The sequence below is a fragment of the Lissotriton vulgaris genome, chromosome 12, assembly GCF_964263255.1.
Source record: "Lissotriton vulgaris chromosome 12, aLisVul1.2, whole genome shotgun sequence".
Classification (NCBI taxonomy): domain Eukaryota; kingdom Metazoa; phylum Chordata; class Amphibia; order Caudata; family Salamandridae; genus Lissotriton; species Lissotriton vulgaris.
In genome coordinates, this window is record NC_141700.1 from 691,615,059 (window position 1) to 691,687,147 (window position 72,089).

General features: G+C 45.4%; 1 protein-coding gene across 1 annotated transcript; it reads right to left on the reverse strand.

The window, feature by feature from the left end:
- Nucleotides 1–6,608: 6,608 nt before the first annotated feature.
- On the reverse strand, nt 6,609–45,210 carry LOC147678007 (arylamine N-acetyltransferase, pineal gland isozyme NAT-10-like). The gene is made up of 4 exons (XM_086945884.1): nt 45,110–45,210; nt 12,526–13,632; nt 10,651–12,186; nt 6,609–7,559 (listed from the first exon to the last, which is right to left on the reverse strand). The coding sequence occupies exon 2, from the start codon at nt 13,622–13,624 to the stop codon at nt 12,752–12,754; it is 873 nt and encodes a 290-aa protein (XP_086802010.1). The 5' UTR covers nt 13,625–13,632; nt 45,110–45,210; the 3' UTR covers nt 6,609–7,559; nt 10,651–12,186; nt 12,526–12,751.
- Nucleotides 45,211–72,089: the final 26,879 nt, after the last annotated feature.

Consider the following 72,089-nt stretch of genomic DNA (forward strand, 5'->3'; position numbering starts at 1 on the left):
CAAGAGAGTTATGTCTCATTTGATGGAACATAGCGGGTCTTGGTAAGAATGTCATGGACCCAGAGTGGAATGATTATATTGTTCAGAGCGACATTTGTCTCTTACAGGAGACTTGGGCCGTAGAATCCCCTCACAGAGTAGGTTATAAGTAGGGGTGGGCGTAGTTCGCGAAGTTGCGCTACGCGAAGCTACGCGAAGTGCACGTAGCACTACGCGAGCTGCGTAGTAGCATGTTCACACTGTGCAAGATGCGTTTTCAATGATTGCACAGTGCGGACAAGCATCCGGCACTGTGCAATCATTGAAAACGGCATCTTGCACAGTGCGAGCTGCAGTTTTCTGCTGCTCGAGTAGATTATTACTCGAGCTGCAGCTTTCTCAACGGGAACTGGTAGTTTCTCATTGAGAGCGGTCGCGAGCATGCGCAACCACCCACAATGAGAAACCTTACCTCCCCGCGTTGAGAATCTCGCCGGGATGTCATTTTGCTTGCTCACGGTCGCGAACATGACATTCAGGACCGCGAACAAGCAAAAAATGAGCACTCCACTACGCTACGCTGCACTACATGTGTTCGCACTGTGCTACGTGCAGCTCGCGTAGTGCGAAGTTGCGCAAACTTCGCAAACACCGCAAGCGTAGCGTAGTGCTTCGCCCAGGGTTAGTTATAAGACATTTAATGTAGATGCCATTCCATCCACAAGAGGGAGGCCCTCAGGGGGCCTTGTAATATGGGTGAAAGTAACTCTTGATATTGAAATTACCCAACAGTTCATAACTTCCTATGACATACTTGGAGTAAAAATAATAACTAAGGATGGAAAGGTTCTATACTTATTTAATGTCTATAGTAGAACTGGACCAGCAATAAAAGAGTCACTGATAATAGAAGAATTGAACTCAATTTTAAATTCATTAGATGTTCATTTTAAATTCATTAGATGTTCAATCAGGAATAATAATAGGCGGGGGATCTAAATTGGAACTACGAACCTATGGCAGGGCTATGCAATATATTCGAAGAAGAAGATAGTGCCAATAATATTCCTGCACTGGACAATATTAATTTAGTACCGTGCACTGTGGCAGCGGTCCAAATTCTGAGACTGGTGACAGGGCATGGCTTGAGAGAATGCAATGGCCGTTTTACTTTTTTCTTCAGATATCTTAAAGGCCCATACATTTCTTAAGGGTAACTCTAAAAGCAAAATAGATTATATAATGCTATCATTGGATATCTGGCCCTATGCAATTGATTTTAATATAGTTCCAAGAATAGAGAGTGACCACCGACCGCTCCAAATGTTTTTTCTGAGGAGCTTTTTCCTCTTGCTATGCGGTGTAATGAAAGCCTAGATGTTAGTCCTGATGATATCATAGTCAGTAACAACCGTTGTTCACTAAAATGGGCACATATAATAGAGGACAGTGAGGTATTGGCTAAAATCTATGAAACATTTGCCGTAACCTTTGAGACTTTTAGTTCACAAGCAGATTTACCATCAGGGGATGATTCGTTTCTGGGGCTGCATTACAATTTCTTGTCACTATTGGTCCCGTTAGTAACTTGGATATCGAAAAGAAAAAGTGGGGAGGAAAAATACTCCAATAGTAAATCTAATTCCTGCTATAATAAGGACTGTGGTAATGCCAAGAGAGAACTAATATTGGCATTAAAAAATGGTGCAATGTCGGAAATAAAGAATACTAGGCAAAGATATAAGAAAACCATAGAGAAAGCTAAGAGAACTTGGGCTGATGATAATTGGTCCGATTTGCTTTTAGCTGCCAAAAAAGGACCAATTGTGTTTTTGGAGGTTAGTGGCCAAATGTAACAAAACAGGGAAGGAAATTAAGGATATTAATCTTGACAAAGATACCTGGGTTGACCACTTTAAAAGATTGTACGCAGCACCTGAAACTGACACGGTTGAACCCAATGTTGGGCTACCATCCAGTCTCAGTGAAGATATGATTGTATTCGATTTAGAAGAAAACATATTGGCAATTAACTTAGTTAAATCAGGGAAAGCCCCTGGACCTGACAAAATTCTGGGAGATATATTTAAGCATGAAGTTAGTGTCTGGGGCCCCTACATTAACTATTTATGTAATGCTATAGCAGCGGGTGCAGAAATTCCGGAAACATGGAGAGGGGCGGAAATCTTTACAATTTTTAAGAAGAGCAATCGCAATGAGCCGGTAAACTATCGCCCCATTAGTTTAATCAATATTTTACAAAAAATGTTTGCTAGGCACATTTTAAATTGTGTAAATATATGGATTGTGGAAAACACTATTCTTTCTAAATTTCAGGCCAGTTTTAGATTAAAAATTAGTACAATATATGAGGTGTTCAGATTTTTTTGTTTATGCTGGAAGTATGTAACCCTAAAAAAAGGGTCATCTTTGTGTAGCCTTAGTAGATTTAAAGGCTGCATTTGACCTCATTCCTCGTGCATTACTATGGGAGTCATTAAGATCACAAGGGTTACCATCTAACCTACTTAACTTGATTATGAGGCTACATGAGAACAATTATGCCAAGGTTAGGTGGGGTCCAATGGGCGAGCTAACAGAGCCAATACCCATAAATAGGGGGGTTCGCCAAGGATGTGTTTTGGCACCTACTCTATTTTCTTTATATGTCAACGACATCCCGAATTTTTTAAATGGCTGCAAAAATGATGCACCAAAATTAAGGACTGAGTTGGTGCCAGCTTTATTATTCACGGACGACACAATATTAATATCGCAGACACCAAGGGGGTTACAACAGTTAATACGTTCTTTCCAGATCTATTGTATTGCTAAGGGTCTTCAAATTAATATTATTAAGACCAAATACATGGCTATAAATCTCCATAAAACTTTTCGAGCAAACTTAAGCCTAGATGAACAAAAATTGGAACATGTATCAAGTTTTAGTTACCTGGGAGTTTCTTTGGACAGTAAACTGTTATGGAAGACCGAATTGGAAAAAAGCAGGATGATTTTGACACAAAATACGTTGCTTATCATGAAAAGGCATAGGAATAGCTTTACAAAGGCTGTTTCACCCGCATTGGAGGTGTTCAGATACAAGGCACAATCCGCTGCCTTGTATGGGGCTGAAATCTGGGGACCAAACAGTAAAAAAAACTTTGAATTCGGGAGACAATACATTTCTTAGAGCATTGTTAAAACTCCCAGTGAGCACACCCTTGATACCAATTGCTTTGGACCTAAATATAAGACAAACTGATCATTTTGCAATCTTAAGGCCTCTTACATTTTGGGTAAGACTCTGGACAACTCCAGAGTTGTTAGACTATAAGGCAGGTTTAGTAGAAATCATGGGGTTGGACCAGAATAAAAACATTGCTTGGCTAACACACGTTCGCACATGGTTAAAGAAGATTGGTCTATCCCAATTTTGGGATGACCCATCTTCTATGAGCCAAGCCTCGAAAAGGGTACTAAAATCTACCTTTTGGACCCACATTCAAAGCAGTGTGCTCCATGATTCAGTATGTGGGGTCCTAACATCAAGGTTTCTTTTGTTTAAGGATACTGCACTTTTGTAACCCTTTCTGGACGAGATACGTCCCCAACTCGCCAAAACGCTATACATGAAATTCAGATATGGTGTAATGAATATCAATGCAATTGTAGCAAGCTGGGCCAATAATTCTCAAGGAGGTGCCAATGATTTGTGCACTTTATGTTCATCTAAAGCAAAGGAAAATGAGTTGCACCTTTTGTTTTTTTGTTCATTATATGCCAAGGCGAGGAAAAAATGGATCAAACCGATCTGTTTTAACCTAGGGATAAGATCATGTAAAGAGTCTGAAAGGATTTCAAAAACTGAAACCACACAAGTCATAGTTTTTGGTGTTAGCAGATTTCTGCTAGCAGCCAGTTTTCTAAGAGCAACATTAGGTCTAACCTCTTCGATGCTCATGACGGCTCCCGGCCTTCATGAGTCACCGTGGGCGTGTGCTGATGACGGCCGGGAGACGTCATGACTACTCCTGCGATCGGAATGTTTAGCACTGCAGCGGAATTCACGCCACAGTGATGAGGCTAAAGCTCTAGTCTGAACCCGAAGTTAAATATATAATGCTGTTGATAGTATTGAAATGAACTTATATATTTGTACTATATCATGCATTTGTATACATTTAGATATTAATTGATCTTTGCTTTTAATTAGTAATGGAGTAGCCTATTTTGGAAAAGGAATATAATTGTAAATGTTGTGTGTTATCCTAATTTTAATTTTGTTACCTTTTTAAGATATTTATATTGTTATTTATGTTTTTAATTTGGGGTGTAGGGTCATATGGACCGCACCCTATTGTTCTTTCTGCACAAATAGCCTGTATGGATTTCTTATGGATCATTTGAACAGTTTTTTATGTATCTTTTATGGTTGGAAAAACCGAAATAAAGATTTTGAATGAATGAATATTAGTAAATATCAGGGAGTGTTTAGGTAGAAAGGGGCTCAATAGTCAAATATTAGAAATTGCTTTGTGGAACTAAAAGATAAGCGTTCACATTGTAACATTGCCATTCAGAATACATGTGCTATCATTCATGTGCATATGGTCAGATTTATTTCTAATATATAAAATGAACAAGAGTCATTAGCCCTTAGGTTTAGGTCGATTGTGTTCGAAATATCGAATGTTTCCTAAATACAAGGTGTGTGGCCAAGCTGGTTAGGCTGGTCTGAATCCGAAGATAATGGCTTGCCTCTAGGCCCAGGAAAGGTTGTTTACTACTACCCATTTATTAGGAATTTGCTATCTGGGAGTCGACAAAACACTCTGCAGGACAAAGGGCAGATTAAGCCCTACCTATTTTGACTTAGAAATGCTATAGAGTGCAGTCAGGCTATAGCCAAGGAGCTTAAGGCTGCCACTGTGGATCGTGTGTAATTTTACTGTAAATCAATAAGGAAGAGAAGCAAAAGGAGGTGGTTTAACAGTGAGAAAATAATTACGATTAGGTGGTAGTATGTTTCCAACCACTGTCTAGTACATAGGATAAATCTGGCACCCCTTGCCCACATCCTCAGAGCATTCTTGGACCTAGGTATATTCAATCTGAAGAAGACCATGCAGAAAGAAGAAACCTGACTTCTGACTGGTGACACATACTGGAAGAGGATGACACGCACAAGCACCCAAGGACTCCTGAAACCTGCTGTGATCCAGGCACTGTAACTGCTCTCCAAGCATCAAGTTATTGCCCTTCAGTGACACGAAAAGCAGAAGGATTCTTGACTCCAAGAGGACTCGCTTGACAGGAGAGGCCTGTACTCAGCCCAAGACCTTGCTAGAGAGATACCTGGTTCCCCAAAACCTGACCTGAGGAGCTAGGGGTTGCAGCATTGAGCAGAAAAACCTTTCCCCAGCTGTTAATCAAGTCTGAAGGTAAAACCTTTCAACCAGGACAACCCACTTGGTGTATCTGACCTTCACTCCATCACAGTCAACCTGAAATTGCAGATAGCCTGAAATTGCACATAGGTCCTGGTCCACTGCAAACTGGTGTTTTGATGTTTTATAGGCACTTTGTGCCTTAAAAATTAAAAAATGTATATTTAATAATTTTTTCTATATTTTTCTAAATTAGTTTGTTTATTGTATTGCCTTGTTTTTTACTTTCAAAGTGTTGGTATTTATTAAACTTAGCACACAATTCTCCGAGCATTGCCTGCAGCTTTCACTTTAGATGCCAGGGGGTGAGCACAGAATCTCTCAGAACAGATTTTTAAGTCGGTAGGGCTGCCCCGTACCAAATTAATAACTCCTTTTCTGACAAAGTTCAATAATTAGGAACATTGTGCTCAAAATCAGTTTCCGTAGTAACGATAACAACACCTCAGCAGCCCTAGGAAGATTGAGGATTGCTTGACACCCAATGAAAGTATTACATTATTTCATGAGTTTCTCTTCCAAACGTATAGGTTTTAACCAATTATATATAGATTTTGTTCTAACATACACAATTTTGTCACATTTTTATAGTCTTTTATCATTGAAGAGTTTCGCTGTTCCACTGAACTTACAGGAGGATCTTGGGGTCACTTATGCCCATTTAGTGGTTTGGTTTGCACCCCATCATCAAAAATTCCTTCTCCTTGGTCTCGGGGACAAAACCCAGATTGAGTCCCTTCCCAAGGACGAGTGCTATTTATCCAATGGAGATGCCTTTTTATTGGCCTTGTAAAGTAAAAGGTTGAAAGTTTATACTTGTTTGTCTGTTCATGCACTACAAGGGAGGTGCACTTGGGGTGATATCTAGAAGCAGGATCAGTAGCAACAGTGTGGTTGGAGGAATTCAGCTGTAACCACCTCATTTACCAAATGTAAGTGCCCAGGAGTAGAAAACAAGCTCTTGGGCCATAGATTGACAAGTTCTTGAACCAATACAGAAAAACCTAATGATTTTGCAAGAAAGAGGTATTCTCATTATGTTTTCATGAGCTAGACATTCTCAAAAAAGTTGCTAGAGCTATTACCAGAGTTCTTGTCTTAGTTCTTTTTGGTTTACAGGGCAGTGCTCTTCATAAATCATTAGGACTTTTAAATTGTCACAGTATCAGTCTTCCGATTATGTATGCCCCATGTACATCCCATAGTTCCCTTATTTTATGATCTATAACATTGCATAGTTTTGAATTTTTATGTATATTGAACAAGGCTATTCATAAAAGAGAACAAAATAATCAGTGATATTTTGTGTGATGTTAATAACTGAAACTACTTGAATAATGCAAAACTTTTATGTACAGGTTTTACTTTACTCAATTTATATACTGTAATATTTTGTGTAATAGAAAATTGTCCCTAATGGTTTTGAAGTTTTTTAACATTTAGATTTCAAAATGGAGTAGTATATGTCTACTGTATTGAAATTTACCAATGCTCTCTAAAACAAATCAATACTGAATCGAATTGAATGTAACTAAAATGACAAGAGCATCTGATAAACTGTTAAACTACTCCCTGGGTAGAACCATGAGGTCTTCCAAATCCTTTTTTGTAGGGCCACAGAATTCAAAAATATCGGATCGGGATTTCAATCTTTTTGTCTTGTAATACTTCTCACCACCATGTCTCTGCAGAATGATATTCAGTCTCTCAAAATAATATTCAGTCTCTCAAAGCATCTTAGGAAGTGGCGTTTCCCAGCATTTCAAAAATCTTCAGCAATTCCAGGCTCTTATCATTTTCCCTCTCAATAACTAAGCACTTTTTTGGAAAACCAGAACCAGTGCCTTCCTGAAGCATACGAACATCAGCCGTCTTTATGGCAAAGGGCTGAATGGTGGTTCTAATAAAACAGCATCTGTGTGCATTACTGAAAAGCAGCCTTCTATGAAATTAGATAGATATTCTTGTGATGCTCCATTCTATATGTTGTTTATTAAAAGCAGGGTTTGCCCCTATAAACCACCTAGAACTGGGATGCTGATCACAAAGCTTCTGATATATGGCAGTGCAATTGAATTCAGATAATTTCACAGACAAATCTTTCAAGAGTAGTTATTTCCTGAGGATACTCTGGCCCATCAAGGCATCTAGAAAGACAACCAGGAGCTGGATTCAAGCTGTCCCACAAAGGATGTCGAGTGCTGCGGTGTCGGTTTCTGGATTGGTCCCAACAAGCCTTGGCAACAGCAACCCATGCAGAAAGCAAAGATTGGCTTAGGTGCAGACCAGCATGGTCTGAGGGACTCACCCTTTCGAGGAGAGTCAGGGCACGTCTGGAGCAACCAGGAAAGCCCAAGAAACAGAAGAGTTACCTTTGTGGGGACCCACCAGTCGAGTACAAGTAGCCTAATTTACAACTTCGGGAAAGCTCGGGAAGTTGATGCACTTGAAAATGTGCTCGGTCTTCTAGTCGATGTAGAAAGTCGAAGTTCCAGGATATATGTCGCAGAGTTTCGTCTAGGTGTAATCTGAAGTCTTAAAGACTGGGTTTCTATACTTACACTAAGATAGGGGGTTGGACTTACTCTAAGGACCCACCTATGGGTTGATCTAGGGAGGGGGGTGGTTACACCCCTTTCCCTTTGTCCAGTTTCACGCCAGAGCAGGGGCTAAGTGCCCTTGCAATCGGTTTGAACTGGGATATGCACAGGGACACCAAGTGTGCCCCCAGCACTGTCGAAAAGCATTCTCTGAATGCACCCACCCAGCCCCAATACACTAAAGTCTGTCTGGGAGGAGGTTACACCTCCCTGTGACAGGAAACCTATTGTCCAGACCTCCCCTGCCTGAGTTTCGTCCAGGAGCAGAAGGTCAGACTCGTGTCTGTGGCTGCAGCATCCATTTTGTGATGATGGGGCTCTTTTAAACTATTACTGGTTAGGTAAGTGTGTTCATGTCTTCTCCCTCTGGAAGGGTGGAATTCTACCCCCGCTGCCAGAACTGGGGGGTAGGATTCCGAAGTGTTTGACACCAAACACGACATGTTTCTATGCAGCCATTCCAAAGATAGCATTAACAGCGAGGTTATAATGCACTTAAGAGTATATGGTCTGGCTGCACCACAGAACAGCTACAGAGAATAGATTCCAAAAGCTGCAGAGGGGTCTTACTCATGCATGGGCACCCTCTCACACAAAACCAAGCACTCTGCCTTCAGTATTATTAAGGCCTTCCATAGGAGTGACTTATAGGTGTATATGTGTCAGTGATTAAAGGTAGATATAAGTAACCTATATCTTAGTAAGGGGTACAAGCACCACCTTACCCAGGCAGCAGTAGCAGACCTGTGGGGCCATTTTGTAATGCTTCCCAGGGATGGCATAGTACATGCTTCAGCCCCTGGTAGGCCTCTGGGGTACCTATGCCCTTAGTACCTAAGGTACCATATACTAGGGACTCACAAGGGTAACCCAGTAACCAATCTGGAGTGTACCTAATGTACATGCAATCAATTTAGAGAGAAAGTAGCTAGGCTGGGGTCCTGGTTAGAAAGGGCCCAGCCAGACTAAAGTCGAAAATTAGTGAAACACCAACAAAAGGTAGGGGTAACCATAGTAAGCAGATCCTACTCTCCTACAGGTTTTTACCAATTATATGCAGATTTTGTTCTAACATACACAGTTTTGACACATTTTTATAGTCTTTTATCAGTGAAAAGTTCCGCTGTTCCACTGAAATTACAAGAGGATCTTGGGGTCACTTATGCCCATTTAGTGGTTTGGTGTGCATCCCATCATCAAAAATTCCTACACTGTGGTCTCGGGGACAAAGCCCAGATTGAGTCCCTTCCCAAGGACGAGTGAAATTTATCCAATGGAGATGCCTTTTTATCTGCCCTGTAAAGTAAAAGGCTGAAATGTTATTCTTGTTTGTCTGTTCATGCATACAATGGAGGTGCAGTTGGGATGATATTTAGAAGCAGGATCAGTAGCAATAGTGTGGTTGGAGGGATTCAGCTGTAACCACCTCATTTACCAAATGTAAGTGCCCAGGAGTAGAAAACAAGCTCTTGGGCCATAGATTGACAAGTTCTTGAACTAATACAGAAAAACCTAATGATATGATGTTGCAAGAAATAGGTATTCTTATTATGTTTTCATGAGCTAGACATTCTCAACAACGTTGCTAGAGCTATTACCAGAGTACTTGTCTTATTTTGTTTTTTACAGGACAGTGCTCTTCATAAATCATTAGGACTTTTGAATTGTCACAGTATCAATCTTCCGATTCTGTATGTCCCATGTACATCCCATAGTTCAATTATTTTATGATGTATAAAATTGAAAAGTTTGGAATTTTTATATATATTGAACAGGGCTATTCATAAAAGAGAACAAAATAATTCAGTGGTATTTTGTGTGATGTTAATAACTGAAACTACTTGAATAATGCAAAACATTTCATGTTCAGGTTTTACTTTACTCGATTTATATACTGTAATGTTTTGTGTAATAGAAAATCTTCCCTAAAGGTTTTGAAGATTTTTAAAATTTAGATTTCAAAATGGAGTTGTATATGTCTATTGTATTGAAATTTATCAATGCTTTCTAAAACAAATCAATATTGAATTGAATTGAATATAACTAAAATGACAAACGCATCTGATAAACTGTTAAACCAGTCCTTGGACAGAACCATGAGGTCTTCCGAATCCTTTTTTGTAAGCCACAGAATTCAAAAAGATCAGATCGGGATTTCAATCTTTTTGTCTTTTAATACTTCTCACCCGTCTGTCTCTTCAAAATAATAATCAGTCTCTCAAAGCATCTTAGGAGGTGGCATTTCCCAGCATTTCAAAAATCTTCAGCAATTCCAGGCTCCTATCATTTTCCCTCTCAATAACTAAGCACTTTTTTGGACAACCAGAACAAGTGCCTTCCTGAAGCATACGAACATAAGCCTTCTTTATGGCAAAGGGCTGAATGGTGGTTCTAATGAAACCGCATTTGTCTCCATAACTGAAAATCAGCCTTCTAAGAAATTAGATAGATATTCTTGTGATGCTCCATTCAATATGTTGTTTATTAAAAGCAGGGTCTGCCCCTATAAACCACCTAGAACTGGGATGCTGATGACAAAACATCTGATATATGGCATTGAAATTGAATTCAGATCGTTTCACAGACAAATCTTTCAAGAGTAGTTATTTTTCTGAGGATACTCCGGCCCATCAAGGCTTTTAGAAAGAACCAGCTAAATGAGCATGCTCCTTGTACTACCCTTTCCGCTTTAGAGATTTAATTGAATGTTGAGCGGCAAGAGGGTTTCTTAAGAAATAGACAATTACATTGACTATTATTGAGTATGGGTCTGCCTTGTAGCTAGTGTGAGTAGTTGTTCACTACGTCAGTGCGTACACAAACTTGTAGGCAAAGAATAGATATATGATGAACAACTCTAAAGTGGCCTCAGAGGAGACATTTACAAAACACCGTCATGAGGAAGGACAATGCTCCACATCAGGCAACCCAGTCATGGACAACAATACTTAATGAAATGTCTGTGACTGTGTGACTCATTAAATAACAACTGTGAATAACTGCCTCATGTGAGCAAGATGGATTGCACCACAATGTGAGAGTACAAAAAACACTATAGAGGTTCAAATTCATCAAATATTTTTCAAAATGACCCTGATGTAGAGGAGCACCATTAGATTCTTTGTATTAAAATCTTCCTGTGAATATCCAGACTTTCAGGCATAGATATGACCTATAGTGATCTCTGCTGAAGACCCCTTGAGTACAGATCATGTCCCAGTCAGAATGATAGGATCTTGCCTGATATTGCTACAAAATGACTCATTTGAAGAAAGTTCAATGTCTCAATGTTGAATTGAGGGCATGTTGGAAGCTGTAAACTTTGAGATTGCTTCTCTTGAAATGTTGATTTGGGGAGGGGAAAACAAAGGTAGTCCAAAGGTTTACCTGGAAATATATGAGAGCATACTAAAGCTCCCAGCCACCAAGGGTCAGACCTGTAAATTGACCTGTACATTTAATACATTGATTGCCCAGACAAACAGAAAAACATGACTAATGATGACATATGAGTAAAACTGAGAAAGGTTCATCCAGACTTAGGTGTGGTAAATCAGCTCCAAAAGTATAATCAAAGTGGAGCCCAGTTATCATCGTGGGAAATATATGTTAGAGTCCTAACTGAAAAGGCTTAAAAGGCACTGTCTGGCATCAATTTTGAAAAACCCTCTTGTGCTACTCTTTTGCCAATGTTCTCCGGGAAACATCTGTTATAACACAGTCATTACATCGCAATGCCTTTCCAATGCAACTTTTCCAACGCAAGTGCCTTAACATCGCATACAATTACAACGCATGTCATCACAACACATTATAAGGTAAGCAATGGAGAATTTTAAGTTTTAGGGTGGGTATGGTTTTAGGGGTAGTTGACCATAGTAATTTTTACCCCAACACTATCCAACACTTCCCCTACTGTTGCTCTCACTGGAGGGGGAATAATAATTTTTACCCCACGCTATCCAACACTTTCCCTACTGTTGCACTCACAGGAGTGGGAATAGTGATTTTTACCCCTACTCTATCCAGCACTTTCGCTACTGTTGCACTCACTGGAGGGGGAATAGTAATTTTTACCCCTATGGTATCCAACACTTTCCCTTCTGTTGCACTCACTGGAGTGAGAATAGTCATTTTTACCCCTACGCTATCCAACACTTGGTTAGAGCGGCAGACCCTGATGCAGAGGTCTGGCCCGGGACCAGGGTTCAATTCACGCCTCGGCGAGTCTTGGGCTCAATTTCCTCGAACCTGATAATTCTCGCCTCGGTGTCTATTCTAATCATGGGTCTCACTCTGCAACTCTGGGCAATAGCTTGCCTAATCTCCACAATGGCCCCAACAGCGCTGGGATGCCTGGCTTCACCTTGGGGGTGCCCAGGAGTGGACATTTCACAGGGAAAAGCCAGGAAGGGTTCCACAGCGGTATGCGTTACAGCGCCAGGACACCCCAGTTGGGGTATTAGTGCTCTTTACAATTAGAAAATACAAATTACAAATTACCCTACTGTTGCACTAAACATTTTATGCATTGTAATGGTATGTGTTGTGATGTAATGCGTTGCAATGGAATGCATTGTAATGGTAGGCATTGTAAAATCATGCGATGGAACGGTAGTTGCGATGTAAAAGCCACATTGTGAAAGCATGCGTTGTAATGGTTTGCATTGTAACTTCATATATTCATGTTCTCCCACCTTTTCACAAGTGGTTTCCTATCACCTATAGTAAGTAAACACCACTTGTGTACACTGGCACAAATTTCTTTTCTAAGATCAAATTAAATTTCTCTCTTAGAACCGTTTCCACTTCTTCATCTTTAATGGTTCTGAACTCCACCAGGTCCATATTATCTTTATGGTTGTATGTTACTTCTGTATATTTCCAGCCATACAGACATCGAACGCCATCACTGATTTGTAGGGTACAGATGGACTTCTTTCTAAATAGCGAATCTGGAGATGTTTGGAGAAGATTGTTTATGTCCAGGAAATCTTCTATTGTTCTCTCCTGAAGAGTGAAGCAATATACTTTCTTGTATTCATCCTTATGCAACAGATCAGCATTAGAAAAACTTTGATCAACGACATATTGCTTTCTTCTTATTTGATCAAAGTGCCAAACCCCATCAATGTCTGTTAAGTGAAATGTGGCAGGAACCTGAGGCTGAGCTTTTCCTGATATAAGCTCCAAGGGTTCCCATATTTGAAAATAGGCACCAAAACTTCCATCGACGATATACGCTTGGCCATCAACAACCACTTTGAGCACGAGATGAGCCATATAAGTACTGTATATTTTCTGCAATGGAAGGTAAACACTTCCTCCATGCATTGTGACCTCATATCCCATTGTCTTAAGTACCCAAAACAAAAGGTGATTCTGTTCGCAGCACCACCCTCCACGTCGCTTTCTTACAATTTTGTTGTATATCACTTCAAGGGCCAAGTCAATGGCTTCGCCACACTGGACACTCAAGCTTTCAAATGGAACTGTCTTAATATGTTGCTTGAAGATCTCTTTCAATGTTTGATAATCACATTTTTCAGCGGCTCCTTTGTACTGGATTCTTGAGAAATATTCTTCCAAATTCATTCTTGATGCTATAATAAACATAGAATGATCAGTAGTGTGTAATGAAATAAATACCTATGAAGTCACAACCAAATATGTTTTAGTGCATGCTGATTATCATACATTTGTTTTTTTAATGTTTTTTTAAACTGAAAACAAGCAAACCTGCAATGATGATACCTTCTCTAGACAAATGGTAATGCTTGGTTGAGAGCTATCAAGTCAACATATGTTCTTTCGTTAGGTCAACACTACTGAAGAAATTAAGACTTGTAGAGGAAACTATAATTGCATTTTGCACTTATGCAAAAATAGGGTATTTTACAGTATTATACGATTTTGATAAAATAACAAGGTTGAGAGGTAATTTATTAAGTGCTATAATCAACTCTGGTTGACAGCAATTATCTACAGAAAATGGCAAGGGTATTCGAGATGGCCCATCTGTGTACCACAATACAAAGCTGTCCCACTTTAACGTAGGTCTGGTACAAATCAGAAATAGTAACTGCAAATGTATCCAAAAGCAAACATATTAATTACTTCAAACACAACATAATGGGACCTGCCAGGGAACTTAGAAATGATTAGTGTTATTTAAGTAACACTCCAATAATATGGGTCAGGAAAGCCTTGTTTCTTACAGTAAGTGAATAAAAAACGTTAGAAACCGAATGTTACAAAGTGCTCTAGAGTATCAACTAAAGTTCTACGAAAATCAGTATAAATTAACCCTTTGATTTTGAGTCTGCCCTCATAAATATCTCTTAAATGATATGAATGCAGTATTTTTGATATTCTCAGAACTTTTGAGTCCTGAATCCTGAATCAGCCATCTCTTCTATGTCATCTCTATAAATGATGTGCAGTTGCCTCAATACATGGGTTTACAAATAAAATGTGGCAGGCTGCAAAGCCATTCTCTGAGGAACTCCCTTTATGAGCCAATACATGCAAAAACAGATAAGCCATAGGCAGAATCTACATTCATCTGTCTATTTCGTCCAGTTGACCTGTAACACCCGATTGTCTTGATTGATGGGAAATATTCAGTCTGCTCTACACAGGATACCTGCCCTATAAAAGTTCCTAAAACAATCTCAACATTGATTGCTCCTTTAGTCCTTTTTAAGCTCATTGTTAACAGTATGTGCCCATTCTAATTTAAAGCAAGCCACTTCTTTCTCACTGCTAACAAAACTGTAATTAAGCACAGCAACTACAGACCATATCTAACCTACAACGCGGTACGAGAACTGGATGTCCACTCATATGGGAACCTTAGCTATGGTCTCTGAATCCTTACTCTAGTTAAATCTTGTCATTTTGCAGCTACAAATTATTAGGGAAGGGGTCCCTCTACTGCCTACCAATGTAGAAACAGTTTGCAATTGTGTCAACTGGGGCTGGCTATTATGATGAGCTATATTTAGGCCTCTCAAGTTAGCTACTAAATTCTAGTGCATACAAAATGTAGCGGCTGTTCTGGCCATGAAAGCACACTGTCTCTCACGTACGACTCAACCACTCCTGCAACTGCATGGACTTGAAATGTACTACCACATTCTGTTTAATGACCTTTGAGTACTGTTAGAAATGGAATTTCTGGTTGCTTGAGGTATGCACCCAGGCCAAGCAGGGACCATCACTCTAGTCAGGGAAAGCTAGATACACTCTAAAAGATACACTGTGCTCACCTTTTGGTAGCTTGGCACAGAGCAGTTAGGCTTATGTAAAGAGGTAATGTGTAAAGTATTTGTGCAACACACACACAGTAACACAACTACCCCACAAAAAGACTCCACACAGGTTTAGAAAAATAGGTTATTATATTATAAACAAAACAATGTATTGAGATTGAGATACTGAATTCTAAATGAATAAATGCAGTAAAGTGCTTATAAGCAAGTAGCGCTAAAAAGGTTACTTTAGGTTGCGCTGGACAAGGGCAAAGTCAATGTTCAGGCTGATGCGATGGAGCGCGGCTGACTACAGGACCTACGCAGGCCTTGGTAAACAAAGTACCTTTCCTGGCCATAAACAGTGAGATGCGTCGAGCTTCTCCATCCAGTGAAGGTGATGTGTCAGTTCCAAAGACAGGTGCTGGAGTCGAGAGGCATAGAGCAATGCGCCTGATTCTGCCATGCAGTCAATGGGATGCATCGATCTCACCAAGCTACAGTGGTGATGATAAGTTGTTTGATGCGTCGATTTCTGGAGTCAAAGCACTGGTTCCCTTTGCCATGAAACCATTTTACTCCTGCAACCAGGTTTATGCACCGGTTCTGCTTCATGCAAACAGGAGATGTGTCAAAATCTGTATTGCATGTATCTGGTGCTACTTCCTGTGAGTCAGGCATAGGTGCAGGTGTAGAGACTTTGATATCCCTGAGTCTCAAGCAATAGGAGGTAAGCCAACAACACTTGGAGATTACTTGAAGTGAAGGAAGAGTCCAGCACTCCTTCAGCAGAGTCAGAGAGAAACAGGTTAACAAACTGCCTTTGATGTGGGGGTTGAATTCAAAGCAGCCCTCTGAAGTGCACAATGATCCCTTTCAACCCAGTGCTGTCAGTCAGGCAGTCTGTGGGGAGTAATCACTCCTTTGTGTGAGGACAGGGCACTGCCTATTCATGTTAAGCATTGCCCCGCCTATTCATGTTAAGCATTGCCCCCTCCCTTCCATCCTACCCTGACAAGGCCATCAGAATGAAGATGTATGTAGATGGATACTCAGACAACACTATCCTTCCTGTGTTGTGGCTGTCTGGGCGTATGCACAAAGTGTAGCTGTCACCCACCCCAGACATGTATAGGGACAGGCAGTCAGGTACACAAAACAGTAAGTACAGAGAAATGTCCATTTTCTGAAAGTTGCATTTCTAGAACAGTAATGTTACATCAAACGTCACCAGTAAGGGGGATTTATAATTACCATTCAAAACATATGCAAATGAAAAAGCTACTCCTCTCTGATCAGGATTTACAGCTTAAAAGAACATTAAGGAATTCCAAATGCTAGACTACAAGAGGAGTAAGCATCACAGTAGTGAAAAAGGAATAGGCTGTTTGTTACTACCAGGACATGTAAAACATAAAGGTCCATGCCCTACCTTTTACTTACATAGCACCCTGCCCTTAATGTTACTTAGGGCCTCCCTTAGGGGTGGCGTATATGTAATAAAAGGGGAGTTTGAGACTTGGCAGCTAGGTTTAAATGTCAAATCGAGGTGGCAGTAAACAGCACACACACAGACAGATTTGAAAGGTTACTTATGTGGGTGGCACAATTAGTTCTGCAGGCCCACTAGTAGCACTTGAAGTACAGGCCCTGAGTATATGGCATACCACTTTAAAAGCAACTTACCAGTACCTCAAATATGCCAATCAGGTATTCACCCCTGTCATAGTGTTTTGGGGAGAAACACGTGGAATTTAGCACTGGTTAGCAGTGCTAAAGTGCTCAGAGTCCCATGGTCAACAAGAAGAATCAGCTAAACATGGAGGTAAAAGGCAATAACTCTGGGGACAGACCACCCTAAGGATGACAGGTCTAATAAGTACCAAACAAGACCATTAATGGCAGTGTTCCACCTCAAACTGCCTCTAGGCTAACATGATTTTTACCTCCTCATCAAATCCTGCCAGTAAAGAGAACTTAGCTAATGCTAGCTACTTTAACAAAACTCTCACAGGAGGTAGCATCTTTACAAATGAGGGGGTGTCTCCAAGAAATTTGATGCCTGTTTCTATAGAGCCCAATTCAACTAGTTGACTTACCGCAGGCAATCCATTCATTTTCTCAGAATCCATTGGGAACATATTTCTGAAAAGAAAACAAAGATTCATAATGCAATCTTTGTTTTCTTTGTTCATGTATACCCTGATTCCTAGGGCCCGAGGTATTATGTTTAACGACATAAGTAAGGAACAACATATTGCCAATGGAGAAGATTTCACCACAACATACATACAAAATCACGCCAGACTCCAAGGACCCTTCTAATTAAGTGGCTATTTATGAGGTGTTTACTAATACCCTCAAAGAAAGCCCCTTGACACTGTTAATCCAGGCTAATATAGGTTCAAAAAGAGAGGGATGAAAGAGTTCAGTGTTAATTTGAACTCCAAGATTTCTGAACACATCTGAAATGAACTGCGAGACCAAGTAGACAGGGTTAGAGGATAATATTCCACAAACGTGTAGAATTTACTGCCAGGTTGATCTTAGATTGTGTAGAGTTCAAATTAAGCCTGTTGCCATTCACCCACAAGCATGTCACCCACAATGCTTGGAGAGGTTGAGGGAAGCATATCCTCTTCACCCAAGATGTTCAGTAAAATCTGGGTATCATCTGTATACACTTAGTAGAAAACCCCAGTCCATGAAACAGGAACCAGAGGGATGAGGTATTGCTTTAATAAAATACGAGATAATTAGGAACCACCCCCCACGATTGTATAGAATTGGGGGCCAAGGTGATAGATCTCGACTGACCCACTTAAGGATGTGCTGACAGGAAAGAAATAATACCTTAGTGTTATAAATTGTGTTTTTGGTTGACTTGGGTGTGAGCCTTGATGAAGCAATAACCACAATCCTAGTCAGGGTAAGGCATAAACAAACCCCAAATTAACCTGCGCTCAACCTACTGGTAGCTTGGCACAGAGCAGTCAGGCTTAACTTAGAGACAATGTGTAAAGTATTTGTGCAATCACACAATTGTACTTCAAACTATAAAAACTATAAAAACACCACACAACAAGATCCACACCAGGTTAGTAAAATAGAGCTTAGATTAATAATAAAAGAACAAACATCCAATCAGTAGAACCAAAGTTATGACATTTTTAAAGAATAAATTGTAAAATAGCACCTTGGAACAGAAAGCGCCAACTATCTGGTCGCCCTAGACTGGGTCAAATTAAAAAATGTGGCCAACCATGTGGGTCATATACAGTCCGAGATTAGTCCCACTAAAGTTTTACCTTCTAAAATTGTGTGACAAGAGTCCTGGTCTCATCTTGTCACATTTGCTGTGCATTCAAAGACAGAGGTCACAAGTCAGGATCTGTCTTGCAATGAAGCCTGGTGTTTACTTTTATTTCTCTGCCTTCAAAATGTGAGGCTTTATGTGACAAACTTACTGGATACTGGGGGTGGGAACGTTTTTTTTTCCTTGCGCACAACTACATGCAAGTAAATTGTGCACGTTTTTTCAGAATATATCAGAAATAGGAAAGCGCGAATGGAGCATATTTTTTGGTAATTCTGACGTATTGGAAAAAATACTTTTATATGATCATAAACAATCAATACACTAGGTGGTGTCATTTCACACATTATCGTTTGTGTGCTGCATAGTTTTATTAGTAAAACTCTATGTCTGTGCAAATGTAATGGACATTTCAATCAAAATGTTATAGCTGTGCGCTACCACACCATGCATACTCCACTTCACTCTACCATACACCACTACACATCACTGTACTCTACGCTGCCCCACTCCTCTTTACACCACTCCATGCCACTGTACTCTGTGCCACTGCACTCTACTGCACTTTGCCCCACTCCACCCCACATCACTCTACACCTCTTTACACAACTCTGCACCACTCTAAACTATCCCAATGGTCTCTAGGCCACTCTACTCTACACCACTCCACTGTTTGTCACTGGACTCTACACCACTCCACTCTTCACCACTCCAGTCCAGGCCACTCCAGCCTACTCTGCACAACTCTACTCTACACCACTCTGCAACACTGCACTCTATGCCAATACACTGTACACCAATGTACTCTACTCTGTATCACTCCACTCTACACTCCTGCACTCTATGCCAATCCACTGTACACCAATATATTCTAATCTGCTTCACTGCACTCAAGCCACTGCACTTTACACAACTTTACTCAACTCCATTACACTCTACGCCACTCTATTCTATGTCAATGCACTCTACCCTGCACCAGGGGTGGCTCCTCTGCAATGGTGCAAAGGGGCAGGGCCAGGGCATGGAAATGGGAGGAGCGCAATGGCCAACCAAAACACATATACCCACTTAGGTTTCTCTAAACCAGCTGTATTGAACAACCGGGTTAGAGAAACCCCACAGATTCCCTGACCTGAGTGCAGAGTTTTTTCAGCCCACTCAGGCCGATCCCCGCACTGCTCCGCAGTGCGTGACTTGTATAGGGACTATGTGATATAGTCCCAGTGTCTCCTGGGACACAGAAGACCCAGCACCGAGGCACTAAGCTGGAGGTGGCCGGCAGCAGGTATGTTTAAGTTTTTAAATTTTTTTTTTACCCATGCCCCCTCCCGTACTCCCCCGCGATCCCCCTCCTCCCCCATCCAACCACTTTTTCTATGTGGCAGCCACCTCTGCACTGCATAAATCCCCTCTATGCCACTTCACTTTATGCCACTTCACTCTACTCTGAAACAATGCACTCTTTGCCACTGCATTCAATGGCACTACACTCTATGCAACTGCACTCCACTTTGTGCTGCTCCACTCTATGTACTGCACTTTATGCTACTCACCTCTAAACCACTGCACTCTACACCACTGTAATCTACACCAATCTACTCTACATCACTGCACTTACATCACTACACTCTATTCTGCACAACTGTACTCTTTGCCACTGTATCTATGCCACTCTACTCTATGCCACTCTACGTTATGCCACTGCACTCCATGCCACGCTACACCACTGCACTCTACAACACTCTCCTCTGTAACAATGAAACTCTCTGCCACTGAACTCTACTCTGCACTCCTGCACTCTAAGCCAATGCACTCTCCTCTGCATCCCTGCACTCTACGCCACTGCACTCTGCAGCACTCCGTGCTATGTCACTACACACTTCACAACTCTACACTACACTTTGCCACTGCACTCTATGCCATGCCAATATATGCCAAACTACACCACTGCACTCTACAACACACTCCTCTGCAACAATGCAATCTCCGCCACTAAACTCTAAGCCGCTCTACTCTACACTACTGCACTCTAAGCCAATGCCCTTTATGCCACTCTACACTGCATCCCTGCACTCTATACCACTGCACTCTGCAGCACTCAATGCTATGCCACTGCATACTACACAACTATTCTCTACACCACTGCACTCTATGCCAGGCTACTCAATACCACTCTACACCACTGCACTCTACACTGCTGTACTCTATGTCACTGCACTTGATACCACTCTATTCTGCACCTCTCCGCTCTCACAGTACTATGCATCACTCTAATCTAAGCCACTGCATTCTACAATGCTGTATTGTACGCTACTGAATTCTGTGGCTCTGCACTCTATGGCACTGCACTCTATGCCACTATACTCTGCAACACTCTATGCCAGTGCACACTACATCAGTCCACTCTACTCCATACCCCTGTATGCCACTGTACTCTACCCTACACCACTGCCCTCTACACTAGTGCATCTACACCACTGCACTCTACGTAACTGTACTCTACTCTACTGAGGAAAATGGAATTTTATATATATTGATCTCAAGAACGCCTTCTTTAGTGTCCCGATCCATCCAGAAAGCCAGTACCTTTTCAGATTCCGTTTAAATGGCCGAAGCTTCAAATTTGCAAGGGCTCCTCAAGGGTTCACAGAAAGTCCTAGTATTTACAGTCAAGCATTGAAAAGACAACTAGACAGTCTTCACATGCCTACTGACACTGCATTGCTGCAATACGTTGATGATCTCTTGATAACAGCACGAACAGAACGAGACTGTGAACGTGCATCACGGACAGTCTTATACTTCCTGGCAGAGAAGGGACACAAGGTGTCCCCTTCAAAGCTACAATTCTGTGCCCAGCAAGTGGTCTACCTGGGACACTTGCTGTCCAAGTGGGGTAGACAGTTGACACCTGACCGCATTCAGTTAATTGCACATCTTCCACAGCCCAAGACACAAAAGGAAGTACGGGCCTTTATTGGCCTCACTTCTTACTGCAGACAATGGATTCCTCAGTACGCATATCTAGCCAAACCACTCATACAGTTGACAACACAGGAGGCAGCGTCTTCGACTGTCCTCCCTTGGACTCAGGAACATACACTTTTGATGAACTGAAGAAAGCTCTATGTCAAGCACCAGTTTTAGCGACACCATGTTACAGCAAACCCTTTACACTTTTTGTTACTGAACGCGATGGCACAGCATTATCTGTCCTTACACAGAATCAAGCAGGAAAACACAAGCCTTGTGCTTACTTTTCTAGTACATTGGATCCAGTGGCCCAGGCTCTGCCTGCGTGCCTGAAATCAGTTGCAGCAACAGCATTAGCAATCAGACAAAGCGATTCCATAGTGTTAGGGCATCCCCTGACAGTACAGGTTCCACACTTGAAGTTCTCTTGAACCGGACACAGACACAGCACCTGACCATAGCAAGACTGACAGGATATGAACTGACATTGTTCCAGCCACACATAGAGATCAGACGTTGCAACATCCTAAACCCTGCGACGCTTTTACCCTCAAGTACATCAGATCCTGCACCACATGACTGTGTGGAAGTGATTAATACAGTGACGAAGCCAAGACAAGACTTGACAGACATTGCATTACCAGACCCAGACCTGACACTTTATGTGGATGGTTCATGCATGAGAACAAGCACAGGAGAGTTAGTGGCCGCATATGCAGTGACCACTGATACTGAAGTCATAGAGACACATCGTATTGACACCCTGTCAGCCCAAGCAGCAGAGCTCATCGCTCTGACCCAAGCCTGTATACGAGCCAAGAACATGAAAGTAAACATATATACAGATTCACAGTACGCATTCGGAGTTGTTCACGATTTTAGTGTCCTCTGGCAAGAAAGAGGTTTTCTGACCTCTCATGGGGCCAAAATACAGCATGGTCCCCTCATTCAAGCCCTGTTAGATGCAATACACTTGCCTACAGCAATAGCCATCATGAAATGCAAAGCACATACTAAAGTCACAGACACCATTTCCCAGGGTAACGACCTGGCAGATCGCACAGCTAAACTAACAGCCCAGACTCAAACAGACATTCCAACTGACACGACAAAGACTGAAGTACCATCACTGACACATTGCATGACAGTCAGGGATCCCTCACAAGATGTACTCGACATCCAGACACATGCCACTCCAGACGAAATTAAGAAATGGACGGAACAAGGAGGGGTCCAGACAGACCAGGGTTGGATGACAAAAGGCAAAGTCACATGGTTTCTCCCCGACTCCATGGTTCAAGTGATAATCAATACAGCACATAGTCCAGCACACTTAGGAGAAAAAGCCATGTTAGACAGTATACAGAACATTTGGTTCAACAAGCATTTACGTGCAGCAGCGAAACAGAAAGTGCGTACCTGCATGATCTGTTGTCAGTTCAATCCAGGCAAAGGCATTCCTGTGGAACAAGGTGGATTTCATCCTCCTGACCACCCTTTTGAAGTCCTCCAGATGGATTATATTACGATGGACAGATGTCGAGGATTCAAGTATGTCCTTGTAGTTGTATGTGCCCTATCTAGATGGACAGAAGCGTATCCAGTCCCAGATTACACTGCTGTGACCACTGCCAAGCAGTTGGTCCGAGAATTCTTTCCGCGATACGGCTTGCCCCGTGTCGTGTACTCAGATAATGGGCAGCCATTCTCTTCTGAATTGATGAAACAAGTATCTCTCCTGTTAGGGTACCAGTGGAAATTCCATTGTGTACAACACCCAGAGGCAGCAGGTCTCGTAGAGAGACACAATCAGACTCTGAAAACTAAGTTAGCGAAGGTCTGTGCAGAAAAAGGTGTAGATTGGATGGTAGCCTTGCCGGTTGCCCTCTTTTACATGCGTATGGTAGCCCATTCCCGAACAGGACTGTCCCCGTATGAGGTTATTTTCGGTAGACCACCGAATATGTGGGGCACGCCTATGCCACGAAAGATCACTGATGTCGACAGTAATATGCTGACAGATTACCTGGCTTCCTTGATGTCTGCACTACTTTCTTGTCGTTCACAGGTTGCAGCCGCCTTCCCCGACAACACCCAGGTGAAGACTCATTCGATTGTTCCGGGAGATCTGGTGCTAGTACGGAACTTCGACCGCTCAAGCCCTCTGGAGCCCCGCTGGCGTGCGCCCAAATTAGTCTTGCTCACGACGAGAACCGCCCTAAAAATCGAGGGAAGGAAGGGCTGGCTCCATGCCCACCACGTGAAGAGATTCCATGGACCTGGTCCAGTAAAAGACTCTGAGAACTGTCCCAAGAACATTGACATTAAACCCCCTTTGCTAGAAAAGACTCTGCAACAGGAGTACAGATCCAAATTACGGTCTAGTAAGTCAGACAGCGTTTAATTGTTTAAGTCCCCCTCGGGTGAAGCGGTTAGACAGGTTCCTGACATGTATAAGACTGTAGACCCAAATAGTCAGAGAGATAGGCAGAAAAAGATGAAAGAGAAATACTGCAAAAACTTACGCAGTAGATGCATAGTAACTCTGATCATTATGTTTTTCCTGAGTATATCGATTATATGTATAAGCTTGATGCTACATGTTTTCTTTCCTCCTCTTGGTTCCCATATACATTCACCTTTCAATGACACTGTAGAGCACACATTCAGCGACCTGCCACCCCATGAACTATCCTATCGCTTAGCACTGCGCAACAACACTTTTATTCGAATGTTACACCATTCTCACCAGGCCAGCAATGTCACAAATTGCTGGGTGTGTGGCCGACTCCCACCTTATCAGAAAATGATGGGAGTTCTGCCTCTTTTTCCTTATCCGTTTTCGCACAATGGTTAGTGCGGAGCTTGGTTTGCTTTAATGTCATCACTAGACAGTAAGTCCACATTTTCCCCGGGCGATTGGATATGGGGAGACCTGAATACAGTTATGAATAAGGCATGTTTTCCAGACGAAGACGGTCTTCCCCAAAGGAAAGGTACAGATCTAGAAAATGAAGTGTACGAATTAGGAAATGTTTCCCTTAACTTTATGATTCTGAATGTCCAGTCCGAGGCAAATACAGGTTCACCGTTTATAACAGTCTTACCAGTAAAATTGAATTATGTGTTAGAAAGCAGGGTTCAGTGCACCTAGGACACAGTGATTGTAATACTGTGATCGAATTCAATGATAAAGGAAAGTCTACTTTCAAAGCTTCCCGCCATTCCTATTTCATCTGTGGTCAGACAGCCTATGTACGTCTGCCTTTAGACTGGGGTGGAACGTGTTTTATTGCGTTCCTACTGCCACCTGTTTTTCTAGCCCCGTCCCATTACCATCGAGATTCCCGACTAGTACATGTTAGACACAGGAGGGATCTTCCCCCAATTGTCGATCAGACTGAGACAACGTGGGAGCAATATACAGATTTCAATAAAGGATTCTTTTTCTTTGTAGGTCCCGTCCAAAACAGTAAATTAATACGCAAATTAACCAGAACCCTTGAAGCAGTAGTGAATGAGACTACTTTTGCCTTAGGAAACTTAACCGAGGAGCAGTCTGCGATTAGACTTGTTGTTCTTCAGAACCGCCTTGTTCTTGACGTCATCCTGGCCGATAGGGGCGGAGCTTGTAGAGTGATCGGCTCCAGTTGTTGTGTGTTTATTCCAAATAACGCACCATCAGTGTATGCAGCAATAACAAGACTCCATAAGATAGCTCACGAGATACACCAGAATCCAGGCACCTGGACTTGGTCCGGTTGGCTCTGGAGTGTGATATCAGCCTGGGGATGGAAAGTATTGTCATTCCTAGGAATAATACTGCTCATAGTATTCAGTTGCTGTCTCTGTCTACAATGTGGCCCAGCGATTTGCGGCTTGTGTGCCACTGCCTGTATTCCCCGTCCACGTTCACGTTCTCGTGCACGAATGAAAAGGGATGAGCAAACGATGCTATATGAACAAATAGATGGTCTCATGAATATAGATGTATCCTGAAGGGAACGTAGGGGACAAGGAGGGAATGAGGAAAATGGAATTTTATATGGCCAAGTATGTCCCCTATCGTGTACCCCAACGTTCAATGTATATGCATGACATCTATGCATTTTCCCTCTATGGCCGAAATGAAGACGCATTTGCATTTGCGTCCAACGTTAACATGTCAACTACCAGGTAAGCATGGGCGAATTTTGCGAATCTCGCGTTCGCGAATTTTGCGGATTTGCGAACTCGCAATCCGCAAAATCCACGAATTCTCGCGAATTTGCGGATTTTTTTTTTTTTTGTGTTTGCGCGGGTTTCTGCGAGTTCGCGAGGGTTTTGTACAATGTCGCAAATTGCGAACTTACCTGTCGGGTCGCAAGTTTCGCGAACTTGTTGTTTCTACGTGTCCAGCCTGTTTGGGACACTCTTCTTCATCACTGCCACTCTCTGTCACCACTGCCACTCTCTGACTACTCATGCCACCCTCTGGCCCACCCATGCCACCCTCTGTTTCATCACAGCACCCTCTGGTTGTCCAGTCAGTGTACATTATTGTGGCAACAAGCACACCTTCCCTGCCTCAAGTGACCTGAATTAATTTGGGGCTGATTAATGTGTCACAGAATATTTTTTTAGCTGGCACCTGCTTCCTTAGTGCTTCCTGATTAGTGATCTTTTGAACTTGCTAAGTGCTTTCATTGTTGCAAAATTAGTTACAACACCTGCCCTGCCCCAACTGACAATAATGAATTAGGGGCTGATTAATGGATTTGAACCTCCAGCCTGGCTCCTGCTTGTCTCCCTTAGCTGTAATTCAGGACCTTTGTGGCATATGTGTAACTATTCTGAGGTTCAGAGCAGGGTCACATAATAGTTGCAACTGGCAACTGAACTCTGGAGGGGCCCCTCAGGAAGCACTACAGGAAATGGCTACTAATGATGAGCCTGAACTTTTGAACCTGGTAAGTAGTTTCAGTTTTGCTAAAATCGTATTTCTGCAATTTTGCACTTATTCGCGGGGCGCGAAGTTGTACTGGGAAGCCGCGAACTCACGCGGACAGTGCGAGCAAAATCCGCTGCTCGCGGATTTGCGGATTTTGCGGGAGATTCGCGAATCTCGCGGATTGCGAATTTACCGAAAATCCACAAAATCCGCGAGTGAAACGGATTTTCCGCCCATGCTTACTACCAGGCCCTCCATGAAAGAAACGATAATTCTGCCTTAAAGCCTACGTTGCCAATGCATTTACATGGTACACGTTTAAATATCGAGAAGCACACGTTTTTGTGGCCCAGCCGAGCCAGGCCCTGAATTCAAGCTCCGAGCCTCCGAGCCTCTTCTGACTCTGAAAGCTGCAGTTTAGTTATGCATCCCTGACCTCTTCCTTACTCCCTGCTCAGCCGAGAGGTGCCCGGCCTGGCCTGCCTGCCAAGACGGTATTTTGCCTACAGTTATCTGCTCAGCTTCGCGAAAACACATTCCAGTCTAGTGAAATAGGTAAACATATTCCGCCTGCAGAGCATAGGGCCTAGCCTTCCTGTCTCCCTTTTAGTGATTTACTGAACCCGTTACCATAGAAGCCCATGGCCCCCACGCAATGCACGAAGAAATGTATGCACACACTAGCATTTAGTGATGAACAGCCTTTGCTCGAGAAACCTTTACTTCAGACAATACATCCTCCAAACACAAGATATCAGATACGCCAAAGGTACAGGTCGTTATGACATCCCAGACTCCTCTTCTAGTGCTAAAGTCAGCTCCCCCCAGCTCGTCCCCAGTTACACGTCAGTTGCACGTCATAACCAGTTGCGCGAACATGTAGGGTAAAGGTTCCTGCTGACCCTGCAGACCTCCTCTATGCATCCACCCACCTATGACACACCTATGACTCATTAAGTGTACGCCTACTTACACTCCTTCTTTCACGCCCATGTGCTCCTATCTCTCTCGCTTGCTCCGCCTGGAGCGCTCCGCCTTCTCTATTCATTTCAATTGTATGGTTTTACTATATATAATGTGTTATGTGAATAAAACGTTAGATATCCCTTCCTGAACCTTAGTGGTGATGGAACCCGATTCTCCCCTGGCTCGAGCCATTGCAATAAAACCCTTTTGACTCGGACACCACGGACTCTGCCTCTCATTTTATGAGCTATCCTTATTCTTTGTTAATGTATAGAAATTATGCCCGGGTAATTTATTTACCACACTACACCACTGTACTCAACACCACTGCACTCTGTGCCACTCAACTCTACACACTCTTTGTCAGAGGACTCTGTGCCACTCTACACTACTGTGCGTTATGACATTCTACTCTGCACTCTATGTCACTACACTCTGCAGCACTACATTCTATGCCAGTGCACTTTATGACACTACACTCTATGGCACTATACTCTACACCACTCTACTCTGCACTACTCTACTCTGCACTACTCTACACAACTGCACAATATGCCACTGTACTCTACCCTGCACCACTCCACTCTGGACCACTGCACTCTACACCATTGCACTCTACTATGCAACACTCTAAGTGCATTCTAGGACGCTGCATTGTACAACACTGAATTCTATGCTGCTGCACTTTAATCCACTGCACTTCACGCCACTGCACTCTACCCAACTCTACTATGCAACAATATGCCAATACACTCTACACCAGCCCACTTTACTCTATGCCACTTCACTGTACTCCTCTCTAAGAGACTCCATTCTATGCCACTCCAAGACATTATACTCAATGGCTCTCCACTCTGTCACCAGGCTTCACTCTTTGCCTTTTCACTCTACGACACTCCACACCACTAAAGTTTGCCATGCTGATCAGTATCCACGTTTGTGTACAATATAGCTAAACTCATTGGCAAAGCCAATAGCTCTTGCATAGGCAAGACCTATTGGCTTTGTCAATGCCTGTTAGTTAGGTGTTTGTCTCCAAAAGGGATGCCTGCAGATGACGATGAAGAAGGTAGATTGGTGACAGATGGTCATGGTAGATTGTTTGTGAAGTTAGATGCAATCCAATAAAGCAAAACAGAATTTATAGCAGTCCCATTCTTTATATATGTCGTAGAGTTGAGTACATTCTTTAACTTCTGATCAACTCAACATTCAAAATCAGAGATGTAGCAAGTGTAACTCAAATCGTGGTATATTAGCGAACAGGCCTGAAAGTAATTATGCCAAATGTGCATACAAAAATAAATTGAGGAAGAGGAGAGGGAATTTGGAAGCTAAAAGATAGTTTTCCATCCAAAAGGCATTAGGAAAAGCGACCTGGGGTATTTTGGTTGATATAGCTTAAACAACTGGCATAAAGGGTTGCTCTGGCTAGCCCTAGAGCAAAGGTACCTTGATCCTGGTCACAAAAGCAAAATCTGTTGTTGATCGCCATGCATGCCAGCAATGCATCAGGTCCATAAGCGAAGCGTTAATTCTGAAGTGCTGCAGTTCTGAATGTAATTCACCGGGTGTCTCCATGTTGTAGAGACGATGCATCGATCTTCTCCACACAATTGGGCCGATGCAGTTGTTATGAGCACGCTGCACCTGTCCTGTTCCCTCAGCAGTGGTGATGCAATTCTTCTGCTCTCGCAACAGAGAATGCATTCGTTCCACTGGAGCAAACCCCTAGGTTTACTTCCAATGGTCCAGGACTGAGACTGAGGTGGTACCATTTGGCAGGACAGAGTCACAAGTAGATGAGCACAAGGGTTGTTATGTGGACAGGAGGATTCTAAGTTTTTGTGTGCCTGACACTTAGGCAGCAGGAGGCAAGCCAGCATTCCTTTTTGGTCACTCTGGGTTTAAGTGGTCCAGGTCCCGTCCTCCCCAGGCGGGGAAACAGCAGGCAGCAGGGCAGCTCAGCAAGGCAAGAGCAAAGCAAGGCAGAGTTCAGAAAAGCAGCAGTCCAGCAGATTGGCTGCTCTTTGAGCAGCACAGCAGTCCTTCTTCCTGGCAGAATAGTCATAGGTCCAGAAGTGTACTGAGTTGATTGTGTCAGGGGTCCAGTACTTTAACCCAAGTGTGCCCTTGAAGTGGGAGAGGCTTCAAAGAAAAGCTTTGAAGTGAACACAGTTTGTGCCCTGACTCCAGACTCTCTAAAGGGGGGGTATGCAACTCTTTTGAGGGCACAGGCATAGTCCTTTTAGGTGCAAGTGTCAACTCCTCCCTCACATCCAGCCCAGAAAGACCCATCAGCCAGGTGATGGGCCAACAGGAAGTGAATGGCCAATCAGGCACACCTAAGCTCCCTTTTTGTGTGGCTGTCTAGAGGGAATCCACAAAGCCCAGTTATCACCCATCCCAGACATGTGTTGGAGGCAGGCAGATGGCACAGAATGGTTTAAGTAAGGAAAATACCCACTTTCTAAATGTGGCATTTTTAGAATTGCAACTTAAAACCCAACTTCACAATACAGTGGGATCAGGGCTGGTTTTAGAGTGGTGCAATCGGTGCCACCATGCCAGGCGCGGACTTTCAAGGGGAGCTGTATTGTCTAATATATTATGGATTTAACAGCACTTGCTGCTGCATTCCTAGACTCCAGAAATGTTCAGGCAACAATAAAAATGTCAGGAAAATTCTAGTGAATAATTGACCTGCAGGAGAGAGATCGAGTTTGAGTCTAGTGGAAGGTTTGAGTCCTCATAAAGTTGTGCAGAGGATTAATATGCCTGTTGCAAAGCACGTGTACCATGCAGATCACAAAGGGCATATAATATGAATAGTTCAGTGTGTTACTGATTTTATCAGAGAGATCATTTTGTTACTTGCAGCTTATAAGTCAAAATCCAAGCATAGAACAGTGATTCATGGTCTCTGTGTAATGTGAGTGTGATGTAAAGTGCTCTGCACCCTACACGTGTATGAGTAGCACAATAAAACAAAAGAAATGCATGTGAGAGAGAGAGTGGTTATGGAGACTTGAGGGTGATAAAGGGTGGTAGTGAGAAATTTCATGCAGAAGGAAGTCATTCGGGGTGCCACCAAACATAGTCGCACTGGGCAGCACCAGCGCTAGAGCTGCCCATGGTTGTGATTTCAAATTGTGAGTCCAGAGACACCAGACTCAAACTATTTATCTTGTCCCAGTTGGAAATTACATTTATAAAATGTAATACGGTAATCCCAAGGTTATCCTATGGGAGAGATAGGTCTTGCAGTAGTGAAAAATGAATTGGAGAGTTTTTCACTACCAGGACATGTTAAACTTAAAAATACATGTCCTTCCTTCCAAGTACATTGCACCTTGTCCTCTGGGTTGTGCAAGGCCTACCTTAGGGGTGACAGATGTATGAAAAGGGAAGGTTTAGGCCTAATAAGAGGATTTACATGCCGGGTCGGCACGGCAGTGTGAAGTTGCACATACAGGCTCTGCAGTGGCAGGCCTTTACATGGTTATGAGGCTACTTATGTGGTTGGCACAATCAGTGCAGCAAGCCCACAAGTACCATTTAATTTACAGGCCCTGGGCACATGTAGAGCACTTTTCTAGTATCTTAGAAGTAAATAAAATATGTCAATTGGGGATGAACCAATACTACCATGTTTAGGGGAGAGAGCACAGGCACCTTAGAACTGGTTAGTCCTAAAGTCAGCAAAAAAGATCAGACAAAATAGAGGAGTTAGGCACAAAGTTGGGGGTACGACTACCCTAAGGCTGTCAGGTCTAAGATACCTAATATATATCTTTTTAAAGAGAGAACTGTCTAGACTTACCAAAACCACCCTGGGTCCAATTCATTTTCAGGTCCCCCAAGTATCTCATACCCCTGTTGGCAAACTCTGGCCTGATCTCTCCTTTCTCATATTCAATAATTAGCTTAAAAATCTACTTTGTCTTCCTTGGATACCAATTTACTTGATGAGTTCCTCAGCTCAGCTAACCAAGTATTATATTGCATGTATGTATTGTGCTTTATTTAACTGCCATTATAGCTAAATGAGTTGACCACTCCTTGGTGAAACATGATGTTGCCTGACGGTTGTATGTTTAGATCCCTTTTTGACTCGTCTTCCATCCATCCGAGGATGGTACATTTATTATTACTGACGTGGAAATAATAACATTTTATTTACGCACTTCGATACTCATAAATTTGTTATATAAGGTTATACATTTCTAAGGTCTTTTTAACGTGAAGTAAGATGCCCATCACAATAGGCAGTGGATGTAGGGTTGAATGTAGGGCCTGGCCTGGCATTGTGCTGCCCCCACCTAAGCCTGCAGCTCCTGCCCACTCCCTCTTGCCATCCATTGTCCATGACCATGCTCTATCATCACAGCCATGTGGTGTGTGGCCATTGTTCTGCTGCTGCACTTCCTGCCTGCCCTAAACAGTTAGCTTGCTGCCCCATCCACCTTCTACCTGCTATCTGTTGTCCGAGTCCACGCATCAGCCCCTCCCTCCTTCCCTTCATGGTCCGTTGTGCTGCGACTGCCTGCCATTTAGCTTGATGTCCCTGCCTACTCCTCCTACCATTTCTTCCCTAATTCCATGCAGCATTATTGCCATCCTGCTTAGCCTCTGTGCCTATCTTGCTGTCCCTACTCTCCTTCACCCCGGCCTTCGATGTGTGTGTGTCCATGCCCCTGCTCCCTCCTTTCTGCCAACCATATTCCTTGGAGCTGCCACCCTCCTATCAACTCTGAGTGTTCTGTTGAGCTGCCACTGCCCTTCCCAACTGCCTAGCATGGTGAGATGGCTGCCACGTGTCCCTGCCACCTCCACCCTGTCTGTCCAAGTCCCATATCCTACCCCCTCCCACCTGTTCTCTTTGGCCCATTTTGCTGCCAATCCCCTCTGCCCTCCATGCTCTGTTGTGCTGCAACTGCCCCTCCTGTCTGCCCTGCATGGACTGTTGTGAAGTGCCTTTCCCCTTGTATCTCTGCCAATAAATCAATTAATATGGAGTTTGTAAAGCACAGCTACTTACCAGTGAGGGTCTCGAGGTGCTGTGTCCAGCCCCTACCCCTCCTTTCTGTCCTCTATGGCCTTTTATGCATGCCCCTGCCCCTCTGTCTTGCCCACCATGGCTGTTGTGCTTCAACGAACCCTCCTGCTTGCCACGCATGGTCTTCTGTGCTGCCACAGCCCCTCCTACCTACCCTGTGTGGTCAGTTTGCTGCACCAGACCCCCTCCCACCTTCTCTCTATTGTCTCTGTGTATGTCATCATAGTCTCTCAGTTGCCCTGATTGGTGTGTTGTGCTTCCAGTGCTGATCCCACCTGCCCTCCATGGTCAGCCTGCTGCTCTTGCCCTGCCCCCTTTCCCCTTGCCCTCCGTTTTCCATGTGCAGACCTCTGTCGCCTTCCTTGTGCTTTGTTTGGTCTGTTGTTGTTCCACTGTCCACTCCCTTGTGCCCTTAATGGTCCATTATGCTGCAACTGTCCCTCCTGTCTGTCTGCTATGGTCAGCTTGCTGCCCTTGCCTCTTTCCCCTCTGCTCTCTGTTGTCCATGTGCATAGCCCTGTTTCCTCCCATTTGCTTTCGTTGTCCGTTTGATGCACAGCCGCTGCGCTTGCCCTGTGCAATGTATTGTGCTGCTGCAACCCCGGACACTTGCCTTGTAAGGTCAGTTTGGTGCCCCTGCCCATCTCCCTCCTGCCCTCTCTTATCGAGTCCATGTCCCTACCCCATTCCTCCTTCCCTCCGTGATCCAATGCATCAAACGTGCCAACATTTTGAACTTGGTAAGAGGGAGATTTTTAAAAAAACCTGAGGAATTGACTTTCCACATTGATCTACATTAAAAAAGAGTAGATTTTAGGCAGGAGACAAATAAAACAAATGCCTTTTGTGCTTAAAAACATGCCTAAATCGGGTCTGTTGGCATGTATGGCTGTACTATTACCAAAGTGTGAGTTGTACCCTTACAAATGGAGGGGACAGGGTTCACGATAGTATGATCAAAGGAATATCCCCCACATACCAGTTTCTAAACCGTATTCATATATTCACACATCTATCAGGACTCACATACTCTCTAATGATCTCATAACACTGAACCCAAATATATGCAAAAATGTCTAATATTTATTAAGTTCATTCAACGTATATATACAAGACAATTAAAATAGTTAAAAATCATTCAATTGGTTTTCACTATACACGTTATCTCCTGTGTCCCTTTTGTATCAATGTATTCATGTATCATAGAAAAAACGATTTTTTTTTTAAGTCAGTTTTATTTAAATTAAACATTTTCCTTTTCATACACAGTGTGCAAATAAGCAGAATGGAAAAAACTATTTTATATACAAATATCACATTCATTTAAAAATGCTACGCAGCATGTAGTTGTCGACACAGCATTTCGGTGGAAGGAAATCGATATACCACCTTCTTCAGGAATCTAATAAATGACAACAATCATCTTTCATCTGATTGTCCGAGGTTAGCACTTAATGAATTTCAGGCTTCTTAATTAGTACTGGTTCTCCTGAATAATACTCATACATCTATCTTCAATCTACAGGTAAAGTATTCCCTCTGTATAGGGTATAACCTTTTGTTTAAAATCATTCTCCACATGTGTACATTTATTGTGTCATTTTGGGCACTGTTTCTTCCGTCTGACTGACGGGTATTTGCTGTTCATACAAAAGAACAGCAGATACCCGTGGTGGATGTTTGTTGAAAAATAATTTTACGTGATGGCCACTTATCACGAAGGAGGCACCCGTCCTGCAAAGTGTTCAACAGGAATCAAGTGGCTTTTGTGGCTATATATATATATACATATATATATATATATATATATATATATATATATATATATATATATATATATATATATATATATCCGCTCCCAGGTTCCACAACTTTTGAAAGAACCACTCGGACACCTCGAGTGCTTTAGCTTGAGTTTATTCAGCATAGGGAATAACGACGCGTTTCGGGGATGAACCCTTGATCAAGGGTTCATCCCCGAAACGCGTCGTTATTCCCTATGCTGAATAAACTCAAGCTAAAGCACTCGAGGTGTCCGAGTGGTTCTTTCAAAAGTTGTGGAACCTGGGAGCGGATATTCACAAAGCGCCGGCTTTGGGACTCGGACCGCCCTGACAGCCTTGGAATCTCTCCCGGCACTCGTTGAGCGAAATATATATATATATATATATACACACACACACACACACACACACACACAACACTCTTAGTCGTTTTTTGCCGATCCTCCTCCTAGCGACGCCGGTGCCAGCAGCGGTGACGACAACTGCGTTACTTATTTTCAAAATGCGTTAAGCTTCCGGGACCCCGAAAAGATAACAGCGACACACCAAAGGATAGAACAATTATACTTTATTGTACCCACAACAACGCGTTTCGGTGATGCCTTTTTCAAGTATGGTGACCTGTGCCCAACTCTCCGTAAAAATAGAGGTCGAGGTGCATAGAAACAGTAAACATACTTGCTGTTCCACATAATAAGTTACATTGCACTTAATGAAGTTCAATAAAGTTTTGAATAAACATTGTAATGTTAAAATTTGATCATAGGCAAAATCATCTATATCCATAAATATGAGGAATTAAGCAGTGGATTTGTGGATGTAGATTATTTTGGAATGGAATAACAACCACCTTATAACAACTGCCCACTAGAGGGCGACACCCCATTTTTCCTAAAAAATCTCCTACTAGACATCGAGAAAGGTAATGAATTCTGGAGTAATAGGGTAACCCAAATGAAATTTAGTGGTGTACCCTTGATTGGTTTGAGAATGAGGACATGTGATTAGTCTACACCGAGACAATCACCGGTTGTAATATTAAAATCCATGGTGGTTTAATAGTGTTTTGAAAACCTTAGGGGCCAAACAAGATAGCATCGCAATACTGTGGGGCACTAAATACACTTTGTGAAAAAGAATGGTTATCTGTAAAATTGTGTTTCGGTTTTTGAAACGTAAACCTGTGTACTAGAATATCCAACAAACTACAAATCCTGTGATACTTAACGAGGATTACAGGAAGTGACAAGTAAATCACGTGTGTTTCTAAATCACTCCTTAAAGGAAGTTAGATGTTAATGTAAATATCAACCGTGAGCAAGCCGTCAGTAGGCGGCGAAACGCGTCGGTATTTATTATGCTGGAAACTGTGGATGAATAAATAATTGGAAAGAAGAGAACCTGCGAGTGCGTATTCATTCCTGAAAAGGAGCTGTGGTTGATTGAATTCGGCGGGGCTCTGCCGAGGAATACTGCACCGGTTTGAGAAGCGCCAGGGGTCGACAAGGATGAGCCAAGTTGATGGAATCAATGTGGCTGACCCGGTGAACGCCAAATTGAAGTAATGCGAGGTGCAGACGTGAACGGTGTGGCAACACAAACGGACCGGTGGATCGACATCGGAAGGTGAAGGTAAGCACTGTCGCAGTGCGTGTCTCCCATTGAACACTAGCATCCGTTAGAGGGCTCACAAAACTGACATTTGGTTGATTCCGAGCAACAGGGGTGGCTCGGTTGCGCTGTATCGAGGCCACATTTGCAAACAATCCAAGACGATTGAGTGTGGCGGCAATTTCAAACAGTAGCAACATTGTTATCCACCCTCTCGGGCAGGAACTCACAACGGTCCCGAAAATAAAACTAGGGGACTTCAATAAACACGTAACAACTTATTCACGCAAGCAGAACGAGTTTCCAACGCTTAGAAAATAAATACATAGTGATATGAACAAAGAGAAGCGAAACGCAGTGAACATTTGACCTCCCTCTTTGACGAAGACACAACGGTGCAAAATAAAGACAAGACTAAACAAAGTATCCCGAAATCAGACACAAGGAGTAAATTAAAATCATGGGAAAAGTTGAGTAAAAAAGAAATAAATAAATGGTGGGAGCTGATTACTTAAAAAAAAATATTTGGAAGTAAGAAGAGTACCAAGGGGCCTGAGAATTTCACTTATGCCCAGTCAACAAGATGCCTCAAATGATCTATTGAAGGAATGGGGCCAGCACATATTGGATTCCTCATTAGGATTGATGACTATTTTAGTCTAACATTTGGAAATAGCCTTGGCAAAAATCAAGGATGAGTTAACAGAATTGGAAAAAGACCTTGCATCTATTGACATGAATCAAGAAATGACAAAATTAAAAGCAGATTTGGAGAAATATGTGGAGAAACATGAGGATATAGTAAGAAATCGCAAACAAGTGAAATATCAAAGAGACAAAGAAGATTATGCACAAGTGCGCATATTTACCTACGCAAAAAAGTTTGACATTTTTCAAGACCAGAAAGCAAATAAAACAAATTCCCAAAGCTCTACAAGTGTAACATCATTAACATCAACAGGAACGAGTGAAAATGGGTCGGAAGAAATTGAGGACCAGACAACAAGGGATTTTTTAGGGGACATGAGTCTAGTCCTCAAACAAAGATTTTGGGAACAAAATCAAAGCCAAGGAGTAAGAGCAAGAGGGAGAGGACGCAAATGGGTACCCAGAACAGGAGCCCCGGGGGCATCAAAAAAACAAGAAGAGGCAAAAGGAGGAAGTGGCTCCTCAGAGGAAATAGGAACCAAAACCAGGAGCATGCGTCGGAAGACCTTGAAATAAATTGGCAAGAAAATGTGATAAATGATGAATTGGTAATTATGAACTTATCATCCCATCCCCTAAGCACTTATGAAAATTCCCTTCTAAAGTATGGAATCAATTTCTGTTCCACTGGATCAATGGACATGGCACAGACATGCATTGATATATATAAATATATAAGGAAAATAAAACTGGCTAAAATCTTTCATGAAAATCAGGAAATGGCAAACTACACAAAAATGAAAAAGAAAAAAAGGATGGAAACAAATACTGAAGAACAAGGCCTAACTACAACTAACCTACCGGCATTAATGACCCTTGTAAATCTTGACATAATGGAAGAATGCGATGCAATCACAGAAGAGGAGGTCTGTCCTCAAAAAGGAGCAGGACTGAGTGGAAAAAAAAACTCTCAAAATGTTATCCTCAATTACCACAAGGTAATAAAATCGATATATTCCAGGAGGCAGTAATTCAGGATATCTATAAAATCAAAGGTACAAAATATTGCGACAATCTAAAGAAGGAAGAAAGACAAGCTTTAAAAAATCTCATGGAAGATCAGACGATAACAATCAAAATGGCCGACAAGGGCGGAAATATTGTTATTCTTGACAAAAAAGACTACATAACTGAAGCCCATTCACAATTGAGAAATAAAAAATATTACAGAAAATTGGATCAAAATCCAACAAAAATTTTCAAAACAAACCTAGACAAAAAGATCATGGAATGGCAGAGTGAAAATCTGATCGATATTGAGGAATGCAAATTCCTAATGACTGAACATTCGGTAACCGCCACGATTTATTTCTTACCAAAAGTGCATAAGAATCCACTTAAACCACCAGGGAGGCCAATTGTATCAGCAAAGGGATCACTTATGGAACCAGTGGCCAATTACATAGATTTTTTTCTTATGCCTTTTGTGTTAAATTTAAGTTCATATTTACGCGATACAACTGACCTATTGAAAAATCTCCATGAACTTCCATGGCAATCCAATTACATGTTAATTACGATGGACGTAATTGCGTTATACACGAACATTGACCACAACATAGGAACAACAGCATGTGCTTTTTTTCTAAAAGAAAGAGACATCCAACTCACAAAACATAACCAGATGTTGCTGGATATGATTGAGATGTGTCTTACCTAAAACATCTTTCTCTTCGGAGAAGAAATTTTTCAGCAAATCAAAGGCTGCGCAATGGGCTTCTCCTTCAGCCCAGCATTAGCATGTCTCACCATGAGGTGGTGGGAACAACAAGTAGCCTGGCATCCAGACAATGACCATCACGTCAACAAAATAGCAAAATGGATGAGATACATTGATGATCTCCTAATAGTGTGGGATGGATCACCCCAGGAATTTGAAACATATTTTGAGATTCTGAACTCGACAGACACAAATTTGAGATTTACATACAATATAAGTCGGGACAAAGCAATTTTCTGGGACACAGAGATCTATATACATGACAACAAGGTGGAAACTACATTATATAGGAAAGAGACATCCACTAATGCAACACTGCATGCCGAAAGTTTTCACAAAGCCACAGTAAAGGACAACATACCGTATGGTGAATTTTTAAGATTACGCCGCATCTGCTCTCAAGAAAAAGATTGGAAAATGAACAGTTGCGACATGGCAAGAACATTCAAACAACGGGGCTACAAGCAAGGAGTGATCAAAAAATGCTGGGCACCAGCCAATGAAAAGAAAAGAGAAGAAACCCTACAAATAAAACCTAAATACAATGACATCTCACAGCCAGAAAAACAACAGGTGAGACTCATCATAAATCACACAAGAGAATCCAAACAAATCATAAGTATTCTAAGAAAGAATTGGAAACTCCTACATCTGGATGAAACTGCTGGCAAAATAATGGGGAAACACCCAGAAGTAACTTTCAGACGTGCAACAAGTCTGAAAGACAAGCCGGTGCACAGTCACCATCAGGATCCGGACAAAAAGGCATTCAGTGGTTGAAAAGCAAAGGCTTTGTGAAATGTCAACAGTGTAAAGTATGCCAGATTGCAGTAAATAAGACAGAAGTAACCTTACCCAACAAAAAATCTTGGATAATCAAACAATTGATAAACTGCAAAACTGAGTTTGTAGTGTACGTGATAGAATGTCCATGTGCTTTAAAATATATTGGCAGCACAAAGAAGGAATTGAAAAAAAGAATCCTTGAACATGTAAGAGCGACGGTAAACAAGGACAGAGGCAACGCCGTTGTGAAACATATGGAAGCTGCGCATAATGGAGTCTGGAAACTTCTGAAATTCTACGCTCTAGAGACAATTGTCCCTCATGAGAGAGGAGGGGATAGAGAGCGAAAATTAAGATGTAGGGAATCACGACAAATTTTGAACTTTCGAACTTTGTACCCGGACGGTCTGAACCAGAGCGAGGAACTTTATGTACATTTGTAAAAAGAAACAATGCACCAATTTGTGAATAGTCGTATGGGGAGCGCTATAAATACTTATATATTTTTTTCACCTTCCATATTTCTGCACAATGAAGAGATAATGAATAGAAAAAAAATCGGGGTTTGATAATAGGATATGAAAAAAGAACACACACTAACACCAACCCCTTAAACAGAAATGAGTTTTAGGGAGGAGCCAAGCTCAACAACGAGATGGCCGCACGTTAGCTCGGCTCCGCCGCCCTACCTGCCTACAATCTAATATCCTGTCGATTATCCTGCCCAAAACGGACAACTTATATGCAGAGCTTTGCAGTAACTTACCATCCATCCCAGTGGGTCCGGTGTTCGGTGGATCCACAGCGGTGCCCTCCCGGAAAGTGCGGCCTCCCCGGGGTTGAGACCGGGGCCTCGCCCTTAGCGAGTTGCCGGCGAGACGGTGTCGGCGGCGGCCTCGGGTGGAGGTCTGGGGCCGGCCGGAAGATGCCGATGTGCGAAGAGCCCGGAGGCAAATGAACGCGCCTGGGACACTCGTCCGGTGCTCCAGAGGTGGTGTGCGGCAAGTTGTGAGTTGGGGACGCCGTGTCTGGTGGCTCCCCCCTTTGTTGCTGTCCGGCCGTACCGGGCTCCTTCACTTGGTGGCGAAGAGGGATTTTGGTGGAGCGGTGTCACCGGCGGGTCCCCCTCCCTTGTGACCACTATTTCAGCGCTGTGGGTGCTGCTTGTGCGCTTGAGGGGGGTCCCGCCGGGGTTCTGCTGTTGAGCTCACCCCTGGAGACGAATCCGGAGAGACGGCGTACTTGTCGCAAAATGGCGGCTGCTGCCATGTTCCGTGCAGGGTCCCGGGATGCCGATTTCCTGCCCTTGCACTCCGCTTGGGCCTGTACTGGTGAGCTCGAGCCCACGGTGGGCGACGTCCTGCAAGCTTTGAGGTCCTGGAGGTCGTCCTTGGTCCGGGATTCTTGTGTGCAGAAGGATGTAATGGCCGCCATTCCTCCCGGGCCAGCTTTTGAGGACACGGATGGGTCCGGTGCGGTCGCTGACTGTTCCCCGCTTTCTGGTTGGGGTGGCGATGGTCCGACTCATGAACGGGTGGAACCGCTGGAGTTCATTGACACTGGTATATACGGCTGCTGTGAACAGTTTCTGCATTGCCCTCGGGAGAGGGGGTCTTATTGGCTGCTTCTGTTGATAATCCAGCAACTTTTCCATGGCCTTTCTTTCTCGCCATGTCCTATGTCCACTGGATCTACGCATATAGCGACGTTGGCTAAGAAGGGACTAGGATGAACCCGGTTCTTTTAGGAGGACTACTGATTGGTGAATGGAGTTATGGACTGCCCTACATTGTGATACTTTGCTGATTCCTTCGTATTTGCGTGTTGCTGAACACTTGCCTGTTTCGTTTTGGGCACTACTCATGGCGTAAGTGGGCGGGGGCCGTACCATTTGCTAATGGTTCCTCTCCCCAGGCCCTTCTTTTTCTTTCTCCCTTTCCTTTTCCGTTTCTCTATATTCTCTTTTTCTATATTTCGGGTTCATCATTAGGGCGACAGGCACGCTGCTGGGGGTGGGGTAGGCAGTAGCCTTCTGCAGGGGTGCAGGGTGGGATGGGTGGAGAAGGGTCTATTAGGTTGTTCTTTGTTTCTATGGCTCTTTTGTATCCTTTCCTTGGGTCTCCACGACTGTGTGTAACCCTGTGGGGTGAGTTACTGTGAGGGGAGGAATAGGTATTTTACGTCACATGATACTCATGGCACTGTTTCTCCTGAATTTATCACTCCGCCCCCAAGCACGTTCGCTATTTGTATTATTGCTCGCCATTATCACTGAGGGGCAGGTACAATAACGTGGAGTCCCCCCACTTCTTTTCTTCTTTGGTTTTCTCGTTTTCTTATTTCTGGGGTTGGGATGTATAGTGATTGCAGCCTATCTGCTTCCCTGATGGGTTTTTATTGCTGCGGAATTGCTGTTCATTTAGTCTCTGGGTACATGCGGCTGGGCGTGGAAACTACCATTGAGGAAATATAAGCTAACCTATGTCTTGTATGCTATGGACCTTTCTGATTACTGCTCTTTTTGTACTGCAACGAAATAGTTGGATTATTCCCCGCCATGTACTCCAGGTTGCTACCCATACGACCGTTCCTTTATTCTTTACTATATAAAATTAACCTTCTCTAATCCTGTGTCGAGTGGTTCTAGTTAGCTGATAACATTGACGTGCAGCTTTAGGTAATATCATCTAACCACTCTGTGCCTTTAATTGATGATGGTGCTTTCCAGTTTTGCTCCGTGGCCGGCCTCCGGGTTGTAGGCCCGTATTTGTACGCATCCATTTTCTCAAATAAAGGTTTTCAAAAATTAAAAAAATAAAATTAAAAAAATGAGTTTTAGATTGCTACTATAATGTAATAACATCCAATAGCCCACTGGAGGGCCTTAATGGAATAACAACCACCTTATAACAACTGCCCACTAGAGGGCGACACCCCATTTTTCCTAAAAAATCTCACACTAGACATCGAGAAAGGTAATGAATTCTGGAGTAATAGGGTAACCCAAATGAAATTTAGTGGTGTACCCTTGATTGGTTTGAGAATGAGGACATGTGATTAGTCTACACCGAGACAATCACCGGTTGTAATATTAAAAACCAGGGTGGTTTAATAGTGTTTTGAAAACCTTAGGGGCCAAACAAGATAGCATTGCAATACTGTGGGGCACTAAATACACTTTGTGATCAAGAATGGTTATCTGTAAAATTGTGTTTTGGTTTTTGAAACGTAAACCTGTGTACTAGAATATCCAACAAACTACAAATCCTGTGATACTTAGGGGTCCATTAGGATGGCGGGCGGGCTTTGGCCGCCCGCCACCCTAACGGAGAAGTGGACCGCACGCTAACAGTGCGGGGGTCCCGACATAGGCATTAGGATGCGCCCGCCATGCAGGTGGGCGCATCCTGTATGTTTACCATTGAAGCGGGCGGAGCAGAATTCTCCGCCCGCCGCAATGGTAAAAGTGCACGTTGTGCTTTTCAAAGGGCAACATGACAGGCACCGCGTGGTGCCTGCCATGTTGCACTTTGAAATGCGGGGGGGGTACCATAGGTACCCCCCATGTGCACCCCCCCAAGCCGCAACGGGCCCCCGCAGGGAGTCTCCGCATGCCTTTCCGTGGCGGCATTGCCACCACGGATAGGCATTGTCCACAGCCCATTGTAATGTGGCGGGAGGTGTCTAACAGACACCGCCACCATGTTACTGGGTTTCCGCCCCGGCCGCAAGGCGACCGGGGCGGAAAACATGCGGGCGGTGTTTGTCACCGCTGCGGTCCTTCCCGCCATACTAATATGGCGGGGGGAATTGGACTGATGATGTCGGGCGGATTTCCTCCGCCAGGCTGGCGGTAGCCACCGCCAGCCTGGCGGAGGAAATCCGCCCGACATCATAATGGACCCCATAGCGAGGATTACAGGAAGTGGCAAGTAAATCACGTGTGTTTCTAAATCACACCTTAAAGGAAGTTAGATGTTAATGTAAATATCAACCGTGAGCAAGCCGTCAGTAGGCGGCGAAACGCGTCGGTATTTATTATGATGGAAACTGTGGATGAATAAATAATTGGAAAGAAGAGATCCTGCGAGTGCGTATTCATTCCTGAAAAGGAGGTGTGGTTGATTGAATTCGGCGGGGCTCTGCCGAGGAATACTGCACCGGTTTCAGAAGTGCCAGGGGTCGACAAGGACGAGCCAAGTTGATGGAAAATATATATCTATATATCTATATATATATATATATACACACACACACACACACAAATAAAAATGATTAATATTATGTATACTGTATTTTCCTCATTTTTGGTGTCATATTTACAACCCCTGGTTCTATGCATTACATTTTACTGCGGAAATTATTTTTAAAATGCGTCCTACCAAGTACATAATAAATCATCAGGTTAACCATGCATTGGCCTAATGGGAACAGCACAATTATTATATAATTCTACCCCACAGACTAATTTGCCTGATGGTGCTCATAAATTATCTCACCGTGTTTCTACCTCTGTACAAGAATACATATACTTACATTGCAAATTTGAAGTAAATATTGAATTAAAAATGTATTTTAACAGTACACATCAGTGCTAATGACAAAGCCAGCTCGTCATGGGTGTTACCTGCGCTACGTGCATGACGAGCTGGCTTTGTCACGTAACGCGGGTTTTTTAAATTGTCAGAGCGCAGCGGGAAAACCGCTAGCGCGCATGCGGTTAATGTGAGAGTCAACATCCACAGCACTGTCTGCCCCTCTTCTCTGTAGTCCTCCAGGGCCTCCCTTACCCGCCCCATGACCCCGGCTCTGCGGCTTCGCCACTACCCGGGTCAGTTTTAAAATAACAATCGGCAGACGAAAGATTCGGCCCCACCCCACCACATGGACAAAGGGCAGAGCTGACAGGCAGGTATTGCTGGTCCTGCAGCATTCTATTCCTGCGAAAGGGTAAGCTATTTTCATTTTGATTACAATGTTTGGTGTATAATTCACCTTTCGATGCACACTGACGGTTCATAAAATAAAGTTTTTACATTTTATGTAACACACACTCTAATCTAGACTGTCCTCTGGCCCTTTGAATCATGGTTCATCTTGCCCTAATCACAGGATATAACATATTTGACAACCGAATGATGAAAGTCTGAATCAGCCCTGCCCAGTGTTGTGTTAGTGAGCTCACATCATGGCCCTTCCGGCCATGATTCGAACGGAATTCAGCTATCTGAAGTTTCGGAAGCTGCTTAAAACCTTTCTTTTTCCCAGTGAGCCCTGATTAATGGTACCCTCTTCAGTTTGTGTTCTTTGTTCTGCAGCGCTGGGACGCTCTCGGGCAGCCATGCGCTTTATAAATCAAATTTCTCATTTCATTTCATTCATTCACCCAGCTATAAATTCACACTCGTGATTACAGGGATTTACAAACACGCCGGCAAAGTACAAAAGAACTATTGGATAGAGAACGTTGAAATGAGTTTAATTTGACCTCGAAAGGATGGCAGCCCTAGCACACCAACGTCGGATTTCTTCTTCCAGGTGAGGTCACACCGAGGAAGCGCGGTGCTTAAAGTTACATTCGCGAGGCTCTTCAGTGACTAGGGTCACCGGATGGTGACACGTCACCCGAGGATGCCATGTTACACTACTAGCTCTCATTTTACATTTTGGAATTGTAGTTTGTTTTGACTTAAAATTAAGCAGTTTATACTTAAGCACCCGATTAGAATGGATTGTCAGTATTAAACCCACAGCGAAGCAGGTTGTACCGGTGACGTGGAATGGCCTGATATTTCTGCTTTTCAGGAATCCTGCTCCCCTCCTTGAGGTATACACACCTGAGACAGGAGTCTGCCACGCTTTATCTCCTCTTGCAACCACAAAACTGGCAATGTGTCCTTACCCCGGCATACATCACCAGATTCCCAGTCGAAATGTTTGTGTTTAAAGAATGGGTAGAAATGAAGGAACTTACTTGTTTAAAGCGATCCTCGAAGGTGGCTGCTGTTCAGTCTCCAGGTCGCGTCTCTGCCTCTAACAGTGCCAGCGGCATCAGCAGAATGACACACCACAGGGCGTGGCGTCGCAAACCTGACAGACCTGCAATCATTCACAGGTCCTGGTGCTGGGAGGAAGGAACAGGTGCCTTGCAAGGGGGCTGGACTTTGTGGCAGCTGAGCGCATCGCGTGCCTTCCCCAACACCGCCTTCCCTGGGTGGAGGGAAACCCTCCACGGCTTCCGCGTGGGAACCTTCAAGCCGGAAATGAGCGCGTGCTCTCAGCGGGACTCGTGGTTTCACGCTCACCATTGTGCGCGCGCAGGATGATGAACTCGGTTCACTAGGTTCCCCTGTGCGCCTCCCTGGAAAGGCCAGGGTCACTGATGGTGAAAAGCGCCGGTACGGCGTGACACCAGGCAGCACTGTGAAGGTTTGTGTGTCTGGTTTTTGTTAAGGTACACTGTTCTTGGGTGTTTTATTTTATTTATTTTTATTTATAATCTTCCACAATGTTCCTGTTTGACCTTTGACATTATTATAATTAGCAATCTTTACACGTAGGCCGTTCTGGGAGAGGAGATTATTGTAGGACGGCACGACTGCAGGCAACAATATGTTCCTAACCAGCTCGGGAGGGCGGGCCTACAGCGTGGGCAAGTCCTGCTACAGCGGTTGTTTTGCCTCTAATCCTCACCTGCCTCTCGTATTACAGATCTAGAAGTCCCCAGGGACGTCGTTTGGTGCGCCCTGAAATGACCAGTTACTTACCAGTAATAGTCATTACTCCGAGTCGTAGGCCTCCCCGTCACAGTCATTACCTCATGAGCAACAGTTCCTCCCCAGAACTTCCAAGCAAAAACACCAGAGCCAACCCCTACCCTCGAGGCCACTCCCACATCCTGGGGCATATAACCCTTGACCCATGAAAGCACATCCTGTACCCCCAAGCACAAGAAGCCGAACATGGAGAGAGGGATGGGGCCCTGTGCTGTGACGGGGAGGACTATGACTCAGAGTAATGAATATTACCGGTAAGGAACCGGCCATTACCTCCTCGTCAGACCTCCCTGTCACCGTCATTACCACATGAGCAGATACTGAAGCAAGAATCGGCTTCAACAGAGTGCATGAAATTAACTTTATTAACACCAGCAAAAAGTCACACCACATGAGCAGAATGCAACACAGCATCCCCAAAGCCAACCGACCCAGTCTCACACACCACCAAATGATAATAGGACATATATAAAGCTGTGAGGCGCACTCCAAGCAGCCTGTCAGATCTCAGCCATAGATGCCCCCTGAAAGCAAGCCCAGGACCCAATTTGACTGGCCCTGCACCGACCCAGGGGCCAGGATGCCACACGCTTCATATGCCGCCCCCACAGCCCACCTCAGCCGACAACTGAGAGTAGCCCCAGAAGGCTGCAGACCCTAACCAGCCAGTCCAAAGGTCACAATAAGCAAATCTACCTTAGGAAAAGGCTTAGTAGGCTCCAAGTACACCTCAAGAGCCCACCTAATGCCCAAACAGGGCAGCTGTACCTCATCCTCCGAAAGTGAATCCAGACAGAACACGGGCAAAATCAGATCCTCAGAGGAGTGAAATGAGGAAGGGACCTTGGGCACGAAGAAACAATCAGGCCGTAGAACAACCCGATCGGAAAAAACGCAAAAAGGGCTCTGGACAAAGCATGGAGCCCAAGTCACCAACCTTCCGGGCCGAGGTAATAGCAACAAGAAAAAACACCTTGATTGTTAAAAAAACACAGAGACAGCTCCCCCAGAGGCTCAAAGAGAGTCACCTGCAAGGCTCTAAGTACCAATTGAAGATCCCAACTAGGTGCAAAGGATTTAATTATGGGCTTCTGGAGGAAACAACTCTGCAATAACCGAGACTCCAATGGAACCACAGGCTCCCAGTTCGAACACCTAAAGGCCCTCACAGCCACCCACTAGTGGAGAAGCGTGGCTCAGTGGTTAGAGGCGGCAGACCCGGAAGCTGAGATCGACCGTGGACCAGGGTTCGATTCCCCGCCTCGGCGGGTCTCGGGCTCAAAATTCCACGGACTCGACAATTCTCGCTCTAGTGCCTACTCAACTCACGGGGTCACACTCTGTGACTCTGGGCAATAGCTTGCTTAATCTCCACTACGGCCCCTCGCGGCGGGATGCCTGGCTTTCACCTTGTGGACACCCTGCCGTGGTTTCTCACAGGGGAATACCAGGACGGGTTCCCTAAGCAAGCGCCGGGACGCTTACGGGCAGCTGTGCGCTTTACAAGTCCAGCACATTTACATTTACATTTACATCACTGAGCCCACAAGGAGGATGCAGACAGACTCAAGTTGAATCCATCCTTCAGGAAATCCAATGTACTCACAGGTTCCACCTTCAAAGCAGACCAACCCCAAGCTGTACACCAACCCTGAAAAGACACCCAATGGCTAACATAGGATTTGAGAGTCGAAGGGCACCGGGACTGCTGGATAAACCCAGCCACAGTAGGAGAACACCCCAAAGTCACCAGGTTCAGCCTCTCAACGGCCAACCCACCAGCTGCATGCGGACAAGACAATCCCGGACAGAGGGGGAACCGACAGGGCGCATGGAACCACTGGCAACCACCAGCAAGGACCCACTGCCAACCTCAACAACAGAGGGAACCAAGGCCTCGGGGACTAAGCAAGAGCCACTAAGACAACCGCGGTCCGATCCAACTTGACTTTCAGCAGGACCCTCGGAATTTGGGCGATTGGGGGAACAAGCATACATCCGTCCCCCCTCCCACCAAAAAGGACAGTGCTTCCACCCCCCAAACCGAGTCTGACCGAACCAGAGAACAAAACTTCTCCAGCAAACAGGTCCACCACGGGACCCTGAACCTCTCCATTAGGCCCCAGACACTTCCTGCATCAGGCACATGTCGGACAGGGAGGGAAACAAACTGCTCAGGCGATCCACCTCTGAGTTCAAAACTTCGGGCAGATGCAATGCTTTCAGAGACAAGTTCAACTCTGCCCACAGGCAAATCTGATGCCCTAACACGTTGAGGGAAGCCACCTTTGCACTCCCCTGGCGGTTGACCTAACACACCACCACTATGTTGTCTAACCGCACCAGAACATCTCGCTGTAGGACCCAAGGAAGAAAATGAGTCAAGGACAACTGCACTGCCTTCAACTCTCTCCAATTCGAAGACATCACAGCATCCCGAACTGACCAAATTCCTTGCACAGGTTCCTGGGCCAACACCGCCCCCCACCCCAGCTTGCTGGTATCTGTTGTCAGCAACTGCTCCTGGGACACAAAGGGAGAGCCCTGCAAGATGTTCTGATCCTCTAGCCACCTGGACAAGTACCTGGCAATGTCCACACCCCCAGAATCAACTATTCATAACTCTGAGACCCTGGACTCCAGTGCCACTGAACATTATTCACCAGGGAGTACAAGTGCAAACGGGCCCAAGGAACATTTATTACCGTAACAGACATTAATCCCTGAAACTATAACCGCTGCTGAGCCGAGGATGACTGGGCTTACTGACGCCTCCCTCAGCTCGTGCACCAGAGTCAGTCTGCGGGGTTCTAACAGGAAAACCTTCCTCATATTGGTGTTAAAGATCCCCCCAATGAACAGCAGTTCCTAAGAGGTGCACAGATGGGACTTCTCCAAGTTAAGAATCCACCTGAACTGCTGAAGTAGCCGACTAACCTCCTTGGTATGTGCTTGAGCCTTAAGGAAAGAAGAGGAAGATATCAGTCATTCAAGTAAGGAAACACCTGGATCCCCTGAGCATGCAACAACACCACCAAGGGTGCCAACACTTATTAAACAATATAAAAATTGTATCCCGGCCCTCATAATAATTACTGCTTGATTCTTAATTCAATTTAAAGCACTAATACAACAAACATTTTTGAAAGCTCAAATCACAGGAAACACTGATCGTTAGGCTGCACTGGAATTGTCTCATATTTCATTATTTATACATTATTCAGTTAGTTTGTAGTGTTTTTACAGATACGTTGTTTCTGATATGGTGCTTTGTATACATGGTCTTCAAGGTAAAGTATTCATACATTGATTTTAAGTGCTAAACAATAACATGGTATTCTGTATGATGGTAATAGTCCAATTCTTGTTAATGGAGAAACAAAACAGTCTGCTGATGGAGAAACATAACAGCCAGCATGTGTTTAGTTACATCTTTATCTTTTTCAAAGCTTTATTGGGTAGAAACAATGACTCCTCAAAGACTTTTTGGAATACTGGAGACTCAAAAGGTGTAGTGTCGCCGTTGTGCAGTGGAGTGTAAAATTATCTTTGCTTATTTTGCTTGTAGTATCGTAAGATATCTGTCAAAGTTCTGCAAAGGTAGTGGACCAGTCTGAAAAAGAGGTGTGGGATGCCATGTAGTAGAAGGTCTCTAAAGTCAAAGTTCTTGTCAAAGGTGGTGTAATCAATATGCAGGTAGCCGTAGGATTAAAAAAATTGGCTTACCATGGGCTACGAAATGCCTTGTCAAGTTGTAGTTAAGCGTTTTAAGCTCTTGAGGAAAATTAAATTTTGGTCATGATGTGTTCCCTAGCGCGTACCCCACCGACTCCATGTACCAGCTTAACGTGCATGTAACTTCCCTCCTGTGCCAGCTATGAAGACGCAAATACATTTGCGTCCACCGTCAACTTGTCCTCTTTCAGAAGCACCATGAATGGATTATATAGTCCGTTCCTAAGTATGCTATGCCACCGTCTTTTTGTAGTACACTTTTCACTTTTTTCCTGCTCTAGCCTGAGTAGGCCCTGAATTCCTGCCATCTGAACCTCTTTTGTGGCTCCTGACTCTGCCCAGGCTACCTCTGTACTCGTGAACTCTGTCCTACATTCAGCGCGGCCCCTTGCGCTCAGCTCAAGCCTGCTTTCTGCCAAGACTGACTATAACCTTCGAGTTATCTGTTCCGCTCCCCGAGAATACATTCCTGCCTACTAGATCCTGTAAACATCCTCTCCAGCTGCAGAGCCAAAAAGGGCCGACCTGTCTTAATGCAAGTAATTCATAGCCTCCGTTGCCATGCTTCCATGGAAGGCCCCGTGCCCCCACGCTTCACATGTAGACACTTAGGCGCTCATACACGCATCCACAGTTAGCATAGAACAGCCTCTACCCTAGAGACCTTTTCCGCCCAGATAGTATAGTTCCTAAACATCAGATATCAGATATGATAGAAGTACAAGTTGATCTGACATGCCAGACTTCTGTCTCTTTCCGTCAGTGTAAATGTCAAGACCCCTGCACCCCGTCAATCACACGTCATGCAGCTGCGCGCGCATCCAAGCTTCCGATTTCTGCTGACATTGCAACATTCTGTTAGCACCACCCCTTGGTGCCACCCACTTGCGTCACCTATCAGTGACGTTTCTAGCACACACCTCTAGTTCACGCCTAGTTTACGCCTCTTGATGATGTATTGGTACCACGTGTATACTGTTATCTTGTCTTCTCTCAGCTGTTACGCCTCTTACATTGAACCTTATGATGTAAATCAAGTATATAAGCTATGTATTGTCAATAAACGAGAGCGCGCTCATCTATCCCTTCTGACACCCCTGTGGTGGTCAGAACATGATATCCTGATTCCTTTATGAGGAATAAAACCCTTAGAAACTCTAACACCACGGACTCTGTTTTCTTTCCTTCTGATTGAGTTATCATTGATTAAGTACTTACCTGCATAGAAATTAAGAGAGTAAATTAATTATTTACGTCATTTTGGCGCCCGAACAGGGACCCCTCCCCCACCTCACGCGCCGGAAGGTGCGTTGCAATCCGTGTCCCCTGCCATCAGTTAGACGGACTACACGTGTACTGGCAGGATTTCCTGCATCCCCCTCTGACCCACGGAGGTGACGAAGACTGCGATCAGTACCCAGACGAGGCGGTGAGGAGTGCGGAGGATCCCGACCAGAGCCCAGCCGAAAGAAGCAAGGTCCGAGGTGTGAAGAGGCCCACCAGTTTTCCGAAGTTTTCCGAAGTTTTCCGAAAGTTCTCCGAAGTTTTCCGAAGTTCCGAGCCGAGTCCAGTCGAGTTTTCCGAGGCCTTCTGTTTCCGTGCTTCCCGGTGAGTACCATTGCTGGGTCGTATCTAGACGGGTTTGGGTACGCAAGTCCGGTCTGCACTGTTTTTAGGCAGTGTATCTGTACTGTTTAGCAGTATATCAAGTCTTCCGAATTTCTGCACTGTTACAGCAGTGTATCCGTACTGTTGAGCAGTACACTTAGTTAGCTATGTCTTCAATGTTTTCATGTGATTAATGTTGTGGTATGAATGTGACTGTTTTACTGTGTATTATTGTATTTCTTGTATCAACCAGCAACTCGTATCAAGGAATAAAAGACCTAGCGTTCAGCAATAAGTAAGCAGGATGCCGTTCCTCAGCAAGTTAAAACAGATCGGAACTAGGAAAGGGTTACTAGAGGAAGAAATTCCTATCCCCCCTAGGGACACTCCAGGCAATTTTATGTATCAGAAACACGGCATAGATGCCATATTATATCTAGATTTATGGGCCGATTACACCAAGCACCTAGATGAGAGACACAGATGGCCTGTTACCGGAACGTGGGATGCTGAGTGCATCATGAGGGTAGAAGAAGTATTATGGAAAAAGAAAGCTAGGCAATCCCAGAAGGACGCCATAGAATTTTGGCGTAAGGAATCACGTAAGCGTGCTGACAAAGCACTTCGTAGAGAAGACAGACTTAAAGAATCAGATAAAGAACGAGAAAACGAATTAGTTACTGAAGGGATCCGAGTAAAAACAGAACAAATAGACCGTGCCCGAAATAATCTTGTAAACGGTATGTATCTCATAGCAGATGGCACATCCGAACCTGAATCAGAGATACCGAAAAACTTACCGACACCATTAGTTCCAACTAAAGTAATGCATAAAACTACTAAAGACATATTCCTGAATTCGTATCTAGAGGATGTAGCACCAGCTTACACCAATCTGCCTGTTCGTGCCCTGCCTACTGACAGGGATGGGGGTGGCACTGCGCCCCCAGATAATGTTCCGCCGGTACCGCGACAGACCTCCCCTGTTCCGCCACCTCCGCCACTTCCTCCACTCAAGACGGATCTAACGAAACCAGTACTACCTAATCTTACTAAACGACAGATTCAAGTCCAGATACAGACTCCGCGGAGAGATAATGCCCAAGCATCCGCCTCAGGAGGTGCGACAACGGGTCTACAGACCCCGCCACCGACACACAGATTGCATTTAAAGGACACACAGAATCCTTTCCAGTCTCCCTACTCACCCCGGCTTGAGGCATTCAAAGATAGGATGTCATTCTGCAGATATGATCCAGTACCCGGAAAAGACGATCTAATGGTATTAGCATCACTGCGCTTAAGATCTGCCACCGATAACTTGCTATGCTGTGTAGGAATGCAGGAAGCTCTCGACAGACTATACAAATTCATACAGACAGGGAAAGACCCCGACAGTGTCAAAGCTGCCATGTATAAACAGAAAATTGACATTCAAAAACAGATATTACGATTCTTCATTAATTGTGTGATAAGAGAACGAGATAGGCCCGGGACAGATCAAAGTGAGTTAGACGCATAGAAAAGGTGGGGCCCAGACCAATCATTCTGCCGCTCCCGTTAAAGGGACATGTAATTATTGCAAGCAGCCAGGTCACTACGTCCATGAATGTCCAGTCCTGAAACATAACATCGAGACAGGTAAAACTAAAGAAAGACCGCGTCCGCCTAGACATGAACAGGGTCAACAACAGACCTCACAGAACGAACAGCCAATGCAGAATACACAGCCTATGCATGATCAGTCCCATACCGTACAGACAGTAGCAGTACCGCAGCCACAGCATGCTCAAACACAGCCCGCTGCCGCAACTAGACAAGTATCACAACAGATGTACCAGTATGCCCAGTCGGCATACCCAGATTATCAGCGTTATACATGAAACAGCCTAGGGAGGGAAAGTGATTTGCCTCTTATTGAAATTCCTGTAGATCAAGAAGGTCCTTATGTACATAGTCACGTATTAGGAAAAGACAGAAAGTTTTTAATTGACACAGGGGCAAGTCGCACTACTATAAGTCATAATGAAGTCCCAGGGGCACCCCTCTCAGGCTCACAGAATGTTTCCCTTGGTTTTTCAGGACAGCCTATTGTAAATGAAGTATCAGAACCAGTACCACTAGCTGTGGGTCCATTATCTCGAGTTACAGATTTGTTACTTACGAAATCATGTCCCGAAAATCTGTTAGGAATTAAAACACTGAAGGCTCTAGGAGCTATAATTTGCTGTTCCCCGGAGGGAGTCAGACTCTTTCTACGGGATTTCAAGGGTCATTATGTTTTACGTGACTTTGATGTCAGATTGAAGAATGTACCAGATCACTTATGGGCAAAAGGCCCAGCAGATGTAGGTTGTATGCATATCACACCATACCGTGTCACACTCAAGACAGGAGTTGTTTTACCCAGAATCAGACAATACAAGTTACCACCCGATGCTGTAGTGGCTTTACTGAAAATTATTGAAGAGCTTATCGCCCAGGGAGTGGTCGTAGAGACCGACTCCAATATCTGTAATTCACCCATCATTCCAATTCTTAAACGTACAGACCGCAATGCACCGCCAGTATATCGGCTGGTGATTGATCTTCGAGAACTGAACAAATGCATTGTACCACAATATCCTGTGGTCCCCGATATCTCCTCCCTGTTAACTGCCATTGATTCAGAAGCAACGTTCTTTACTGTAATCGACCTCAAGAACGCCTTCTTCAGTGTACCCATTGACCCGGAGAGCCAATATCTCTTCGGATTCAGTTTAAATGGACGAAGTTTCAAATTTTCCCGCGCACCTCAAGGATTTACAGAAAGCCCCAGCATCTATAGTCAAGCACTGAAAAGACAACTAGATTGTATCCAAATGCCAGTTAATACCGCTTTACTACAGTACGTCGATGATCTACTGATCACCGCACGAAGTGAGCCCGAATGTGAACAAGCATCTCTGATAGTTTTGCATTTTCTGGCCGACAAGGGACACAAGGTGTCTCCTTCGAAGCTACAATTCTGTGTTCAGCAAGTTGTGTACTTGGGTCACTTGCTGTCCAAAGTGGGGAGACAGCTCACTCCCGATCGCATTCAGTTAATTGTAAACATGCCCCGACCCCAGTCACAAAAAGAAGTGCGGGCCTTCATAGGCCTCACCTCGTACTGCAGACAATGGATTCCTCAATATGCATTTCTAGCTAAACCACTCATCCAGTTAACAACACAGGAGGCAGCAACTTCGACTGTCCTCCCTTGGACTCAGGAACACACACAAGCCTTTGAGGAATTAAAGAAAGCTTTATGCCAAGCACCAGTTTTAGCGACACCATGTTACAGCAAACCGTTTACACTTTTTGTTACAGAACGTGACGGTACAGCATTGTCTGTCCTCACTCAAGATCAAGCAGGTTCACATAAGCCTTGCGCTTATTTTTCAAGCACATTGGATTCAGTAGCACAGGCACTCCCTGCATGCTTAAAGTCAGTAGCAGCAACAGCGTTAGCAATCAGACAAAGCGACTCAATTGTTTTAGGTCATCAGTTAACAGTACAAGTTCCACATTCTGTAGAGGTTCTGTTAAACAGAACCCAGACTCAACACTTGACTATAGCACGACTGACAGGTTACGAATTGACATTATTCCAGCCACACATAGAAATCAGACGCTGCAGTATCTTGAATCCAGCAACATTGTTACCTACAGTTATGACAGATCCAGCTCCACATGATTGTATAGAGATTATTAATGCAGTAACAAAGCCCAGACGAGATTTAACAGATGTTCCATTGACAAATCCAGACCTGACACTTTATGTGGATGGTTCATGCATGAGAACAAGTACAGGAGAGTTAGTAGCCGCATATGCAGTGACCACTGAAACCGAAGTTAAAGAAACACATCGTATTGATACATTGTCTGCCCAAGCAGCAGAGCTCATCGCTCTGACCCAAGCCTGTATTCTAGCGAAGAACAGAAATGTTAACATATACACAGATTCCCGTTATGCGTTCGGAGTCGTACACGACTTCGGCATGCTCTGGCAAGAACGAGGTTTTCTGACCTCTCATGGTACAAAGATACAGCATGGTCCTCTCATTCAAGCACTGCTAGAAGCAATACATCTGCCTTCAGCGATTTCAGTCATGAAGTGTAAGGCACATACTAAAGCCACAGATTCTGTTTCCCAGGGTAATGACCTGGCAGATCAGACAGCAAAACATACAGCACTGACTCACACACAGACAACTGACACGACAAAGATAACAGATCCGACAAACTGCATGACAGTCAGGGATCCCACACTAGATGTTATTGACATTCAGACACATGCTACTGCAGACGAAATAAAGAAATGGACCGAACTAGGAGGGATCCAGACAGATCAAGGTTGGATGACGAAGGGAAAATCTACATGGTTTCTCCCTGACTCTATGGTTCAAGTCATGATAAATACAGCACATAGTCCTGCCCACCTAGGAGAAAAAGCAATGCTAGACAGTTTGCAAAATCTCTGGAACAATAAACACTTACGAGCAGCAGCAAAACAGAAAGTGCGTACTTGCATGATCTGTTGTCAGTTCAATCCAGGTAAAAGCGTCCCTGTAGAGCAAGGTGGATTTCATCCTCCCGATCACCCTTTTGAAGTCCTCCAGATGGATTATATCCAGATGGACCGTTGTCGAGGATTTAAATATGTTCTCGTAGTTGTCTGTGCTCTGTCCCGCTGGACCGAAGCATACCCAGTCCCAGATTACACTGCTCCGACCACTGCCAAACAGTTGGTTCGTGAATTTTTCCCACGGTACGGCTTGCCCCGTGTCGTGTACTCAGATAACGGTCAGCCATTCTCGTCTGCCCTAATGAAAGAAGTTTCCTTGTTATTGGGATACCAGTGGAAGTTCCATTGTGTCCGACATCCAGAAGCCGCAGGCCTTGTTGAGAGGCATAATCAGACATTAAAGATTCGCCTTGCCAAAATATGTCAGGAGAAAGGGGTCGACTGGATAGTCGCCCTGCCGGTGGCACTATTCTATATGAGAATGGTCGCCCATTCGAGATCAGGGCTATCTCCGTACGAAGTGGTCTTTGGCAGACCACCGAATATGTGGGGGACGCCCATTCCTAAAAAGATAACCGATGTTGATTCTAATATGTTGACAGATTACCTTGCCTCCTTGATGTCTGCACTCCAATCATGTCGTTCACAGGTTGCCGCAGCCTTCCCTGACAACACCGATGTGAAGGAGCATGACGTCCGCCCCGGAGATGTTGTTTTAGTCCGAAACTTCGACAGGAAAAGTCCGTTGGAGCCCCGCTGGAAGTCTCCGAAGACCGTTCTTCTTACAACAAAGACCGCAGTCAAATTGGAAGGCAGAAAGGGGTGGGTCCACCTAAGCCATATCAAAACATTCCCAGGACTGAAACCGGAACAAGACACACCCACCCCCACCAGAGACTGTGATTCCAAAGACTTTACCGAAGTCAAGAAAGAAAAGACTCCTCAAGAACAATACCGTATGAAGTTACGATCTAGCAAGTCAGACAGTTTAATTGTTTAAGTCCTCCCCTAGGTGAATCGGTTAAATAGTTTCTGACATGTATCCCCTAGATCGAGTTAGAGAGAGAGAGGAAAAGAAAAGAACATACTGCAAATCACTTCGTAGTCACTGTATAGTGACACTAATAATAATGTTTATTCTAAGTATATTAATAATTGTTGCTAGCATCTTGTTACCTATATACTATCCTATCTTCAAGCGTGAACAATCTGCTTACAATGTCTCTGCTGAACACACTTTTAGTGAGTTACCTCCTCATGAGCTTTCCTACAGACTCGCGCTGCGCAACAATACATTCATTAGTATGTTACATCATTCTCATCAAACTAACAATGCTACAAATTGCTGGATATGTGGCCGACTCCCTCCCTACCAGAATTACAAGGGAGCACTGCCTCTCTTTCCGTATCCGTTCTCTCACAATGGCTCCTGTGGAGTATGGTTTAAGATAATTAATTCTTTAGATCCCGACATTGCTGTTTTCGATGGGGGTTGGGTTTGGGGAAACCTGAACTTGGTCCTACTAGACATCTGTTACCCGGATAAGGAGGGACTCCCCATTAGAATAGGAACTGATCTAGAAAATGAAGTATATGGATTAGGTAATTATACAATTAGCCTTATGATTCTTACTGTCGAATCCGAAGCCACACCAGTTCTACCTATTATGTCAGTACTGCCAGTCACTGGTGAATTATGTATCAAGAAGAAAGGTTCAGTACACTTAGGTCATAGTAAATGCACTACTGTGGTCGAATTCAGTGATGATGGAAAATCATCTTTCAAAGCTATCAGTCACTCTTACTTTGTTTGTGGTCATACCGCATACATTCGCCTACCTCCAGATTGGGATGGTACCTGTTACATTGCATTCCTTCTGCCACCTGTTTTTCTAGCCCCTTCCGATTACCATAGAAATAGCAATCTAGTAAAGAATAGAGCCAGAAGAGGTGCCCCCCTTGTCGACTACACGGAAACGGCATGGGAACAGTACACTGATTTTAATAAAGGATTTTTTTTCTTCTTGGGCCCTGTCCAGAATAGTAAATTAATACGCAGATTAACTAGAACACTTGAAGCCGTAGTAAATGAAACTACCTCCGCCTTAGGTAACTTAACAGAAGAGCAGTCCGCTATGCGGGTTGTTGTTCTTCAGAATCGTCTTGTAATTGACGTCATCTTGGCAGATAGAGGTGGAGCCTGTAAGGTCATCGGGTCAAGCTGCTGTGTTTTCATTCCACAGAATGCACCATCTGTATATCAAGCTATCACCCGTCTTCATAAAATTGCAAATCAGATACATCAGAATCCAGGCACCTGGACTTGGTCCGGTTGGTTCTGGACAACGTTAACAGCTTGGGGATGGAAGATCCTATCCTTCCTAGGCATTGGCCTAGTCCTAGTATTCAGTTGTTGCCTGTGCCTGCAGTGTGGGCCAGCGATCTGTGGACTGTGTGCCACCTCTTGTATTGAACATTCCAGTTTCCACTCAAAACGTAACCGAAAGAAAGAAGAACAAATGATGTTACAAGAACAGACTGATCGATTCATGAGGATCGATATTTCATGAAGGGTCCGTAGGGAACAAGGAGGGAATGAGGAAAATTAAATTTTGGTCATGATGTGTTCCCTAGCGCGTACCCCACCGACTCCATGTACCAGCTTAACGTGCATGTAACTTCCCTCCTGTGCCAGCTATGAAGACGCAAATACATTTGCGTCCACCGTCAACTTGTCCTCTTTCAGAAGCACCATGAATGGATTATATAGTCCGTTCCTAAGTATGCTATGCCACCGTCTTTTTGTAGTACACTTTTCACTTTTTTCCTGCTCTAGCCTGAGTAGGCCCTGAATTCCTGCCATCTGAACCTCTTTTGTGGCTCCTGACTCTGCCCAGGCTACCTCTGTACTCGTGAACTCTGTCCTACATTCAGCGCGGCCCCTTGCGCTCAGCTCAAGCCTGCTTTCTGCCAAGACTGACTATAACCTTCGAGTTATCTGTTCCGCTCCCCGAGAATACATTCCTGCCTACTAGATCCTGTAAACATCCTCTCCAGCTGCAGAGCCAAAAAGGGCCGACCTGTCTTAATGCAAGTAATTCATAGCCTCCGTTGCCATGCTTCCATGGAAGGCCCCGTGCCCCCACGCTTCACATGTAGACACTTAGGCGCTCATACACGCATCCACAGTTAGCATAGAACAGCCTCTACCCTAGAGACCTTTTCCGCCCAGATAGTATAGTTCCTAAACATCAGATATCAGATATGATAGAAGTACAAGTTGATCTGACATGCCAGACTTCTGTCTCTTTCCGTCAGTGTAAATGTCAAGACCCCTGCACCCCGTCAATCACACGTCATGCAGCTGCGCGCGCATCCAAGCTTCCGATTTCTGCTGACATTGCAACATTCTGTTAGCACCACCCCTTGGTGCCACCCACTTGCGTCACCTATCAGTGACGTTTCTAGCACACACCTCTAGTTCACGCCTAGTTTACGCCTCTTGATGATGTATTGGTACCACGTGTATACTGTTATCTTGTCTTCTCTCAGCTGTTACGCCTCTTACATTGAACCTTATGATGTAAATCAAGTATATAAGCTATGTATTGTCAATAAACGAGAGCGCGCTCATCTATCCCTTCTGACACCCCTGTGGTGGTCAGAACATGATATCCTGATTCCTTTATGAGGAATAAAACCCTTAGAAACTCTAACACCACGGACTCTGTTTTCTTTCCTTCTGATTGAGTTATCATTGATTAAGTACTTACCTGCATAGAAATTAAGAGAGTAAATTAATTATTTACGTCACTCTGGTCTGTAATATGCCCCTGTAAGTAACAATGCAAACTGATTATAGTCTCGAAATGTCCATCAAATGCAATCGGCTAGCTATTGGTGGGCTATAGTATGCCAAAGTTTTGGTTACGCGTTATGGACTCTGGGCTGTAATATGCCCTTGTCAAGTTCAAGTTCAAGTTCAAAAAGCTTTATTCGAAGTCTAAAAACAATTCATAAAAGCATGTGCAATACAATCACAGTTTTAAAATTCATAACAATTACACTTTTGATTAAAAGACCAATAATAGAATTCAGTTTAAAAATTCTTAGGAGTAGACAAAAATTTCAGAGGGTGCATTTGAATTAAAATAATGGTTAAAAATTAATTCATCATTACAAGCTACAGCTATTCAATCATAACGGACCTTCTCAATCTCAGTATTGCTCTCAGATACATGGATGGTTATGGTATTAATGGTATAGTAATCATCCAATATCCTTAATTTATTATATGCTTCTCTTGACTTTCTTACTCCCCATGATAACAAAAGAGGTCTCAAAATTTGTCGCCTCGGATGGGACTAAAAGGTGCAATAAAGGGTACAATGAATATTTGATTGAAATGACACCTCATCGCAGGGACAGGTTATTTTTTCTCTAGACCAGTCGTTACACCTAGGCAGGGTTATTTGTCTATAAAAAGTTTCTAAACGGAAACATGTTAAAAGCCTACGAAAGAAAAAGGGTTGGTCTAATTGCCCTTGTCAATTCTGTTCACCACACCGCTTCCAAACTCCACTTCGGTTCGTGTAAAGAGCTCTTGGTAAGCCGATTTTTTTGATCCTACGGTTCCCCACATTAACTTATTTTCTGTACCAATGTGTGAACTCTTGCTCCACCACTATACCCTGCCTGTATTGTAAAACCTTAGTAAACACCCTAGGAGAGGCAGACAGCCAAAATGGCAATAACTGGAATTGGTAATGATTGATACCCACACAGAACCGTAGAAACCTCTGAGATCCACAGAAGCCAGGAAATCCCCCACTGACAGGAAGGGCAGAATCATCTGCAGCAATACCATTTTGAAGGACCGATGAGGAATGCACAAATTCAACACCTTCAGATCCAAAACAGGACGGAAGTCACCATTTCGCTTTTGGATCAGAAACAGGATCGAGTAAACCCCTGACCCTGTTGACTCATAGGCACTCTCACTACAGCCTCTTTGGAAACCAGGTCCTGCACCCCGTCCAACAGAACCCGACACTTGACCTGAGATCTGGGAACAGGTATAGCCCTGAACACATCCACTGGTGGAACCCCAAATTTGATCTGATAGCCCAGCTTGACAATCAGCAGGACCCATTTATCCCGAACGAACTCCTCCCAGACCGGGAAAAAAAGTCTTGAAGCGACCCCGACCGGTTCACTGGTAGAATATCGATATCAAAAATATTATTGTTCTAAATATCGAAAAAAATATATAGTTTACAAAATATCGACTCCTATACCTAAACAGGTAAGTACCAAAATATCTAATAAAAAACATCGAAGTAAAAAATATCGATTTATATATACATATATATATATATATATATATATATATAAAAGCTCCAAGTTACCCAGCAGCCCTTATTTCAGCGGGTAAAGGACACCACTGCATCCCAGTCTGCAGCTTTTCATGTCTTGATTGAAAGCCTGACGCGTTTCTGAGCCTACGCTCGTCTTCAGAGGCTCGACTTGAGTTGACGCTTTGACACTCTCACTCGCACTGCTTTGTGGGACTTATAGTCTGTGTCTCTTCCCTGTATGGGTGCGTGTTCTGCCATTTCACAGCCCTGGATGGGCCACGGGATTCAGATGTCCATTGATCCCTCGGCTGCTGCTTCACAGTAGGCTCGGCGACTTCCGGCCCATGACCCCCTTGTGGAGTTTTGAGCGGGGGGGTGCATACCTTCGCGGCTGGGCTGCCGCGTGTAAATGAAAGCTCCAAGATACCCACAGGTAAGGAATGCACTCATCCAACAGCCCTTATTTCAGCGGGTAAAGGACATCACTGCATCCCAGTCTGCAGCTTCTCATGTCTCAATTGAAAGCCTGACGCGTTTCTGAGCCTACTCTTGTCTTCAGAGGCTCGACTTGAGTTGACGCTTTGACACTCCCACTCGCACTGCTTTGTGGGACTTATAGTCTGTGTCTCTTCCCTGTATTGGTGCGTGTTCTGCCATTTCACAGCCCTGGATGGGCCACGGGATGCAGATGTCCATTGATCCCTCGGCTGCTGCTTCACAGTAGGCTCGGCGACATCCGGCCCATGACCCCCTTGTGGTTTATTGAGCGGGGGGTGCATACCTTCGTGGCTGGGCTGCCGCGTGTAAATGAAAGCTCCAAGTTACCCACAGGTAAGGAATGCACTCATCCAGCAGCCCTTATTTCAGCGGGTAAAGGACATCACTGCATCCCAGTCTGCAGCTTCTCATGTCTCGATTGAAAGCCTGTCGCGTTTCTGAGCCTACGCTCGTCTTCAGAGGCTCGACTTGAGTTGACGCTTTGACACTCCCACTCGCACTGCTTTGTGGGACTTATAGTCCGTGTCTCTTCCCTGTATGGGTGCGTGTTCTGCCATTTCACAGCCCTGGATGGGCCACGGGATGCAGATGTCCATTGATCCCTCGGCTGCTGCTTCACAGTAGGCTCGGCGACTTCCGAACCATGACCCACTTGTGGTTATTTTAGCGGGGGTGCATACCTTCGCGGCTGGGCTGCCGTGTGTAAATGAAAGCTCCAAGTTACCCACAGGTAAGGAATGCACTCATCCAGCAGCCCTTATTTCAGCGGGTAAAGGACATCCCTGCATCCCAGTCTGCAGCTTCTCATGTCTCGATTGAAAGCCTGACGCGTTTCTGATCCTACGCTCGTCTTCAGAGGCTCGACTTGAGTTGACGCTTTTAAACTCCCACTCGCACTGCTTTGTGGGACTTATAGTCCGTGTGTCTTCCCAGTATGGGTGCGTGTTCTGCCATTTCACAGCCCTGGATGGGCCACGGGATGCAGATGTTCATTGATCCCACGGCTGCTGCTTCACAGTAGGCTCAGCGACTTCTGGCCCATGACCCCCTTGTCGTTTGTTGAGCGGGGGGGTGCATACCTTCACGGCTGGGCTTCCACGTGTAAATGAAAGCTCAAAGTTACCCACAGGTAAGGAATGCACTCATCCAGCAGCCCTTATTTCAGCGGGTAAAGGACATCACTGCATCCCAGTCTGCAGCTTCTTATGTCTCGATTGAAAGCCTGATGCGTTTCTGAGCCTACGCTCGTCTTCAGAGGCTCGACTTGAGTTGACGCTTTGACACTCCCACTCGCACTGCTTTGTGGGACTTATAGTCCATGTCTCTTCCCTGTATGGGTGCGTGTTCTGCCATTTCACAGCCCTGGATGGGCCACGGCATGCAGATGTCCATTGATCCCTCGGCTGCTGCTTCACAGTAGGCTCAGCGACTTCCGGCCCATGACCCCCTTGAGGTTATTTGAGCGGGGGGTGCATACCTTCGCGGCTGGGCTACCGCGTGTAAATGAAAGCTCCAAGTTACCCACAGGTAAGGAATGCACTCATCCAAAAGCCCTTATTTCAGTGGGTAAAGGACATCACTGCATCAAAATCTGCAGCTTCTCATGTCTCGATTGAAAGCCTGATGCGTTTCTGAGCCTACGCTCGTCTTCAGAGGCTCGACTTGAGATGACGCTTTGACACTCCCACTCGCACTGCTTTGTGGGACTTATAGTCCGTGTCTCTTCCCTGTATGGGTGCGTGTTCTGCCATTTCACAGCCCTGGATGGGCCACGGGATGCAGATGTCCATTGATCCCTCGGCTGCTGCTCCACAGTAGGCTCAGCGATTTCCGGCCCATGACCCCCTTGTGGTTTTTTGAGCGGGGGGGTGCATACCTTCGCGGCTGGGCTGCCGCGTGTAAATGAAAGCTCCAAGTTACCCACAGGTAAGGAATGCACTCATCTAGCAGCCCTTATTTGAGCGGGTAAAGGACATCACTGCATCCCAGTCTGCAGCTTCTCATGTCTCGATTGAAAGCCTGACGCTTTTCTGAGCCTACGCTCATCTTCAGAGGCTCGACTTGAGATGACGCTTTGACACTCCCACTCGCACTGCTTTGTGGGACTTATAGTCCGTGTCTCTTCCCTGTATGGGTGCGTGTTCTGCCATTTCACAGCCCTGGATGGGCCACGGGATGCAGATGTCTATTGATCCCTCGGCTGCTGCTTCACCACAGTAGGCTCGGCGACTTCCGGCCCATGACCCCCTTGTGGTTTTTTGAGCGGGGGGTGCATACCTTCGCGGCTGGGTTGCCGCATGTAAATGAAAGCACCAAGTTACCCACAGGTAAGGAATGCACTCATCCAGCAGCCCTTCTTTCAGCGGGTAAAGGACATCACTGCATCCTAGTCTGCAGCTTCTCATGTCTCGATTGAAAGCCTGTCGCGTTTCTGAGCCTACGCTCGTCTTCAGAGGCTCGACTTGAGTTGACGCTTTGACACTCCCACTCGCACTGCTTTGTGGAACTTATAGTCCGTGTCTCTTCCCTGTATGGGTGTGTGTTCTGCCATTTCACAGCCCTGGATGGGCCATGGGATGCAGATGTCCATTGATCCCTCGGCTGCTGCTTCACAGTAGGCTCGGCGACTTCCGGCCCATGACCCCCTTGTGGTTATTTGAGCGGGGGGTGCATACCTTCGCGACTGGGCTGCCGCGTGTAAATGAAAGCTCCAAGTTACCCACAGATAAGGAATGCACTCATCCAGCAGCCCTTATTTCAGGGGGTAAAGGACATCACTGCATCCCAGTCTGCAGCTTCTCATGTCTCGATTGAAAGCCTGACGCGTTTCTGAGCCTACACTCGTCTTCAGAGGCTCGACTTGAGTTGACGCTTTGACACTCCCACTCGCACTGCTTTGTGGGACTTATAGTCCGTGTGCTTTCCTTTATGGGTGCGTGTTCTGCCATTTCACAGCCCTGGATGGGCCACGGGATGCAGATGTCCATTGATCCCTCGGCTGCTGCTTCACAGTAGGCTCTGCGACTTCCGGCCCATGACCCCCTTGTAGTTTTTTGAGCGGGGGGTGCATACCTTCGAGGCTGGGCTGCCGCGTGTAAATTAAAGCTCCAAGTTACCCACAGGTAAGGAATGCACTCATCCAGCAGCCCTTATTTCAGCAGGAAAAGGACATCACTGCATCCCAGTCTGCAGCTTCTCATGTCTCGATTGAAAGCCTGACGCGTTTCTGAGCCTACGCTCGTCTTCAGAGGCTCGACTTGAGTTGACGCTTTGACACTCCCACTCGCACTGCTTTGTGGGACTTATAGTCCGTGTCTCTTCCCTGTAAGGGTGCTTGTTCTGCCATTTCACAGCCCTGGATGGGCCACGGTATGCAGATGTCCATTGATCCCTCGGCTGCTGCTTCACAGCAGGCTCGGCCACTTCCGGGCCATGACCCCCTTGTGGTTTTTTGAGTGGGGGGTGCATACCTTCGCGGCTGGGCTGCCGCGTGTAAATGAAAGCTCCAAGTTACCCACAGGTAAGGAATGCACTCATCCAGCAGCCCTTATTTCAGCGGGTAAAGGACATCACTGCATCCCAGTCTGCAGCTTCTCATGTCTCGATTGAAAGCCTGACGCGTTTCTGAGCCTACTCTTGTCTTCAGAGGCTCGACTTGAGTTGACGCTTTGACACTCCCACTCGCACTGCTTTGTGGGACTTATAGTCTGTGTCTCTTCCCTGTATTGGTGCGTGTTCTGCCATTTCACAGCCCTGGATGGGCCACGGGATGCAGATGTCCATTGATCCCTCGGCTGCTGCTTCACAGTAGGCTCGGCGACATCCGGCCCATGACCCCCTTGTGGTTTATTGAGCGGGGGGTGCATACCTTCGTGGCTGGGCGGCCGCGTGTAAATGAAAGCTCCAAGTTACCCACAGGTAAGGAATGCACTCATCCAGCAGCCCTTATTTCAGCGGGTAAAGGACATCACTGCATCCCAGTCTGCAGCTTCTCATGTCTCGATTGAAAGCCTGTCGCGTTTCTGAGCCTACGCTCGTCTTCAGAGGCTCGACTTGAGTTGACGCTTTGACACTCCCACTCGCACTGCTTTGTGGGACTTATAGTCCGTGTCTCTTCCCTGTATGGGTGCGTGTTCTGCCATTTCACAGCCCTGGATGGGCCACGGGATGCAGATGTCCATTGATCCCTCGGCTGCTGCTTCACAGTAGGCTCGGCGACTTCCGAACCATGACCCACTTGTGGTTATTTTAGCGGGGGTGCATACCTTCGCGGCTGGGCTGCCGTGTGTAAATGAAAGCTCCAAGTTACCCACAGGTAAGGAATGCACTCATCCAGCAGCCCTTATTTCAGCGGGTAAAGGACATCCCTGCATCCCAGTCTGCAGCTTCTCATGTCTCGATTGAAAGCCTGACGCGTTTCTGATCCTACGCTCGTCTTCAGAGGCTCGACTTGAGTTGACGCTTTTAAACTCCCACTCGCACTGCTTTGTGGGACTTATAGTCCGTGTGTCTTCCCAGTATGGGTGCGTGTTCTGCCATTTCACAGCCCTGGATGGGCCACGGGATGCAGATGTTCATTGATCCCACGGCTGCTGCTTCACAGTAGGCTCAGCGACTTCTGGCCCATGACCCCCTTGTCGTTTTTTGAGCGGGGGGGTGCATACCTTCACGGCTGGGCTTCCACGTGTAAATGAAAGCTCAAAGTTACCCACAGGTAAGGAATGCACTCATCCAGCAGCCCTTATTTCAGCGGGTAAAGGACATCACTGCATCCCAGTCTGCAGCTTCTTATGTCTCGATTGAAAGCCTGATGCGTTTCTGAGCCTACGCTCGTCTTCAGAGGCTCGACTTGAGTTGACGCTTTGACACTCCCACTCGCACTGCTTTGTGGGACTTATAGTCCATGTCTCTTCCCTGTATGGGTGCGTGTTCTGCCATTTCACAGCCCTGGATGGGCCACGGCATGCAGATGTCCATTGATCCCTCGGCTGCTGCTTCACAGTAGGCTCAGCGACTTCCGGCCCATGACCCCCTTGAGGTTATTTGAGTGGGGGGTGCATACCTTCGCGGCTGGGCTACCGCGTGTAAATGAAAGCTCCAAGTTACCCACAGGTAAGGAATGCACTCATCCAAAAGCCCTTATTTCAGTGGGTAAAGGACATCACTGCATCAAAATCTGCAGCTTCTCATGTCTTGATTGAAAGCCTGATGCGTTTCTGAGCCTACGCTCGTCTTCAGAGGCTCGACTTGAGATGACGCTTTGACACTCCCACTCGCACTGCTTTGTGGGACTTATAGTCCGTGTCTCTTCCCTGTATGGGTGCGTGTTCTGCCATTTCACAGCCCTGGATGGGCCACGGGATGCAGATGTCCATTGATCCCTCGGCTGCTGCTTCACAGTAGGCTCAGCGATTTCCGGCCCATGACCCCCTTGTGGTTTTTTGAGCGGGGGGTGCATACCTTCGCGGCTGGGCTGCCGCGTGTAAATGAAAGCTCCAAGTTACCCACAGGTAAGGAATGCACTCATCTAGCAGCCCTTATTTGAGCGGGTAAAGGACATCACTGCATCCCAGTCTGCAGCTTCTCATGTCTCGATTGAAAGCCTGACGCTTTTCTGAGCCTACGCTCATCTTCAGAGGCTCGACTTGAGATGACGCTTTGACAATCCCACTCGCACTGCTTTGTGGGACTTATAGTCCGTGTCTCTTCCCTGTATGGGTGCGTGTTCTGCCATTTCACAGCCCTGGATGGGCCACGGGATGCAGATGTCTATTGATCCCTCGGCTGCTGCTTCACAGTAGGCTCGGCGACTTCCGGCCCATGACCCCCTTGTGGTTTTTTGAGTGGGGGGGTGCATACCTTCGCGGCTGGGTTGCCGCGTGTAAATGAAAGCACCAAGTTACCCACAGGTAAGGAATGCACTCATCCAGCAGCCCTTATTTCAGCGGGTAAAGGACATCACTGCATCCTATTCTGCAGCTTCTCATGTCTTGATTGAAAGCCTGTCGCGTTTCTGAGCCTACGCTCGTCTTCAGAGGCTCGACTTGAGTTGACGCTTTGACACTCCCACTCGCACTGCTTTGTGGGACTTATAGTCCGTGTCTCTTCCCTGTATGGGTGTGTGTTCTGCCATTTCACAGCCCTGGATGGGCCATGGGATGCAGATGTCCATTGATCCCTCGGCTGCTGCTTCACAGTAGGCTCGGCGACTTCCGGCCCATGACCCCCTTGTGGTTATTTGAGCGGGGGGTGCATACCTTCGCGACTGGGCTGGCGCGTGTAAATGAAAGCTCCAAGTTACCCACAGATAAGGAATGCACTCATCCAGCAGCCCTTATTTCAGGGGGTAAAGGACATCACTGCATCCCAGTCTGCAGCTTCTCATGTCTCGATTGAAAGCCTGACGCGTTTCTGAGCCTACACTCGTCTTCAGAGGCTCGACTTGAGTTGACGCTTTGACACTCCCACTCGCACTGCTTTGTGGGACTTATAGTCCGTGTGCTTTCCTTTATGGGTGCGTGTTCTGCCATTTCACAGCCCTGGATGGGCCACGGGATGCAGATGTCCATTGATCCCTCGGCTGCTGCTTCACAGTAGGCTCTGCGACTTCCGGCCCATGACCCCCTTGTAGTTTTTTGAGCGGGGGGTGCATACCTTCGAGGCTGGGCTGCCGCGTGTAAATTAAAGCTCCAAGTTACCCACAGGTAAGGAATGCACTCATCCAGCAGCCCTTATTTCAGCAGGAAAAGGACATCACTGCATCCCAGTCTGCAGCTTCTCATGTCTCGATTGAAAGCCTGACGCGTTTCTGAGCCTACGCTCGTCTTCAGAGGCTCGACTTGAGTTGACGCTTTGACACTCCCACTCGCACTGCTTTGTGGGACTTATAGTCCGTGTCTCTTCCCTGTAAGGGTGCTTGTTCTGCCATTTCACAGCCCTGGATGGGCCACGGTATGCAGATGTCCATTGATCCCTCGGCTGCTGCTTCACAGCAGGCTCGGCCACTTCCGGGCCATGACCCCCTTGTGGTTTTTTGAGTGGGGGGTGCATACCTTCGCGGCTGGGCTGCCGCGTGTAAACGAAAGCTCCAAGTTACCCACAGGTAAGGAATGCACTCATCCAGCAGCCCTTATTTCAGCGGGTAAAGGACATCACTGCATCCCAGTCTGCAGCTTCTCATGTCTCGATGAAAGCCTGATGCGTTTCTGAGCCTACGCTCGTTTTCAGAGGCTCAACTTGAATTGACGCTTTGAGACTCCCACTCGCACTGCTTTGTGGGACTTATAGTCCGTGTCTCTTCCCTGTATGGGTGCGTGTTCTGCCATTTCACAGCCCTGGATGGTCCACGGGATGCAGATGTCTATTGATCCCTCGGCTGCTGCTTCACAGTAGGCTCGGCGACTTCCGGCCCATGACCCCCTTGTGGTTATTTGGGGGATTGCATACCTTCACGGCTGGGCTGCCGCGTGTAAATGAAAGCTCCAAGTTACCCACAGGTAAGGAATGCACTCATCCAGCAGCCCTTATTTCAGGGGGTAAAGGACATCACTGCATCCCAGTCTGCAGCTTCTCATGTCTCGATTGAAAGCCTGACGCGTTTCTGAGCCTACACTCGTCTTCAGAGGCTCGACTTGAGTTGACGCTTTGACACTCCCACTCGCACTGCTTTGTGGGACTTATAGTCCGTGTGTCTTCCCTGTATGGGTGCGTGTTCTGCCATTTCACAGCCCTGGATGGGCCACAGGATGCAGATGTCCATTGATCCCTCGGCTGCTGCTTCACAGCAGGCTCGGCCACTTCCGGGCCATGACCCCCTTGTAGTTTTTTGAGCGTAGGGGTGCATACCTTCGAGGCTGGGCTGCCGCGTGTAAATTAAAGCTCCAAGTTACCCACAGGTAAGGAATGCACTCATCCAGCAGCCCTTATTTCAGCTGGAGAAGGACATCACTGCATCCCAGTCTGCAGCTTCTCATGTCTCGATTGAAAGCCTGACGCGTTTCTGAGCCTACGCTCGTCTTCAGAGGCTCGACTTGAGTTGACGCTTTGACACTCCCACTCGCACTGCTTTGTTGGACTTATAGTCCATGTCTCTTCCCTGTAAGGGTGCGTGTTCTGCCATTTCACAGCCCTGGATGGGCCACGGGATGCAGATGTCCATTGATCCCTCGGCTGCTGCTTCACAGCAGGCTCGGCCACTTCCGGGCCATGACCCCCTTGTGGTTTTTTGAGTGGGGGGTGCATACCTTCGCGGCTGGGCTGCCGCGTGTAAACGAAAGCTCCAAGTTACCCACAGGTAAGGAATGCACTCATCCGGCAGCCCTTATTTCAGCGGGTAAAGGACATCACTGCATCCCAGTCTGCAGCTTCTCATGTCTCGATTGAAGCCTGGCGCGTTTCTGAGCCTACGCTCGTCTTCAGAGGCTCGACTTGAGTTGACGCTTTGACACTCCCACTCGCACTGCTTTGTGGGACTCATAGTCCGTGTCTTTTCCCTGTATGTGTTGTATTCCTATATGATGTCACCTCTGGAATCATTGCATGTCATGTAGAATGCATTTGTGTCAGTGATCATTTTCAGTTGGATCCTGTCTGGTGAAACTACTGCCTACCTCCTGTGGATGTCTAAGTTGTCTCCCTTCTACAATAAATCTACTTGCTGTAACTCCACGTGTGGATTCATCATTACAGTATGGGTGCGTGTTCTGCCATTTCACAGCCCTGGATGGGCCATGGGATGCAGATGTCCATTGATCCCTCTGCTGCTGCTTCACAGTAGGCTCGGCGACTTCCGGCCCATGACCCCCTTGTGGGTTTTTGAGCGGGGGGTGCATACCTTCGCGGCTGGGCTGCCGCGTGTAAATGAAAGCTCCAAGTTACCCATTAAGGCTCGGACAAGACGGAGGTCCTCATCCTGGGCTCCTCACCCTCCGCCTGGGACGACTCCTGGTGGCCTCCCGCCCTGGGCACCGCACCCAAACCGACAGACCATGCACGCAACCTGGGCTTCATCCTGGACTCCTCCCTCTCCATGACCAGGCAAGTCAACGCCGTCTCCTCGTCGTGCTTCAACATCCTGCGCATGCTACGGAAGATCTTCTGGTGGATCCCCACCGAGACCAGGAAGACCGTCACCCAGGCCCTCGTCACTAGCCGACTGGACTACGGCAACGCCCTCTACGCCGGTACCTCCGCCAAGCTCCAGAAGAGACTCCAGCGGATCCAGAACGCCTCAGACAGACTCATCCTCGACATCCCACGAACCAGCCACATCTCCGGACATCTGAGAGACCTTCACTGGCTCCCCGTCAACAAAAGAATCACCTTCCGCCTCCTCACCCACGCACACAAAGCCCTACACGACCAAGGCCCGAGCTACCTCAACAGCCGGATCAACTTCTACGCTCCCAAACGCCACCTCCGATCAGCCAACCACGCCCTCGCCTCCGTCCCCCGCATCCGAAGAGCGACCACAGGAGGAAGGTCCTTCTCCTACCTGGCCGCCAAGACCTGGAACTCCCTCCCGACCGACCTGCGCCTGACCCAAGACCACCTCTCCTTCAGGAAGAAGCTGAAGACCTGGCTGTTCGAGCAGTAGCGGCACCCCCCCTCCCCCAAGCGCCTTGAGACCCTACGGGTATGTAGCGCGCTCTATAAGTGTCATTGATTGATTGATTGACCCACAGATAAGGAATGCACTCATCCAGCAGCCCTTATTTCAGGGGGTAAAGGACATCACTGCATCCCAGTCTGCAGCTTCTCATGTCTTGATTGAAAGCCTGACGCGTTTCTGAGCCTACACTCGTCTTCAGAGGCTCGACTTGAGTTGACGCTTTGGCACTCCCACTCGCACTGCTTTGTGGGACTTATAGTCCGTGTGTCTTCCCTGTATGGGTGCGTGTTCTGCCATTTCACAGCACTGGATGGGCCACGGGATGCAGATGTCCATTGATCCCTCGGCTGCTGCTTCACAGTAGGCTCTGCGACTTCCGGCCCATGACCCCCTTGTAGTTTTTTGAGCGGGGGGGTGCATACCTTCGAGGCTGGGCTGCCGCATGTAAATTAAAGCTCCAAGTTACCCACAGGTAAGGAATGCACTCATCCAGCAGCCCTTATTTCAGCAGGAAAAGGACATCACTGCATCCCAGTCTGCAGCTTCTCATGTCTCGATTGAAAGCCTGACGCGTTTCTGAGCCTACGCTCGTCTTCAGAGGCTCGACTTGAGTTGACGCTTTGACACTCCCACTCGCACTGCTTTGTGGGACTTATAGTCCGTGTCTCTTCCCTGTAAGGGTGCGTGTTCTGCCATTTCACAGCCCTGGATGGGCCACGGGATGCAGATGTCCATTGATCCCTCGGCTGCTGCTTCACAGCAGGCTCAGCCACTTCCGGGCCATGACCCCCTTGTGGTTTTTTGAGTGGGGGGTGCATACC

What these genes read in the sequence shown, in the direction of transcription:
- LOC147678007 (XM_086945884.1), bottom strand. Translation starts at nt 13,624, where the DNA reads ATGAATTTGGAAGAATATTTCTCAAGAATCCAGTACAAAGGAGCCGCT.